The 63372-nt window shown below is 36.4% G+C and overlaps 4 protein-coding genes and 1 pseudogene across 7 annotated transcripts; all 5 read left to right on the plus strand.

Moving 5' to 3' along the window:
- Positions 1-8079: 8079 nt before the first annotated feature.
- LSM2 (Small nuclear ribonucleoprotein family protein) lies at positions 8080-18925 on the plus strand. The gene is made up of 3 exons (XM_088981851.1): positions 8080-8260; positions 8499-8657; positions 18624-18925. The coding sequence occupies exons 1-3, from the start codon at positions 8258-8260 to the stop codon at positions 18741-18743; spliced, it is 282 nt and encodes a 93-aa protein (XP_088837977.1). The 5' UTR covers positions 8080-8257; the 3' UTR covers positions 18744-18925.
- A 3375-nt stretch (positions 18926-22300) lies between these two features.
- LOC148861767 (ATP binding microtubule motor family protein) lies at positions 22301-26661 on the plus strand. Its single transcript, XM_088941019.1, has 15 exons — positions 22301-22454; positions 22551-22653; positions 22862-22905; positions 23919-23948; positions 24046-24162; positions 24246-24271; positions 24448-24529; positions 24941-24982; positions 25067-25100; positions 25230-25305; positions 25396-25615; positions 25695-25786; positions 25872-25992; positions 26092-26271; positions 26351-26661. The coding sequence occupies exons 1-15, from the start codon at positions 22341-22343 to the stop codon at positions 26525-26527; spliced, it is 1458 nt and encodes a 485-aa protein (XP_088797145.1). The 5' UTR covers positions 22301-22340; the 3' UTR covers positions 26528-26661.
- Positions 26662-32295: 5634 nt separating this feature from the next.
- RNR2A (ribonucleotide reductase 2A) lies at positions 32296-38591 on the plus strand. Its single transcript, XM_088986352.1, has 9 exons — positions 32296-32766; positions 33940-34100; positions 34668-34716; positions 34809-34935; positions 36745-36810; positions 36920-37036; positions 37178-37340; positions 37433-37503; positions 38244-38591. Exons 1-9 carry the CDS (start codon positions 32616-32618, stop codon positions 38353-38355), a joined length of 1017 nt encoding a protein of 338 aa, XP_088842478.1. The 5' UTR covers positions 32296-32615; the 3' UTR covers positions 38356-38591.
- A 4910-nt stretch (positions 38592-43501) lies between these two features.
- LOC148861769 (uncharacterized) lies at positions 43502-50009 on the plus strand. Of its 4 annotated transcripts, none has more exons than XM_088982158.1 (8): positions 43502-43749; positions 43933-44024; positions 46674-46825; positions 47033-47166; positions 47899-48125; positions 48255-48461; positions 48831-48911; positions 49442-50009. In XM_088982158.1, exons 2-8 carry the CDS (start codon positions 43972-43974, stop codon positions 49704-49706), a joined length of 1119 nt encoding a protein of 372 aa, XP_088838284.1. In that variant the 5' UTR covers positions 43502-43749; positions 43933-43971; the 3' UTR covers positions 49707-50009. The 4 variants fall into 4 exon arrangements, with proteins under 4 accessions (XP_088838284.1, XP_088838283.1, XP_088838285.1 ...); XM_088982157.1 differs by having other exon boundaries at positions 43956-44024; XM_088982159.1 differs by lacking the exon at positions 48831-48911 and having other exon boundaries at positions 43956-44024.
- Positions 50010-54736: 4727 nt separating this feature from the next.
- Positions 54737-56362, plus strand: LOC148861770 (pentatricopeptide repeat-containing protein At1g08070, chloroplastic pseudogene; annotated as a pseudogene).
- The last annotated feature ends 7010 nt before the right edge of the window (positions 56363-63372 follow it).

The raw sequence follows: 63372 nt of genomic DNA on the forward strand, positions 1-63372 counted from the left end.
AAAGTATCGACACGTATTACCCCGTATTATGCCGATGGCTTCTCGATATGCCCCTCCAAGGGTTGTATCAAGTCAAACCATGGTTCAGAGGGGGTAGTCGGGACTTAAACCGAACCCTTTGAAGTAGTTTTGAAAACATAAAATAAAACTTCAAATAAAAGAACTGATATAGGCCGTGTATCAATACTTTGAACCTTGCCCTAGATGCCTAGCATTACCTCGGCTAGGGATGGCTTTATGCAGCGTATGCACCTTGGCAAGATTAGACCAGGGACCTCAAGAAGAGGAGCGAGCTCCATTTGAAGATTAACAGATCGGACCAAGGTCAAGATGGTGACCCACATTATGTGGTGACCAACTTCTGCTTGTGTGACTTATTGTTTCCGAGTCCTTCGGGAGCTTGTCACCCGACTGATGAGGCTACAGACTCCCACATCGCCTGCTTCAGAGATAACTAGATAATCCTTACTACTATTTGTGTAAACCACCTCCAAGCGTGGCGGGCCGATATGCCACATCCTCTCAGGGATCTCGGACACACAACATGAGACTCATGACTACCTGTGCCTATATAAAGGCACCTCCTCCAATCACAGGGGGCTTGCACAATTTTGCTCTCAAACTTTCCAGTTCTCTTGCTTTATTGCATTCTCAGCACTCATCTCTGACTTAAGTATCGGAGTGCCCACCCAAGTACTTTGATTGTTTTCTTGCACCTCAACCAGACGACCTTGTCAGCCCGACGTCCAAACTATCCTCCAACAGGGAGCACCAGATCATGCACCATAATGAGACACGCCTTGTGGGGCACATGTGTAAATTCATTAAAATTTGAATCGACTTGAGCTAATTTAATTGAAATTCTTCAATTTGGGCAACCTGACTTGCACTCTTACTGCTTTGAAGCGAAAAAGTGGGCATTTTAAAATGTCCTTGCTAGTGTTAATCAACCAATTAGGGTATCAACGGTATCCAAAAATCCAATTTCAAATTTAAGATTTAACATAATTAAATTGAATTCAGATATAACATGATTTTGATTCAACAAAATATCCAAATTCAATCAATTATATAATTCATTTATATAATGTTTAAATAACATAAATAATTTATATATTTATATACTCTATATTATATATATTATATAAGATAATTAAACTATCCAATTCAAGTGGAATCAAATATTTGAATATTTAATAAAATTCAAAATTGGATATTGAATATATATATATATATATATATATATATATATATATATATATATATATATATATATTAATACAATTGAGATGGTCTCTCTATGTAGAAAATGGAATCTACTCGTGTGAGTAGATTCCCACGTGAGAGCACCCACTTCCTATTAATTATATAAATTGTTAAATAATTATATAAATATATAATAGTTATTATATAATTATAAATATTGTTGTTATATTTATTTAACTATTGTTTATATAATTATCTAATTAGACAAATATATAATAGTTATTATAAATATTGTTAATAACTAGATATCGAATCGTTCAAACCGTTCGAACAATTTTGACTGTTTTTTGTTACTCCTTACCAATTTGGTCTCCGGGTCAGTTTTAAAAACTATGATGTTATGTCATTCGAGCGTGTGACTCATATGACCCGAAAATGGAACCATTCTAGCCACCAGTTTTCGAGTTGACGGTTTGACCATCCGATTTAAACGGTCGGAACATTCGACCTAGTAACTGGACCCCTGACCAGTTCAATCTCTGGGTTGATTTTAAAAACCATGATGTTATGTCAATTGTGCGTGTGACTCATAGGACTTGAAAATAGAACCATTCTGGCCACCGGTTTTTGGGTCGATGGTTCGACCGTCTGGTTCGAATGGACGACCCGTTCTAACAACAAAAACTAAAAAATTAAAAAGTGGCAAAAAACCATTGAACGGGTCAACGGGTTGACAGTTCGACCACTCGAGTCAATGGTTTATTGACCGATTCAATGGTTTTTGGCCAGAGACCGGGATTGGGTAAAATGGAATTGTTGCCTGGATAGTTTCCAATTAAAAAAATAAAAAAAGGACGACCCATTTTGACAACAAAAATTACAGGCAAGAAATTGAGTGTGTGAGGTCCATTAAGCAGTACCAACGTGTTATGTCATTCAAGTGTGTGGCTCATACGACCTGGAAATGAAATCGTTCTGCCCACTAGTTTTCGGGTCGACGGTTCGACTATTCAGTTCAAACGGATGGCCTGCTCTAACAATAAAAATAAAAAAATAAAAAAATGACAAAAAACCATTAAACGAGTCAATGGTTTGACCACCCGAGTCAATGGGTCATTGACCGATTCAATGATTTTTTGCTAAGGACCGAGATTAGGATAAAACGGAACCGGTTGCCTGGATGGTTCACAATTAAAAAAAGGCTAATTTTATGGGTCAATGGGTCGTTGATCGATTCAACAGTTTTTGGACAGGGGCCAGGTCAAAGGATCAACAGGTCGATGGTTCCATTCTGACAACAAAAATTATAGGCAAAAAATTGATTTTGTGAGGTCCATTAAGTAGTATCATATGTGTTATGTCATTCGAGCATGTGACTCATACAACTCAAAATGGAACCATTCTAGCCACCGTTTTTAGGTCGTCTGTTTGAACAGACTGCCCATTCTGACAACAAAAAATTATAGAACCGTTATGGCCACTAGTTTTTTGGTCGACGATTTGATCATCTAGTTCAAACGGATGATCCATTCTAACAACAAAAATTACAGGCAAAAAATTGAGTGTGAGGTCCATTAAGTAGTATCATACGAGTGATGTCATTCGAGCATGTGACTCATACAACCCGAAAATGGAACCATTTTGGCTACCAGTTTTCGGGTTGACGATTCAACCGTCTGGTTCGAACGGATGGCATGTTCTAACAACAAAAATAAAAAAATAAAAAGAAGGCCAAAAACCATTGAACGGGTCAACAGGTTAATGGTTCGACCACTCAGGTCACTAGGTCATTGACCGATTCAACGATTTTTGGCTAGGGACTGGGATTGGGGTAAAACGGAACTGGTTGCCTGGACGGTTCTCAATTAAAAAAAATTAAAAAAAATGGGCGACCCATTCTGGCAAAAAAAAATTACAAGCAAAAAATTGATCGTGTGCGGTCCATTAAGCAGTACCATACGTGTTATGCCATTCGTGCTTGTGACTTATACGACTTAAAAATGGAATCGTTCTTGCCACCGGTTTTCAAGTTGGTGATTCGACTATTCGGTTCGAACGAATGGCCTATTTTGACAACAAAAATTTAAAAATTTAAAAAACAACCAAAAACCATTGAATGGGTCAACGGTTCGACTGCCTGTGTCAATGGGTTGTTGATCGATTCAAAGATTTTTTGCTAGGGATTGAGATTAGGATAAAACAGAATCAATTACCTAAATCGTTCCTAATTAAAAAAAAAAAAACGGCCAAAAAACATTGAACAGGTTAACGAATCGACGATTTGACCACTCAGGTCAATGGATCATTGGCCAATTCAATGGTTTTTGGCCAGAGACTGGGTCAATACATCAACGGGTCGACGGTTCCATTCTAATATTAATTGATTGAATTTAAATTTTATCCGTTTACACCCGGACAACCAACTATCCATTGGCTTGTTTATTAATTTTCTGCAAGATCAAACCTACATTGGATCTTCATATTGTAATTTGTAACTCAAGAACTTACACCATATAGTAGGTGGCTTCATTTCAAAATGTATAAAGGCAAAGAAGAGTGCACTAACTTCTTGCTTTCATTTTTTTACCATACATTTATGTCAATTTTTTTTTATTTGGCAATATAGTGGAAAACCGATCTTTCATGTCTGCTTTGATGAAAGCAATTATACCAAAATGAGGACCAATTTGTGTTTATGTGGATATCCAAAAAGAAAACTCTTATTTTGATTAAAATCATGAAACCAGGTCTCATTTTGGTGGAGAATGCTTTCAATTTTCTTGGTTGTTTTTGTGTTTCCCCGTACATCTTACTATCCTCGTACTACAAGGATCGGTCTTTGGGGATTTTGTTCCACCTTTGAGGTGTTTGGGATTTTTCTTTTCAGGGCAAGCTGGTGTATGGTAAATATGAACTTCTTTTTCAAAAAAAAAGTAAAAATAAAAAAAAAAGCAATTTTGAATAGTGAATTGTTGAAAACAACTTTTTCTTCTTGTTTTTCTTTATTTAAATTATGGACATAGTGAAATTGTTTGGCATTTTGGATGGTGGGTTTTCTGAAATATGTCTAGCTTACAATCTTTTTTCCTTTAAATATCTTGAATATATAATGACGATACTTGCTTAACTCGGAATATTTTAATGGTTTTATATAAAGTCAATGTCTACAAAAATGGATGGGAATACTGGTGTGTGTGTCTTGCCTAGTGATTTGGAAATCAAGCAAGCTCTGTTTGACATGGCTCTCTTAAAAGCACTCGGGCCTGATGGGCTTCATGTTATGTTCTACCAAAATGGATGGGACATCATTGGAAATAGACCTGTTAATGGGCCATGTTTAGGTTTGACTTTTGTCAAAATTCTAATGGTTCTGAATCATTTGATGTGAAGTCTGAGCCCGAAACCATGTAAAATTAGGCTTGAAATCCGACCCATGAATAGATCTAATTAAAAATGATCTTTGCATTTTTATCAGAAATTCATTTGCTAATCCAGCTCTTATAGCTTTTGTTAATGCTACATTGCTACTCGTATTGTGCTAATTCCAAAAAAGGGAGAAGTTGATGTGGCTTCTGAGTTTAGGCCGATCGGTCTATCCAATGTTACATACAACTACAAGATCGTGGATCGTCAAGATAATTGCTTCTCGACTTAAACAACCATTGTCGCAGAATTTCATTTCCCCTTTCCAAAATGCTTACTCTGGAGAGGCAGATTACAGACAATACAATTATAGATAGGGAGGTTGTTCATTCTATTCACAAATTCAAGACTGGTGGTGGATATTTTTATTTTAGAAATTGACCTTTCCAAAGCCTATACTGTGTTGAATGGGGCTTTTTGCTATGGTGTATGACGCTATTACCTATTAGTCTTTTCTGAAAATTTCTGCTCTCTTGTTCGGGCCTGTAGCATCCCAATCCATGAGAATCCTCACGATATTACCTTTGACCTCATCTCTAGGACGTTAATGGAAGCCCTCTCTAATGGCACACATAAGGAGTTCAAAATGGGTAATTCAGCGGCCACACTTAGGCTGTGAACTGTAGACATTTTTCAATAAATGCTGTCATATAGGCATTATTTCAGCATACCCATTATGTTGATTCATATGCATAGACTCTCAAAAGATGGTATTAATTTATGCATAGACTCTCAAAAGGTGGTATTAATTTATTATTTTTTCCGATTTTATAAATAAATTAAATACAAATATTTAGTGAATAAACAGAAGCTATACCAAAGACATACTTAATTGCTCAGTATATGGGAAACGCCAACATCAATGAAGTACTTAATATCAAGGTAATTCTGGATGATTTCGGCAGTTGGTCAGGTCAGATCATTAATTTTGATAAATCTGCTATCCGTTTTAGTGTAGCCACTGTTAGAACTGAAATTATGAACACTTTGGGAGTTCCTGAAATTACGGAGGATAACTACCTCGGTAGTCCTTGAGAATCTCAGCTTAGCAATTTATAGTTGATAGAGTTAAAGCAAAATTACAGGGGTGGAAATCTAATGTGCTCTCACATGCGGGGACAAGTGTTCTGATCAAATACTCTTTCATCTTTGCCTCTCCACCATATGGGCCACCTATAACATTTCGGCTTCAATATGCATGCAATTTGTAGTAAGGTTTTAAAAACCTACCTGGAAATGGAATCGTTATAGCTATCAGTTTCTGGGTTAGCGATTTGACTGTTCGGGTCAAACGGTTCAACAGTTTAAACGGTTTATATATTAGGACAACTATTTTTATATGAGTTCTGAGATTTGAGAAAGGAGGGGAGATGTTGTTGTCTGGAAAAGAAAAGAAGAGAAAGAAAAAAAAAAAAAAAGAAAAGAAGAGAAAGGAAAAGGAGGAGGGAAGGAGGGAAGAAGAAGGAAGAGGAGGGTGGTTCGACACTCACCAGCGACGATAATGGTGACAGTGAATAAACAGATCTGAGTTCTCAAATATTCTTTTTCTTCTTCTTCTTCCTTAGATTTGAGACACAAATTCAGATATGAGACAATTGAGACACGAACTCAGATCTGAGTTCATATGTTTTTTGACGAAGAAGAGAGTTCCTGGGTCAGAACCACTGTCCGGGTCAAATGAGTCGACGGTTCGACCATCCAAGTAAGTTGTTTTCTAACTAAATCAACGGTTTTTGACCCAGGAATGGGTTAGGGGTGAAACAGAACCGGTTGCTTGGACAGTTTCCAGGCCAAATGGTCCGTCCATTTGGATCAACGACGGTTCAAAAACATTGATTTGTATGGACAGTGTGGGGGGTTGCTTTCACCTTTGAATCCATTTCTTGATCCCATACATCTCGTTCTTGTAATAGGGCTGCCCGGTATGCCATGAAACATAATTGCTCCAAAACTTGGTCCTCTCCATCCCTAATTTCTTGAGGGCTATCATTTTGCAAGAGATGTAATCTTTATTTGATGAATGGAATGTGCCTCTTGGCTTCAAAAAACGAAAAAAATAATGCATTTAAAGAAATATATTAAAAATATTTTAAAATTTAAGGCTAAATTTGAGAGTTATTAAAAGTAATGCCCTGTTTGGTTTGCGAGAATAGGGGCTTGGAATTGGAATCGGAATGGGCTATTCCGATTCCAATTGTTTGGTTGGGCGGAATCGGAATCTCATTCCCATTCTTACTGGAATGGCATTCCCCCATTTGAGGGAATGGCCATTCCATGCCCCTCTCTTGGGAATGAAATCCCATTCCTGCAGATTTTAATTCCCATTCTCATTCTTGTCTGAACCAAACAGACTATGGGAATGGACCATTCCGATTCCAACTCCTAAGAATTTTAATTCCGTTTTCCAACTCCTGAAGATTTTGATTCTAATTCCGATTCCAATTCTGACTATAAACCAAGCGGACCCTAAGTGTTTTTTGAAATAAATAGTAATTTTGAGCCAGGACCACACAAATAAGCATTTATTTGCATTTTGGAAATAAGCCCAAAGAAATGTTTATTCTTGAGAATAAACATTAATTCGATAAACGCAAACTTTAGGCTTATTTTTAAGTACTTATTCAAAAAGTGATTATTATAATAAATAAATACTTGCTTTTCAAATAAGTACTCCCAAACTCTGGCCAGGTGATTTTTAATTACCTTTTTATTATTTTACTTGTTCATTTTATTTTCATTTCTACTTTTCATTTAGGCTTTACTATCAAATTATTGATAGATTAGAAGAAGATATTTACAAATTCCATCATCTCTCTTTTTCTATCTATCCAATAAATATATATATATATTCATGAGTCAAATCTTTATTAACCACACACACAAATATATGAGTTTAACTATATACCAGAAATACATCATATTAAAAAAACTTGTAATATCATGTAAGTAATAACCGTGGTATTTATCAAATTTCATGGGATTTGATTGGCATAAATTTTATATATGTTTATACTTTATACACTATGAATTTATACGTACACACACTCGCGATCTGCATGTATACAATAGATATGTTATATAAGATTGGGCAAATTTGAATTTAATTTGACCCAACCCAATTCGGGTTTGGATGGGCTTTTACTTGGATTAATTATCAATTATTCTTTACATAAAATTTAACATATTATTAAATTTAAAACCCGTCCTTACTTGTAAAATCTCAAAACCCGCCGGGCATAGTAGAAATTGCCATTTGTGGGATTTAGTTTTCAATTAGTCCGAGCTGGGCCTTGTCTAAACTGTTGAACTTGGGTTGAGTTGTCCTTAATCAAATAGCCCGATCAAAACCCAACTCTAATTCAATCCAAATTTGGGTCAGGATTTCAAGTTTTCAAGCCCAGGCCCATCCAGAGCCCGAGAATTTAACTCCAACCTGTGCAAAAGCTCAGTGGTTCGGATTGGCTTCAGCAGGTTGCAGTTTGATGATCTGACGGTAACGATAATTTTGATCGGGCGGTAACCAACCCCACTCGAAGGCTCTTAATTTTGGGCGGTTTTGGAGCAGAGAACAAAGAAGCAGAAGCAAGCAGAGAGGTCTTCTTCGTTTTCAAAGTTTCAAGAGCGAAAGATGGCAAGGCTTCTTGAATCTTATTCATCTGTGTTCTGTTTGAGTTCTTCGTCAACGTTTTTATTCTACTACTTTCATTTATTTTTGCTTTTTTTTTTTCTGTCAATATTCTTCGAGCTGTTATTTTGTAATCTTTTATTTTCTTCTCAAGTTTGTCGTCTGATTTGTTGAACGTTCTTTATGAGTTTTATTCTCTGGGTTTCTGGATCTTAATTTCTTCTTGTTTCTATTTCTTTCGCAGTTGTTCTTCTCGTATTTCAAGGATTTGGTGGGCAGAGAAGTTACTGTCGAATTGAAGAATGACCTCGCAATAAGGGGGACTCTGCATTCCGTCGATCAGTACCTGAATATAAAGCTCGAGAACACTAGAGTGGTTGATCAAGACAAGTATCCTCACATGGTATATTCTGCTCTTCGGTCTTTTGAGTATTTCTACCTGTTTTCCTTCTCGTCCAATTGGGTTGTTTTTGATGAATTTTGTTATGACTGTAGTTGACAATACTTCTTTCTGATTGAGTTTCTGAAACTTACCTCGGAAACACGGCTTTGAAAAATAATTAGAAGGGTTCTTATCTTGGGTGGTTGCAATATGAAAAGCTAGGGTTTAGGGTTTGGGTTTTTGAAATCTTGAAGATTGGGAATTGGGGTTATCGTACTTTTATAATGCAAAGTGTTATAAATTGAATGATTTAGTGGAGTCAAACTTGAAACGCGATAAGGGTGAAGAGACATGGGGGTCTGCGGTTGAGAGCTTGAGTTGGTATTTCTCAGGTGTTTTTCGAACAGTAAGAAGAAGCTGTAGTACAGGGCAGCGGTGCAAAAATCACTTGACCGAGGAACGTGTGGTTGTGGCTTCAGCCATTGGATCCTGATACTGATATCTCCCCAGTTCCTAAAAAGGAGGATACATGCCAATGGATGGGCTATTAGGGTTTGATTAGATGAGTGCTTTATCCTGGCAGTGGAGCCAGGCTCTCGAAGTTTGCTGTCTCGCTTTTTCTGTTACATTGTCAGTGTGCCTTTTTAAGGTATTAACTAGGCTTTCAATTTCGGTTTGGTAACTGGATGAGACTATCTGTTTGGGTGGCAGTTAAAAAAAAATGGCATGACTATTTTGGATGTTCTAATTGAGGGTTATGGTGTTCGTTATTAGTGAGAATCTCAAGGGATTATAACTTGGCATATGGAAGTTAATATTGAATGCATGGGAAGAATTCTACTTTGGTTTTCACTATTCCCTTTTTATTTGCATTTTCTCTGTTATGGATTTGTAAAAATCATTTCAATCCATGACGTATTGCAGCTGCTCTTGAGATGCATCACAAAATAAGAGTGTCATCTGCATATTGCAGTAATGCTACCTCCGCCCTTTCATTACCACTGTAGAACCTTCTGTGTACTCCCTGAAACAGCCCTTTTCACCATTCTACTAAGAGCTTTTACAACGCATGTAAGGTGGTGGTGAGATAGGTCTAAGTTGAGAAGATGGGTAACTGGAGAGATTAGGGTTTCAAGGAGACAAAGTCTTGGCTGGAGGAAGAAGAAGGCATATGAACTTAGGAGAAATACTGAGGATTGGGGAAGATAAGATGTTAGAGTTCCTTCTAAAGGGGAGAGCTACTCTATTTATAGACAGGAAGGTTTATGCATGCGTTGATGGAGAAGGGAATTCCAGAACATTCTTCAGTCGGTTAAGGGCCTTAAGGCCCAAATCTTCAGGTTGATTTGGCATGGATACACGTCAGGTTGTAGAGTGGGGACCAGGTACCAGCCTATCTAGGTTGCCGTTGTCACCTCCTCACGATCTCTCTATGTGTCATTCGTAGAAGGCCCTGATGGATCGCACATGTTGTACGAGGGTTGTGCGTCTCTTGCTTGTGGGCTTACTTGAAAGCGAATAAGTGATGTGCTGTGGTCCATGAAAGCATTCTTTGTATGCTGCGATTGGTAACCAGATCCTCATCCACATACCATGTTGAGTGACCGCAGCCAGCTTATGGACCAAGGCTTGCCTTTACACATTTTAGTCATTCATGAGTATCAAGTTCCATGTATCTGAGGTCCACAACACTGTCCCAAACTACCATAGCGAACATGAGTCCAGGGAATTGATAAAAAGGGTTTTAAGAAGGGAAACAGAAAGAAAGAAAAGGAAAGAGTTATCCTCTTTTTTTCTACAGTTTCTTTCACTCTCTTACATTACATAGAAAAAGGAGCAAACTCTGTTATTTTCCCTTTTGTTATTCTCTCTTTTTTTTTTTCAGTATAAATTTATAACCTTCTTTGGTTGCTAATAATTCTTTGACATACAATTCCTCTATTAAATACTCATTATGTTGAAGTGTTGTTGCTTAATATTTAAAATGCTATCGTCTTAAGATGTGATGCCTTGCTATATTTTGGGAGTTAATGTTATTCGTATTGTTCATTTCTATTTTTTCAATTTATATGCATGCTGATTGGCATGTGAGATTAGGGAATTAACCTAGTTATTAGTTTTTGCTTTGTATCACCTAGGTGATGCCTAGGTGCCTGCCTTAGTGACTAGGCGACTAGGTGTTCGGTGTTCCACTGTTGCCTGCCCTGACAACTTTTGTGTAAATCTACATGTTAAGTCAATTCATGGTTAGTATCTGTCAAAAATCAAAATGCACCAACCAACATCTGAAACCAACTGGTATTTGGAAATGGCTTTTGCAATTTTCAGAAAATCGTGGAACTGTTTGAAAACTGGATGCTTAGATGTTAATATATGAAGATAGATCTTTTTTTTCTTGTTCTTTTTAATTGGATGATTCTGTGGGTATCATCTTCTTTACCTTGAACACCCTCTTTCTCCTCTGTATAGGAGTGCCAATGTCTTACTTTGTAACCCGTTACCTGGCATGTCCCAGCTCTGATTATTTGTCTTCAGGTCAAAGATATTTCGATTTGTTCAATATTTGGGTCCATATCACTCTATTCCTTAATAGGAAGCTTGGTCTGATTAACAGATTTGCCTTTGTCTTCTAATCTGCATTTGCATTTGTAATTTTCAATAATAAACTTCAGAATTTTAGTGTTCTGATGCTGTTCTATTTGGTGGTTGATTGTCAGATAGTCAACCCAGTGTTAAGTCCAAGATGACTAGATTCAGGCTTTTCAGGCTTTTCAGTTGGTTGATGCTTTAGCAAGATCAGAAGTAACTAGAAATGAGCTACTTTAAGGGGCACCAGGCACCTGGTCTGGAGCTGAATATGTTAGTCTGGTTGTCCTGAGTGAGAACCATTTATGTGCCATCTTTTGGTGGTATTTCATATTTGTACTTGCCCCTTTATTCCAAAACCACTGGTTTGATGTGTGTGTGTGTGTCCCAAAAAACTGAAAAAAGATTATATACAAGGAATATACATCAAGAAACAAAGGCAACGAAAAACAAAAGACACCCACGCCCAAAAGAGCCCCTACCAAGGCATCTTCAAAGTCAAGATCTATAATTATTGAAATACAAAGAAGGCATGTGTATGTGGGTGTCCAAAAAAGCTCGAAAGATAGAATGTGCAACGAATGCATATCAAGATTCAAGAAAGAGTATATATATGGCATGGGAATGTAAAAGAAAAAAGTTCCCTAAACCCCTATGTCTACTAAAGGACTTGAAACCTAAGGATATACAAAAAACCAAGGTATCCCCAAAGATGTGATCTAAAACTGAAATCACAAAGAAGGCCCCAACCAGACACTACACTTAATGTAATAAGCCCAAACCCCCCTAATAGCAACTGATGACAGACAACCCAAATTACAGCCCATAAACATAGCCAGATAAGGACAATGAAGGAAAGTTTGTTCTGGGCAGTTTTGTAATTCAGATTATGTTATGGGCCCGGGAATAGGATCTCGTCATGGGTAGGTCCACGGGTAAAACCTCTAGTTTCCCCTTGCCCCTCCCTTTTCGTGCAGACCTTATCGTGGCGACCTAAAGGGGGTGATTTGTTCAAGAGATCACCATAACTCTCCCTTACTTTCTTTCTTGACTAAATTGGATGCCTTATTCCATAATCGCAGCTCCTTAAATAGGAGATTACAAGAGGTAGAGTCCTCCTTGTAGGAAGACTCCTTGTTGAATTCGACTGCTTACAGATAAGACTCCTAACTTAAGAAAGATAAGACTCCCTAAGATAAATCAGACTCCTACTAATCTTATACTAATCCTTATTGGAATAGATAAGGTAAGAAACAGATAAGATAAGATAAGATAGATAAGATGAACTATGACTAGCTAGATAATCTGATGAGGACACCTCATCACTGCTGCTGTTGGCAGTGGTACTTCTTCCCAACGAACGCGTCCACAACATTACACCCCTTCTGGGCGAAGAGCTTGTCCTCAAGCTCGAGATCTGGATATGTGTCTTGGAGATCAGTCAAGGGGATCCAGGTGGCCTCGGCCGATGGTAAGTTATCCCATTCCACCAGGACTTCGAGAACACCTCGATTGACTCTGGATCGAACAAGAGCTCAATGTTGGGGAATATGGGTCTGCCGTCCTTCAAGGGTGGTAGTGGGGGTATTGGTCAGGAGGGGTGCCCGTAAATGGCTTGAGCAGGGATACATGGACAATATCATGGAGTTTGATGTGCTCAGGCAGTTCTAGCTGATATGCAACTGTGCCGATCCGCCGCAAAACCTTGAAGGGTCCATAAAATTTAGGAGCTAATTTAGGGGGAGCCTTGTGTCTCAAGGATCGTTGCCGATAGGGCTGGAGCTTCAACCACACAAACTGTCCTGGTTCAAGTGTTAATTCTCGATGGTGCTGGTCATGGGTGTTCTTCATGCGTGATTGTGCTTGTTGCAAGCGGAGTGACACTTCAGCTAGGAGGGCATCACGTTCTTGCAAGGAACGATCAATCTCATCCAACCGCATCGAACCGAGCTCATAGGATAACAAGCGAGGAGGGTCTTGGCCATAGATGACCCGAAAGGGTGTCATGCCAAGGGAAGAATGATAGACCGTGTTATAACAATATTCGGCCCAGGGAAGCCAATCAACTCACCGACGTGGTTGGTCTCCCACAAAATAACGGAGATGCATCTTGATCGTACGGTTCACTACCTATGTTTGACCGTCTGTTTGAGGGTGGTAGGCAGAGGAAAAAGCTAGGGTCGTACCATGCAACCGAAACAGTTCCTTCCAGAAGGCACTAGTAAAAACTGGGTTCCTGTTGCTGACGATGGATTCCGGTAGCCCATGTAAGCGGAAAATATGCATAAAGAAAACGTGGGCAACTGAAATCGCACTATACGGATGGGACAATGGGATGAAATGGGCATACTTAGAAAAGCGGTCCACCACCACGAATAGAACAAATTTCCCGCCAACCTTGGGTAGGCCCTCAATGAAATCCATAGAGATATCAGCCCAAATTTGTGTTGGAAGTGAAAGGGGCTGGAGAAGGCCCGCTGGGTGCAGGTTTTCCCATTTGTGCTATTGGCACGTGGAGCAATTCTGGATGAAGTCCCGAATAGAAGTCTTCATGCCTAGCCAATGGAAATCGGCTCGGACGCGATGCAATGTCTTCTGAATGCCTTCATGGGTGGAGTTATGTATACTAGAGATGACGGAGGGAATTAAAGAAGAGTCAGCTGGGAACGGACCAATTCGAGTCCGTCGTGAACGGACCAATTCGAGTCAGTCGTTTCGGACTGTATTTTCTGAACAAGGTCCCTCCATTCTGGTGATTAGGGCAGCGTGCTCCTAATGCCTTCTAACAGGGTGACTCAGGGCCATGAAATCGCACAAAGGAGCATAGCATCTTCATCACGTCTGGACAAGGCATCTGCAGCTCGATTTAGGGATCCCGCCTTGTAATCTACCCGGAAATTAAACCCGAGCAGTTTGCTAGCCCAATGTTGTTGAGGTGGAGTGGTAAGCCGCTGCTCCAACAGATACTTGAGGCTGTAGTGATTAGTCTTGACGACGAAGGACCTTCCCCACAAGTATGGCCTCCAGTGTTGCACTGCTTTAGCTAACCCAATCAATCGCGCTCGTAGGCGGGTAATTTTAGATGTTGGTCCGCCAGTTTGTGGCTAAAGAAGGTAATTGGGTGTCGTTGCTGCAATACGACTCCAATACCTACACCAGATGCATCGCATTTGATCGTAAATTCTAGGTCAAATTTCAGTAACTACAGAACTGGTGTGGAGGAGAGGGCATCCCTAAGTTTGTAAAGGCGGCACCGGCTGTGTCATCCCACTGGAAGGCATTCTTCTTTAGCATATTGGTTAATGGGGCAGCCAATAGTCCATAATTTTGTACAAACTTGTGGTAGTACCCTGTCAGCCTTAGGAACTTGCGGAGAGCCTTGGCGGATTGAGGTTTGGGCCATTCCTGGATTGCTTGAATTTTGGAACCATCCACCGTGACACCTTGCTCACTAATTATATGTCCCAGATAAAGAACTTGGCACTCCCCAAAAGAACATTTGGACCGCTTCAGGAAGAGCTTGTGTTGGCGCAAAAGTTCAAAAACAGTCCGTAGATGATGCACGTGTTCTATCCATGATTTACTGTAGACGAGGATGTCGTCAAAGAACACTAAGATGAATCTACGAAGGTGGGATTGAAATACCTCGTTCATCAGAGATTGGAATGTGGATGGGGCGTTGGTGAGACCGAACGACATAACTAGAAATTCAAAGTGACCATGATGCATTTGGAAGACTGTTTTCTCCACATCCTCGGGGGCCATCCGGACCTGAAAATATCCTGATTTGAGGTCCATTTTCGAGAAGTACTGGGCTCCATGGAGTTCATCCAACAGCTCGTCCACCACGGGGATAGGGAATTTATCCTTGGCGGTTCTGTTATTGAGTTCTCTGTAGTCCACACAAAATCTCCAAGTGTCATCTCGCTTTGGCACCAATAAAATCGACAAGGAGAAGGGGGAGCGACTAAGATGGATGATTCCTTGTTTCATCATGTCCGTACACTGCTTCTCTATCTCGTCCTCTTGCAGATGTGGGTAGCGATACGGCCGGACGATGACTAGCTCTGAACCCGTTATCAGAGGGATCCGATGGTCACAAGCTCGGGCGGGTGGAAATTCCTTGGGTTCTTGGAATATATCTGCGAAGTCGGTGAGGAGTCTTTCCATATCTGTTGTGTGCATAGTGTTTCCAAGTAATTTGTTTTCCATTCAGGCGGAATGACATTGTTAGGGCGCTGAAATCCCATAGGATAGGGCCTAGGGTGATCAACCATTTAACTCCAAGTACTATATCAAATTCATCCATTCATCCAAGGGTAGCACAAATAGATTAGTAGAGAAGGGTTCAGATTCAACCTGTATTTGGATGTTCTTACAGATTCCGGGACTGTGAACCCTCTCTCCATTTGCGATGGCTACCTGCAATTGCGGTCTGATTTCCATGGGTAGTTTCAGCTGAAGGGCAGCTTGCTCACTTACAAAATTGTGCGTGCTTCCCGAATCTACGAGGATACGTACTGGTTTTCCTGCCACCTGCGCCCACAATTGCATAGTTTGAGAGGTCTTTATCCCGGTGATTGCGTGGAGGGAGATCTCGGGTTCTAATGCTGCGGGTTCATCCTTGTCTTCCTCTTGTTCGTCCACCAGAAGGCAGAATAGCCTCTTGCATCTGTGCCCCACCGAATATAGCTCATTGCAGTTTAAGCATTGCCCCTTGCCCGGTGATCTGCCATCTCGGCTCTGGATAAACGTTTGATGGGGGGTGCCGTCATGCTGCTTCTTGTGCTTGATGCCGACCTGGGAACGATACTTGTGTGAAGTTTTTGTTCCCTGCTAGTTGCCGAAGAAGGGGCCACCCCGGTTGACTTCGGGGGTGTCCATGATGTCGTCAGTTGACCCATATTGATGGTCCCGCGGCTGAGTTGTAGCTTACGTTCAAAGGCGCGAGCTAGGTTCATGGCGATGACTAGGTTGGGGGGATGTTGCATCTCCACGTCCACCCTCAGGGGTTCAGCTAATCCGGCGGTGTACATGTCCACCTGTTGATCCAGTCGTACTGAGGCTGCTCTGGCAAGGAGGGTCTGAAATTGGTGCTGGTATTCAGCCACGGTGCCTGTCTGCTCGAGGTTGATCAATTCACCTAGCGGGTTGCTCGTCAATGGGGGCCTGAACCTGAGGAGGCAATAGGACTTAAATTGGCTCCAGCTGAGCCCGAGTTCCTCCTGCTCCACTCAGTAGAACCAAAGTTGTGCTTCTTCCGTTAGATGGAATGCAGCCAGACTGACCTTATCTCTGTCTTCCGTACGTTGATTGCGAAAGTTTTGTTCACAACGGTATAGCCATCCAAGCGGATCTCCGCTGCCGTTGTATGAAGGGAACTCCAACCTACTGTACTTGGGGACAACAGCGGCTGCCGGGGCGGCGATCTATTGTTTGCCGGACGATTCTGCCAAATCTGGTCGGCGGCTGTTGGTGGTTGCAGTTCCTTCGGGGCTCTTCTCCTTGTTAGAGAAATACGACTCCAGCAAGTGTTGTAGCTCTCGGACATCGTTCTTGACTTCACGTACCTTTGCGTTGTTCTCCACGAGCCGGTGCTCAAATTCGTGGACCCTGAACGTCAGCTGCTCCAGATCGCCCATGACGTTTGGCTCTATACCAAAATGTTATGGGCCCGGGAATAGGATCTCGTCACGGGTCGGTCCACGGGGAAAACCTCTAGTTTCCCCTTTCTCCTCCCTTTTCGTGCAGACCCTATCGTGGTGACCTGAAGGGGGTGATTTGTTCACGAGATCACCCTAACTCTCCCTTTCTTTCTTTCTTGACTGAATTGGATGCCTTATTCCATAATCGCAGCTCCTTAAATAGGAGATTACAAGAGGTAGAGTCCTCCTTGTAGGAAGACTCCTTGTTGAATTCGAATGCTTACAGATAAGACTCCTAACTTAAGAAAGATAAGACTCCCTAAGATAAATCAGACTCCTACTAATCTTCTACTAATCCTTATTGGAATAGATAAGGTAAGAAACAGATAAGATAAGATAAGATAAGATAGATGAGATGAACTGTGACTAGCTAGATAATCTGATGAGGACACCTCATCACTGCTGCTGCCGGCGGTGGTACTTCTTCCCAACGAACGCGTCCACAACAGATTTCTTGGGCTCTACACCTATTTTAGGGGTTGACAGTTGTATCTTAGTTTTGTAGTAATGAAGTTACTGTTTAAAAAATACAGCCCATACAGCAAACCAATAAGCACTGCTCATTGAAGACTACCTCCCCTAACAAGGCTAAGCATGGTTAACAGGGGTTAAGGTTTCCCCTCTCATGAGTTGTGAGCTCTCTATCACCCTCTAGAAGAATGTCTTTTCATTCTCCTTCTTCCGTTTTTTTTTTTTTTTTGCCATTTGCTCCTGCAGTGTTATTGCAAGCATGTCATTATCATCTCATCCCTCCTTGTACTGACTTTAGATAATTGTTCCTTTCCCACCATAGTTATAGTCTTATAGAATTAAAATAACTGGTATGATGTCACTCCTTTTGTTCTCTCTCTCTCTCTCTTTCTCTCTCTCTCTCTCTCTCTCCCAATATCTCTCTTATAATATAGCTAGTGACGTCACCCTATCTTACTGCACTTACTGTCGGAAAGATTCTTTATATCACCTGCTGTATCTGATCCTTAATCCTAAGGAGTCAAAAGTCAAATTAAAAATTTGAGGACTAGCGGTCCCCACTTGAAGCACTGAGAAATGATTTGAGGGCCCTTAAAATAACAACGGATTTGGCACTTTATGGAGTGTAATGGCAGAATGGGACTTGTGTAGCCAACCCCAATTAATTGGGTCAAGGCTTTGCTGAGCTGATTTAAGTCTCTTTATTATAATTTTTTCTGAATTATCTATTTACATCTATATATCCAGTCATGCATGCACATATATAGCTGATGTGATACAGAGTTTTGATTTGAAGTGCCATTTCTTTGGGAAATAGAAAGTCTCATAAATGTATTTCAGTGGCGGGCAATGGGTATATAATGCCATAAACTAGCACCTAACTAAACAGTTGTGCCCCCACACTAAAAATAGGAAAAGAAGAAAAAGGGAACAAAATTAAGAGGTAACATATTGCCTTGGATGTAGATCAAGTGCTACCTTTGTCTACCTGTCTTCACATGGAAAACTGGTTAGAGTTTAGCAGACTAGATTCGATAGACTCGGGTTGAGAAGCATGGATTTGTTTAGATTACAAGACTACTATTTGATTCCCAAGTTTGAAACCTACGCGAAGTATGTCACTTCATTGCACTTGAAGTTTGGGTATTTTTGTTTCTTTGTCTTACCAATCTCTGCCAGCTGTATTGGGTGAAGTTTGATTATGTTTGGTATTCTCATTTCACAGCTTTCAGTAAGAAACTGCTTCATAAGGGGATCGGTGGTGAGATATGTTCAACTACCTCCAGACGGAGTTGATATCGATCTGCTTCACGATGCGACAAGGAGAGAAGCTCGTGGTGGCTGATTGTTTCTTAGTGCCATTTATGCCATGCACAAGGAAAGGGAGGGATACGACGTTCCCACGTTCCCCTGGTGGTTCTGTTTGTTTGTTTGACACTTGATTTTGATATTATACTTGTAGACTTATTAATTGCTGAGATCATACATATGAATAGTTTCTTCACTTGAAGGAGCTTCTTTTTGTTATTTTTCCAAGGGTGTTACTGTAATAGCCAATAGGAATGTAACAGTTGTCGGTGAGGAATTCACTTCTCTATGGAGGCTAGGGGACCCACTGATTGCAGGTCCATGATTTGGGTCAAAATACCCAACACATTGGCAATACGCTAACTGGAAATGGATCATGTATAGATGATGTGTAAACTGTAAACCAAATCATGTATTTTCTAGAATCTTGTTTTGTTTATGGGTCTATATTCATCTCTTCCCATAAATAATTGAGGTAGGGGGAAGAATATCTAAGGGTCCGTTTGGTTCATTTCTAGAATCGGAATCGGAGTTGGTATCAGAATAATCTTTTCCCATAGCCTGTTTGATTCAGATGGGAATTTGAATCAGCTGGGGGTGGGGGTGGGGGTGGGGAGGGAATGCCTGTTTCCTCAACCAACCAAACAGTTGGTTCTGATTCTGATTCTAGACCCTTATTCTCATAAATCCTAAGATTTAAGTCATTGCGCTATTCAGGCCGAAAACTTGGTAGGAAAAAATAGAAAACCCTTTGTTAGCCTAAAGCCATGCAGTTCGGGTTTAACCGTAGAACAGAACTGCTGAGATACTAATACACCATAACTTTTAACCTTCTTGTAGATCCTTGTCCGTTCTTTCTTTAGCTAGCTCATAGCTGAAGCAAGCGACTTGTTCAAGCTTTCAAGGACCAATTCTGTATATAGGTCAGCTTTAGTATTTTTCGTAGTCAAAATTCAAACCTGTGTTTAAAAACTCAGAAGTGGCTTGTAAATCGAGTTTTGCATGAACCGAGCTCAAGTAACTCGTGAAAAGCCCATCCACATGTTGGATTGGGATTCTTCTATTGGGTTTCTTAACTCAGTCCAATCTGCCGAAGTTGCCCCCCTATACATCATCCTTGGTATGGAAAATTGAAGTCATTCAAAATCATATTTTTTTAGCAAATGCTGTCTGTAGTGCATATATTGTACCGTGAAGCAAAGAGATGTGAATCAATGACAATGTGATATATTTAATGTTGTTAAAATGTTTAATATGATTAGTAAGTACGTTCAAAATATTGATATGCCCGATACGTTGGTAGAGGCGTATTGGGCAAATCGATACCTTTTTTTTTTTTTTTTTTTTATTTTATATTTTTTGAAATAGGTTCAGGGATGGGGGCCGGTTTAGGTTAGGACTGTTCATAAGAAGACCCAACCCGACCAACCCGGACCGACCCAACCCGAGTCGGCTGGGTTTTCTTCAGCACTGGTCGGTTTTGGGTTATAAAAAATTATAACCGATGGTTTGGTTCGGTTTTGGTTTTCATGTGTGAAAACCAAAACCGACCTGAACTGAATCGACTTAGTAGTTAGTTCTTAGTTAGTAGTTACAACCTTAGTTCCTACTTAACTAAGTTATCTCTATCCTAATTAAGTTAGGTTGTACAACAACTAAGTCACCACTAAGTAGAGCTGAAACCGACCCAAATCGATCCAAACCGACTCAAACTGATCAGGTCGGTTTCGGTTTCAATTTCAGGTAACCCGACCAGGTCGGATTGATTGGAAAAACATCAATAAACCGACCCAACCCGACCTGTGAACAGCCCTAGTTTAGGTTGCCTCCACCTCCGATACACCTACTATAGGGGCGTATAGGAGGGATCCCAGAACGATACATGTTGATACTTTGAACCTTGCATACACCCTATAAATGCAAACCAATAAAAATCATTAAAAAACGTTTTAGTATTTAATGTGATTGATTAATATCGAGATGTAATGTATCACAAATATTCATTCCTGTACCGAATCTTTGGCTCAGTTTGGAAGGAGTACAAATACAAATATTTATAGTACAAATAAGTACAAAATATAAGGTTTTCCACTCTACAAATTTGTTTTTGTACTGCTTCCAAACTGAGCCTTTGTTTTTGTGATTAAAGAAATGCTTATATGTACTTTTACATGACATGTTGGACCATTTGTACTTGATGCCAAAGTAACGGTGATGCTGAAGTTGAAAAAACACTTTCAGTGTGGATGACAAGGCAGCTTCTCCTTGTTTTTTCGTTAATTTTATGAATGTTGAACGAAGTGGCTTAATATTAGGGATGTAAGTCAAATAGGCTGTCCAGGGTTTAAGTTCAAACCAGGCCCAACACTAAGAATTGGGTCTAAGGCTTGAGCCTGAGGTCAAGCCCAAACTGTCTAACCTGGACTCAGCCCCAATTGAAATTTGTATAGACTTGGGTTGGGCTCGGGCCTGGGCCGGGCTCAAGTTGGTCAATCAATCCACGCAAGAATTCAATATAAATGTATGCATATATTTGTATGATTTCCCAAAAGAAACGCAAATATGCACAGATGCGTGTTGGGCTCGGGTTAGGATAAGGTAGAATTGGGCTTGAACTACCTAAGAGCTAGGCTCGGGCCTGGCCCAAAAAATAAAAAAGCATAAACTTTTGGGCCCAGGCCCATCTCAAGGACCCAAAATGCAAGCCCATCCAGTATAAAATTGAGGGTTGGGTCGGTCCGGGATCGGGTTGGGCCTGCCCAAGTTGGACATCCACCATCACGGCCTGGCCAGGGCCAAAGCTCTCGCTCATAGTTTATGAACTAACGTGTCAAACAGGGAAGAGGCCTTAGGGCAGCATAGGCTGCGCAGCGTAGACAGTTGAATGTTTTCCGTTGCCTATAAATAAAGTATAAATATGAACTTCACCTTTGGAGTCTCACTCTCACTAGCTTTTTCTTCCTCGTCTTCTAATTCCCGCCAACTCAGATTTAACAATCCGCGAAACCCTAACGTCATTGTAGGAGCGGAGATTGAGCTTTCTGGCGACCTGATCAGGTTTCTTAGTCTTGTTTCCGTTTATGAATTATTATTGTGATATACAGGATTTAACAATCTGAAATGAGGTGTTTCAGATTTTCATTGAGTCATCGAAGCTTTTCGTTTATCGTACTCGATCTGACTTCTGCGCTTGGTTTTGAAGAGTCATAAGTTAATTCCTAACCTATATGTTTTATGCTGCCATTGAATTATGAAGGTTTCCTGTTAACAGTATTCTCTTCAAATTTGGATGTTATACCTCTACTCAAGTCTAATGTTTACATATCAATGTGGTGCCATTGGGAAATTCCTTTCTTTCTGGCTTGTAAATCTGGAAATTGAAATCATGTTATCGTTCTGGAAATGAATTTTGATCCCAGTAATGAAATGCCTGGATGATGATAGAAGAGCAGAAAAATCAGAAAAATGAAAGGCTGCGTGTTTGGTATACAGGATTGGGAAAATATTAAAAATCCATACTGATAATATTATTTGTCACTGCTGAGAAGTGTCTTCGCTAATATAGCATTTTGTTTGATTTTGTCATAGCTTTGACAATTCCTCCGGAGGTCGAGTTTTCGGGAAGGATAGAGATATGTCAAGTATAACCGTCTGTGCTCGCTTCAGGCCTTTAAGTTCAAAAGAGAAAAGAAATCACAACGACTCTATTTGCATCCATATTCTGGATGCCGGAACTTTAATTTTCAAGGTTGTCCTTTGCCAGAACCCAGAACGTTCATTCTTTTTTTTTTTTCATTTTTATCATTTATGCAATTTAATGCTTATGATGCTTGATATCTGCTAGGATGAGAAGGAAGAAGATCATCTATTCTGCTTTGACAGGGTGTTCTGTCAGGAGTCTGAGCAATCGGATGTGTATGAATTCCTTGCTCTGCCTATAATTCAAGGTATTAACTGGTAATATATATCTTACCTCCAATTATCTGATCTTATGACGACCAATTTCTTAACCATGGACCATGAGAACTAAAATTTTCTCTTTTTATCCATTGACTTGATTCTATTGATTAAGAGAAATTCTTTTAACTTGATCCTGAAGCAGCTCAACTTATTTGTGCATTTTTTTTTTCTTTCAACTTCATCTTCACAAAACAGATGCTGTTAATGCAATTAATGGAACAATCCTTACTTATGGACAGGTATTATACAATTTGTTGAGCAGAAATTGTTCATTGTGGTGCTTGCTTCCCTTTACCCACTTTTGGTCTGCAGTTGTTTGTAAAGTGCAGTTTTCCATGATGCTTAAATCAAATTTATTGCATTACATGCATGCATGCACATGTCATACAAAGAAGCAAAAGACTTGTAGAGACAAGTAAATGAATTTATGCGTCTTATCTCAAAATTATTGATTTTATGTATGTTATCCTCTACATTGTCACCCACTCACCCTGCAATCTGTTGGACCGAAAAAAAAACTGAAACATATTTTGTGATAATAAACCCTTCTACTTTCCTTTTACCTAATAAAACTGAATAGAGTATTAGATATATAAAGATTTTGCAAGTCATCTTTAGAACCATTTTTTATGGAACAAAAAATTGTTTGGGCTGTGTATAAATTTGGGGAGCCAGATAAGAAAACCAGTTTCCATCCTGCCTGAAATCAACAGAAACAAAATGATTAGCTCCACTATGGAAACTTGTTTCCGCCAAATCAAAGGAAAACGTGCCTAACAATCTACCAATTTTCCAGATTCTGTGCTATGTACTTTTTGCGGCCAGGCTGTGGATTCCAGTTTCCATTTCAATCCTGCATTTTATTCTCTACTGTAGATAAAACACAGCTATAGAAAGTAGCAGGCCTGGTTGTATATCAGGTCTTTCTGCATTTTGTTTTTTATGGTTTCTCTCTAGTCATAGTTTTTCATCATAAAGAATATAATTTCGATCCCAAAGAATTTTGTATATCAATTTTCAAAGTGCATATATATAATATTTGTCTTTTATTTGCATAAAGTTGAAGTTCATTCTCTAACTTTTGCTATATTGTCTCCCCAAGTATATGAACATACATGGCGATAGATGGTTCATATTAGTAGAACATATTTCTTACTTTCTTAGCATTTCTCATAACTCCGATCATAGGAAACTGAGCAATATATAATCTTCCAATTACTGACTTTATCTTTGAACTATGCATTTAAAACAGACTGGAGCAGGGAAGACATATAGTATGGAGGTGATGCTATCAGATCATAAACATGAATGTTTTCAACAGATTGCAGTTTGTGCTGTGAGATTAAGCTGATACTAGGCAATGTTCCCTGCTTGATCAGGGGCCGAACATCCTAGAGGGCAATGAGAAGAAGAAAGGACTACTTCCACGAGTTGTGGAGGGACTTTTTGATTGTCTCAGATCTTCTGAAAAAGTATACACGGTCAAGTTGTCAATGGTATAAGCTGAAACACGCTGATGCTTTAATGTCATCACCTATCACACCGAGTAACTAATAAACCTTTTCTCTGGCTCTTCTAGGTGGAGATCTATATGGAGAAAGTAAGGTTTGTATATCTGAGAGTTCTTTATTCTTAAAAGATGATGTTCTTGTAACAATCTCCATCTTCTTGAATGAATTTTCCTCTTTTGCAGTTCCTTAACATGTGAAACAAATTTTAAATTTTCATTCATAATGTAGTCTATTGACATCTCCTAGATCATGATTGTTTTCTTTTCACAGAGATCTTTTCGACTTATCTAAGGACAACTTACAGATTAAGGAGGATAAAATTCAAGGAATATATTTGACAGGGGTAACTGAGGTGAGCAAGTCTAGAGAATGAGTGTCACTTGTATCATTTAAAGCTTCTTAAAGTATTGCTTTGATATTTCAATAGCAGTTTGATAGTGAATATGAAATGTAGTGATAAAGCTGGTATTTTGTGTTTTGGTCTTGATATGGTGCTCAATTGTTTCTAAATATTGATACAGGGTTGAACCTATGTGAACACCAAAATTGATAAAACTTGTTACCACTGATTGATTTCTCTAGTTTTCTCAAGTTAATTTGAATTTTATACTTAGCCGAGTAATTTACCTAACAACTTGTATTTCCAACTATGAAACTGAGATTGACTAAGGCAACTCTTTTGAATGAAGTTTTAGTACTGTAAAAGTGATAGGATTATAAGACACCTTAGTTTTAGTGCATTTCTAACTTTCCTTACTTTCAGGTTTCTGTTTTAGACCCTGAAGAAGCCTTACAAAACCTATGTGTAAGATGCAAGCTACATTTTTGTTGTTAATCTTAGGTCTCTGTGTAGTGTTATTGATCCCCAATCTAAATCTTGTGAATGCAGAATGGAATTGCTAATAGGGCAGTTGGAGAGACACGTATCCTTTGTTTTTATTTTTTTTTTCATTTAAACTTTAAATAATATCTCTTTCCAGGAAATTAAACACACAGTTCATGATTGGTTACTAATAGAATTCAAATCCTGCCATAAGACCTTAACATACTAGAAATGAACATGGCCAGCAGCAGAAGTCACTGTGTTTACATATTTACAATTCAGCAAGAATGCACTGGAGAGAGGAGGTTTGTCTCTAAAATATTGATCTTAATGTTTCTGTTTTTAGTATTGAGATTTAGATAGCTCTGATTTAAGCTTTTTTCAATTGCTAACAGGCTGAAAACTGGAAAGATAATTCTTGTTGACTTGGCTGGCTCCGAAAAGGTAGAGAAAACTGGAGCTGAAGGGAAAGTCCTTGAAGAAGCAAAGACCATCAATAAGTCCCTCTCAGCCCTTGGCAATGTAATCAATGCTCTGACTAGCGGAACACCAGGCAAAGCTAACCATATTCCTTACCGTGATTCTAAACTCACACGAATTCTACAAGATGCTCTTGTTAGTCCTTCACCTCAATCCTGTCTCGCCAAATTGTGACAAATTTTCTCTTGAAGGCCACCTTTTTCTCTTCTGGCAGGGTGGCAATTCCAGAACAGCTTTACTATGTTGTTGCTCGCCAAGCACCTTGAATGCATCAGAAAGTTTGTCTACTCTTCGCATTGGTGCAAGGTCAGTTATTCAATTCCATTGGAAATTTGCCATTACAATCTTCATAACTCAAAATGGAATGTCTGATGTGCTGGCAATTGGGAAGGGCAAAACACATAAAGACATCACCACGGGCTAACTATAATAGAGATAAATGTGAAAAGAAGCAATTGAATCTGGATACCTGTGCTGTTAAAGACGAGTCATATGAGATGATACTGAAGAAGGTAAAGTGAAATTACTTAATTTGTTTTATGAACTTCTATTTTTCCTAATTTCAAGAACACTCTTCCTTTCAATAAGAGGAGAAATTATTCTTTGGGTAGTTAAGGGAGAAACTAGAGGCTGAAGATGTGAAGTTACTGGAGGAGTTGTTTAAAATAGAGGGGATCTTCTCTGATCTTAGTTCAGCTGAAGAAATTGAATCAGCTTATGAAGATGTTACTTTTCGTACAGTTTCTTCATTGCACCAAGCCCTGGACGAGCTTACAAGAACTGTTGACAAGGTGAAGAACAAAAGCTGATCTCAGTTAGAGAATCCAAACCTTTTCAAGCAAAGCCCCACTTACTATTGTGGTTTTACAGCTTAAGAGAGAGAACAAGGATCTTGAGGCCAAATTGGTAGAGACTGAAAGGATTATTGGCGTACACCGTGACAATGCTAATGAAGGCGTACATTTCCTGGATAAGATTTTGAGTGTCATTAGCCTTTTCATGTCCATGCTTTTGGTATGTCTCACACTAGAAAAGATGCTGAGATGAGAAGTAAATTGCTGCTGGACTCGTAGATCTCTTATCTTAAGAGGTGGTTCCGTTGGTACTGTACATTTATTTCTGGGTGGCGTTTTTGTTCTAGAGATAATTGGTAAATGGTAATATGCAACATTGAAGCCTGATGTGTTCAAGGCAAGCTCTTATTATGCCTTCATGGAATGGGCATATAACACATGATTTTGGACTAATATTGGAACTTGGAAGTAGGGGTGTCAATTGGAATTTGGTCCAATCCGATCTGGTCCAATGTGAGTCCATTACAGATGGACCAGGTCCAATCCAATCCGATGAATACTGTGGACCATTTTGGACCAGTCCAATTCAATGTCTGGGACCGTCTAATCTGTCTAAATTGGTTTTAATTTAGATTGGTTCCAGTCCAAATCTGGTCCAATGACACCTGGAATTTTATCTTCTGTCAATAGCCAGATATTGGTTCAATCTGACCTAATCCAATATAAATCCATTACAGGTGGACCAGGTCCAATTCAATACAATAAATACTTTAGACCATTAAGCCTGGTCCGGTCCAATTCATAGTCTTTTTGATCTGTTCTATCCGTTTAATTAAATGGGCTCCAACCCAAAACCGGTTCATTGACACCCCTACTTGGAAGGACCATGAAACATAAAATGTAATTGCATTTTGTTCATTTTTAGGGTGTCAGCTTCAGCAAGGAATCAGACTGCACTTACCAATACTTGGTCTGTGATGGAGGGAGAAGCTATTTTTTGGTAGGCAAGTGGGGTTTTGGGGTATACAAAGGGAGTGGTCATCCCCAACCCCAAATCCCAATACCCCCAATGAAGGTTGGATATATAAGTCTCTGCAACAGCCAGCTGGAAACCTTACAAGTAAGGGTGTCAATGGACCGGTCCACTCCAAAATCAATTTGGATGGATTGGACGGACCAACAAGACATTGAATTGGACCAATCCAGTCCAAAATATTAGATTGTATTGGACCTGGTCTGTCCATAAGATAAGAATATAGGTATCAATGGATCGGGTTTGGGTTGAAACAAATCTAAATTAAAATGAATTTGAACATATTAGATGGTCCAGACATTGAATTGGACCAGTCCAAAATATTCATTGGATTGGATTGGACCTGATCCATTTATAATGGACTTGCATTGGACTGGATCGGATTGGACCAAATCCAGTCCAATTGACACCCCTACTTACAAGCAACGAAGATAGCACCTTCTAGAGAATCATTTGGAGCCTGAATATGATAGGTTTGATGGGATCAGGGCTGAGATTGAATTTTGGATAGGGGATATGTTTGAATATGATCTGGTAAGAATCTGAGGGATCCAAATTTGATTCGATATCCCATGGATATGTGCAACATAGATTTGAATTTGATCAGTTTATATATCAAAACATGATAAAAGTTTCTATAAATTTATATAGAACTAACATAAATTTATAAAATTAAAAATATAACAAAAATTATATACTATAAAGGAAAAATAAGATTATTTGAACCACTGATCCAACTTAATTCTATAAAATTTTAATATTAAAATTTAAATATTATAATTGGATCAGAGCATGCAATATCTGAAATTGCCAAGATTGATAAGTGGATCATATTTTCTAATAGAATTTAATCCTTAGTATGGCTAAATGAATATTTGAATCTGACTTAAATGAATTGGATTTGTATTTGAATCGGATTAAAGTAGATCCATCTGTAGCGAGAGTTGATTCAAAAGGGGTTCATGCTTATGTTTGATGATTTGAGGTCTGGTCCAATTTTTGTAGCATTGGGCCATGACTTGTTTGGTACTTTGGTTCGCTACTGCAAGCCTCATTCTTTTAATTCTTAGTCACTTTAAGCAAGAATGAGCAAAAATGAGTCATACGAGAGCTTTTTTTATGGCATAAAAATTCAGTTAATGAAACATAATGGTGCCTTATATTATTCGTTTTCATTCTTTAGGAAAACTTTGTGTTGGCAGTCAGTTTTTACCGGCAAATGGCCAATAATATATTATGAGAACATATGCTGATGGAAATTAACTACTGGCCACTTGTTGATGAAAATTTATGCTAACGGTTTTTTAGACCTAGGCTAGTAGTTTATGACTACTTGCATAGAGTTTCTTTAAAAAATGAAAATAAACAGTATAACGCACGATTTTGTGATGTTTTATTATATTTTATGACTTTATTAATATATTATATTTATTGAATATACTATTATCAATGAGATTGTTAGATATTTTTAATTTTAGATTCCATTTCTATTTTGAAGTTCTAAGCTCTTCATTTGCACAATTGCCTATCAAATTCAACAAACTAGTTCTTTTTAATTAGTTTTAAATAGGTGCTAAATGCTTCCATAAGAATTGATGAAAATGAATTTTGTAACTGATGAGGGGTAATTTGGTCCTCCAATAATATCATGACACGTGGCATTGCAAAACAGTAGAGTGACAATTCGACACCAATAAGCAAACCCCAGGTGCACTTTAGACATTTCACAACCGCCCTGATGACCTCAGTACAACTTCGGTAAGCTGAACTGTGAACAGCCAGGCAAAACCTTAAGTCTACGTAAGAGGCAACTTGCTTCCACCGACCTGTCCTGACTCTAGTTAGTGACTTGCCTGACGTGTTGAGTGACCTCCCTCTTAAGTGGACAATCACCTCCAAATTCCTTGAGATCACGATGCCACGTTGAAAGAGCTTGTTGTACCCCCGCTCGTTGTAAGCAGACCCCAGGTGCACTTTGGACACTTCACAACCGCCCTAACGACCTCAGTACAACTTCGGTAAGCCGAACTAAGAACAACCAGGCAAGACCTTAAGTCAACGTAAGAGGCAACTTGCTTCCACCGACTTGTCCTGACTCTAGTTAGCGACTTGCTTGACGTGTTGAGTGACCTCCATCTTAAGTGGGCAATCACCTCCATATTCCTTGAGATCACGATGCCACGTTGAAAGAGCTAGTTGTACCCCTGCCCACTTTGGGCGGGATTAGACAAATGTTACTCGCTTACATGGAGTCCACCTCCAAGCATGAAACCACCTCCGAACCAAACAGGTCGGAGATCCTAGATGCGATTCATGAGGCTAACGACAGCTCGCCTATATAAGGGCCTAACCTCTAACCTCACAAAGTACGTGCGAATTAGCTCTCTTGCTCTCCTGCAATCAAATACCAGTTTGCTAACTTAAGCATCGGAGTGCCCACCCCAAGTCAAGCAACTTGGACAGTTTGATTACTTCTCTCTTACAAGGCCTACTCAGCCCAGCATCCGAGCTATCAGATAGCTGGGAACACCATATCGTGCATCATCAATTAGTGTCATCTGTGGGAATGCTACACAAAAGTCGTATTCTCACATCCTCTCCCTAGCTACACCTTTAACGGCATTTTCCAACAACACCCCTGTCAACAACAACGTACGTGCTAATGGAGCAGTCACAAGGGGCAGGACTAGAACGGGCTTGTACTTCTATAAAGTTATGCCCTTTGGTTTAAAAAACGTTGAAGCGACTACCAACAACTTGTGAACAGTGTTTTCTGAATTAATTGAAAATAAAATAGAAGCATATGTTGATGACATGGTTGTGAAAACTCAGTTTTCAAATTCTTCAATTTCCAATCTAAACAATGGTTTTGATATTTTAAAAAAATACAACATGAAGCTCAACTCTATCAAGTGCATCTTTGGGGTCACGTCTAGCAAGTTCCTCGGGTACATAATGAACCGATGTGGCATCGAGGCCAACCTGGACAAAATCCAGGTCGTCCTAGATACGAGACCCCCTAGGTCGATTAAAGAGGTCCAAAGGCTAACAGGCAGTTGCCCTAAACCGGTTTATGTCTAAGTCGGTTAGGTGGTGCCTTCCATTCTTCAAAGCCATAAAAAAGAACCAAAACTTTGAATAGACCAAAGAGTGTCAACTCATATTTGACGAGCTAAAAAGGTATATAAGTTCACCGCCCTTGTTGATTAGGCCGAAACTCGGAGACGATCTAAAACTCTACCTCTCAGCGAGTGATGAGTAGTCAACTCGGTTTTAATTCACGAGGTAAATAGGGTGCAACAACTTGTCTACTACGTAAGTAAAGTCCTACATGTTGCCAAGATGAGGTACCCAAATATTGAGAAGCTGGCCTTCTCGTTGGTGCTAGTAGCCCGCAAACTACGCCCTTACTTCCAAGCCCACACCATTGTAGTCCTAACCAATTAACCTCTGAGGCAAGTTTCTCAGAAGCCCGAGGTCTCGGGAAAGTTAACAAAATGGGCAATCGAGCTTAGTGAGTACGACATTTGGTTTGATTCGCACCCAATGATCAAGGCACAAGTCCTCACAGACTTCGTCGCTGAGTGTGCGTTTAGCACGCCAACCTCTGAAGTTGTGGAGCTTGTGACCACCTTAGAGGTTACTACTAGTGTGGCACCCAACCTAGCCTGGAACGAAGAGCCCTGGATCCTCTATGTGGACAACTCTTCCAACCAACGTGTAAGTGGAGATAGACTAATCCTCTATGGACCTAGCGAAGTGAAACTGGAGTACACTCTCCGATTCACATTCTGAACTTCGAACAATGAAACTGAGTATAAGGCACTGATAGTTGAGCTATCTTCTCTTGTATATAAGGAGGGAAATCCACTACTTTACATCTTATTCACTTTTTTAAAAACAAAGAAGACAAGATCAAATCTAAAGCAAAAACAAACCAAATTTTACATGAGTGTATTTGCACTCTCATGCATTTATATCAATATAAATTTGCACCGCAACAAAAAGTTGCTAACAACACATGATGGGGCATGGGGCAAAAGCCCTACTTGCTTTATCTTAGTCAGAAAGGGATTTGGTCATTTTAGGGGTGCAAATGGATTAGATCATGATCTGATTTGATCCGAGATCCAATCCTATTTGGTTGAATTTGAATCAGCCTTGTTCGAATCTTCAGATTGGATTGGATAATATGATCCCATAAAAAATTGGATCGGATTCAGATCACCACCCCCTATCCGATCTGATATACATTATATACTTATAAATATAAATATATATAATACACATATATATGTTATTTATTTTTTTATAAATATATTTTTATATTATAATTTTATAAATTTGTTATATTATTTATTTTTTACAAAAAAATATGTATATATATGATGAAAAAAATTAAAAAAATACATATATATATATTTTACTTTATTTAAATTAGTATATTTTATTTATTTTTAATAGTTTATTAATTTTTAAAGAAAACAAATCAGAGCGGATCAGATCCAAATCCGACTTACCAATAAGATTCGAATTCAAGTTGAATCTTATTGAATCTGATTGGGTCTTCGAATCCGATCGGATTGAACAGTATCGGATGGGATTCGAATACTCCGATTCAATTCCGATCCGAACCGTTTGCATCCCTACCGTGATTGATGTATTAAAACTTGCTTTGAAGTTGAATAGAGGGTGATGTAGTAAACACGTGGCGCTACTTAACCCGATTCGTCTAACCAATTTACATCACTCACTCGTCACTCCTCAGCCAGCACAAGTGATCTATTCAGTAAAATTTACGGAAGAGAAGTAGGGAGGAGAGATGCTTCTTAACCAATGGCAAGTGACAATCGCGCTCAGACTCCGCCCATGTCACTCGCTATCCAGTGCTAACTCGTGGCACCACACACTTGTGGAGGGCAATTTGGTGGGGGGGATGATTGCTCACGGAAATTAGAATTCTGCATGGCCACCTCATTATTATCTTTAGCCGAGTCGTCAATAGCTACTAAGCTAGCTGCACATTAGAGCGAGTGAAATCACGGGCGCGTCTGAAAAAGCGATTATCCGAAATTAGTAATAGATTATCCAATAAGGTAGACGATTGTTGTGAAGGGAGGACGGGGACCTCTCACCTCGTAATTAAAAGATTTCAACTTCACGAGTCACATCTTCGTTCTACCTATTTGTCATCGGTGTTTGTGTTTTTTGGGTTTTGGTAGGGGTTAGAGTTACTGCTCCGTTTTATTACAAGGGACAGGGGTACAGAGAGGGATAGAATTCTGAGAAATTTGCGAAATTCTGGGAGATGGATTCCCTGGAAACTGGAGGAAGTGACTGTGAGCAACAAGAAGAGGAGCCAATTCTGATGGAACAGTCTCAGACGTTTTGTATGTTCCCTGTTAGATACAAACAGCTCTGGGAGATGTACAAGAAAGCTGAAGCTAGTTTTTGGACTGGTATTCTTTATCCCTGTCTCCTTGTCTGTCTTCCAATGTTCTATCTTTGTTGTATGGGAATTCGGGCTTCTTTTCTCTTCTTTCTTCTGTTCAATTTCACTTTTAACTATCTGTTAATGTATTTCGAATTCGTTCCGTAATCTCATAATCTGTTCGTTTCCCTACTTTCTCTCTTTCACTTGCACACACGTATAACATTCTGTGGTTTGGGGTGTTTTCCTGTATTTCTTGTTTTGGGAATTGAGTCCATCTATGTTTCGTCAATGGTCAATGTCTTCCTTGCTCTCTCTTGTCCTAGACGTTTCTGTTGATTATCCGTTTCGTTCCTTTTGCACTTATTTTTTTTTGTCGCGTAACAAATTATGTACTATTCTGTTCTTGTATATTCTTTACTTTCCCTAAAAACAACAAAAGGGAAATCTATTTCATAAGTTAGGATTATTCTGTTCTGGTTTATTCTCTCTCGTACTATTCTGTTCTTGTTTATCATCTATTTCATTAGTTAGAACTTGTCCTTCTTTTTCATAATTTGAATCCCCTGTCACGACGGTGCCAAGACCTTTGTGTTTATGATTATTCTCATGCCATAGTGACGATCATCCTTCTGGTTTTCTTAGCTTGTTATTCGTTTCATACTTCTCTTTCCTTTCTTGTTGGTTGATTTTGTCTTTTCACAGTTCTGTCGACTTGGGGCTCCTAGAATTTCGATTCCTTGAAGGTCGGTTTTTTTCCTATGTAAAAAGAGAAGGAAAGTTTTCAACCTGAAATGTTTCAGTTATATTTTTGCCTCTTTTATGGCTAACATGTTTTCCATACATTTTGTAGAGAAAGTGATCATCTCATTTGAAGTTAGAATTCTCCAGTCACTCAGTTTTATGATTAACTGAATTCTCTAATCGCTCACCTTATGGTTAACTGAATTCTCCAGTCACTCACCTCAAATGTTTCTGTTATACTTTTGTCCCTTTTATGGCCAGCATGTTTTTCATAGATCATATAGAGAAAGTGATCAACCCATTTGAAGTTAGGATTCTCCAATCACTCACTCTTATGATTAACTGAATTCTATTCTTGGAAGATATCTTTGTCTCTGTGTGTGTGCCAGTGCTTGCACGTTCCTTATTTCCATATCATTCAAAATTTTCTGCTGATAGTTTGTTAATGGGCTTGCAGCCGAAGAGGTTGACCTCTCCCATGATATTCAACAGTGGAAGGCTCTGTCTGATTCTGAGAAACACTTCATAAGCCATGTACTAGCATTTTTTGCTGCATCTGATGGCATCGTGTTGGAGAACTTGGCCGCTCGATTTCTAAAAGATGTTCAAATTCCAGAGGTCATTTCCTTGCCCATGCAACCTCTCTTTACCTTGGTAGTTTTTATATTTTTAATATATAGTCGATAAGATAACTATATCTTGATCAGTGTTCTTCCTTAATATTTACAACGTTTTGAAGTGTACAATGATAATGCCATATTTTTCCATGTTTGACCAGTTCAATTTTATGTTCTGCAAATTTACATCTTGGAGCATTAGAGGTTTGGATTTCTTTCTTTTGTCAATATGAAATTTGGAGATCATACAGTCATTTCTGAAGGAAACGATGTAAAAGCAGAAAAACAAGTTTCTCTTTTGGGACAATAGCAATTGGAATTCTCTTTCTTTTAGTTTTTCAATTATTGAATAGGAAAAACTTAGCCATTAACAAGGAATAGCATTTTATTCTTTATACAATAATATAAATACAAATAATGTGTATTTAATATTTATGTCATATACTATAATTTACTGTGGTAGCTTGTTCTTCTCCATAAAAAGTTTATTTTATTCTTGAATGTGGATGCCAGTTTCTGTGCTTCTTGCTTGAAACAAGCTAATGGCAATACCTCTCATCTTCTGCAGGCTCGAGCATTTTATGGGTTTCAAATTGCAATGGAGAACATTCATTCTGGTAGTGATTTGTAAGTGATGTGAGTGGGTTCTTTTCTGTCAAGGATGCTCAAATTTTGATTTTGGATCCTTTTCATGATTCTTTTTCTCCAGAGATGTACAGCTTACTTTTGGAGACATACATCAAGGACCCAAAGGAGAAGCACAAGTTGTTCAATGCCATTGAAAACATTCCTTCTGTTGCTAGAAAGGCTAAGTGGGCCTTGGATTGGATTCAAAGGTATTTTCATATTGTAAATATTGATATGGTTAAAGAAAAGGATGTAAAGAAGTCAACCTTAGTGATGGTAAATATGATATTCTTGATTTTAGAACCTTATTCTTGCAGTCAAATTTGAATATTTTATCTGCATGACTTTTGCATCAAATTTTTTGGTTGGTTTGTTTCTTCATTTTTACTGGTGTAGTGTATACTGAGTTAATATCCATGTTGTTCTGTCATTTGTGCTAAATTAATCTTTTCTAAATAAAGTTTTTTTTTTCTGTTGTTTTCATCTTGATTTTATTTTATTTTTCTGCGTTTCTGTATATTTTGTATATACATTTCCTCCTTATCAGCATTTTCTATATGCATGTGTGTTGCTTGTGCAAAGTGTGGTCCTGTTGCATATAACATCTACAAAGTGTTAGATGAAATTATCTTGTATAATATTATTGAGATTACTAATCCACTCAGGCAAATGCTCAGATAGATGCCTCAGGCAGTTCATTCTTCCAGGATTTTCCTCTTTGGCATTTCATGTCCCTTTAAATACTATATGTCAATCCCAATTGCACACAGGGGTCTGAGTGTGTGTGTGTGTGTGTGTGTTTGACTGTAGGTCCTCCAATTTTCATTTGGATTAAAATTTAAAACTTTTTTAATTTAGCTTCATTAAATTCTGGTTCTCTAGTAAGAGTTGCCAGGACTGTATACCCATAAATCTCCCCTCAACTATATATTATGTTGCAGAAAAACCCAAGAAAACAAATTCGAAATGGCACTCAAAATGAAAGTAAAACAGAGATAAAGAGAAACAAGCACAGAGTACACATAGATTTACGTGGTTCGGCTTATAGCCTACGTCCACGGGCGAAGAGGAACAGAAATCCACTATGAAGTAGGTAATGGAGAAGAAATATAAAGTTGTGCTCTCACAGAAAAACCCTAAGCCCCAAATACACTCGGTGCCTCACTCGTCTCAGACTCTGTGTACCAGAGAGAAACCCCCCGAAATACATAACTTTTCATATTCAGTTCGGATCTATAAGATGAATATGGGTCGGATCCATACCGCTGCAGGGGCTGTGCCCCCCACACCCTCAATGGTGATTTGTGGTTACGCATCTACCACAAACCACTATGAAAATTTGCCTCGGGTTTTTCTCAAATTAATTCAGAGCGAATTCATCAAGTGGGTCGCCACAAAGAATTCAAGGCACAAACATAACATATTAATATATGGCATATAGCCAAACAGAAGAATCAGAAGCACTATTCTAACGCCTAAATTTCATGCAACAGTGAGGTTGTTATCTTGTCAGAACATTGGACTATGATCAGTTTCTGAGTTTCTTTTTGACATTTTATCTTACATCAAAGAGGACATTTGCAGAACATTCCTATTCCTTGTAGCAGAAAAAAAAAAAGAAGAAGAAATGATCAAATAAACTTCACTTTATCTCATCAAGACTTTTGCATGGTGGGTTCCATTTCATTCTAATAAAATGTTATTTATACCATCACATTAGGTATTTGGAAACTCAACCTGTGTTTCCTGTTCCATTTTGGTAGGTAAGCTGCACTGAGCCTGCAAAAGAGCTCCCCAAATAGATCTGGAATTACTTAATCCAACTCAACTCAGCCTTAATCCCAACTATTTGGGGTTACATGAAACTTGTCCTGCCATTGTGCTCTATCAAGAGCCTAGGTTTGGACCATTTATGTCTTTTATTTGCATCCAATTTTTGTGTACTGGTTAACTGGCTTGATAAACTTTGTGAGTTCAACCTTTTTCCTTTTTCCCATTGTGCCGCTTCCGATGTGCAGCTCCACTTCATTTGCAGAAAGACTTGTTGCCTTTGCATGTGTTGAAGGAATATTTTTCTCAGGAAGGTAAGCTTCTTTCTCCTTCATGATATCTCCTACTTTTACAAACTAATGGCCTTGTATAGTATCTACCTATTTAAATACAAGGATATCGTGTTTTTATTGTTCTTCTCAGCTTCTGTGCAATTTTCTGGCTGAAAAAGAGGGGGCTCATGCCAGGATTGACATTCTCAAATGAGCTTATTTCCAGAGATGAGGGTCTCCACTGCGACTTTGCTTGCCTTCTGTACAGGTGGACCTTGTTTACCTTTCACATTTGCTACATGGCTTGCTCTACTCGGTGTTTATTTGTTCTTTCTGGTCATGCATTCAATCCCAGCTTCCCCACTAAAAAAGAAAATGAAAATGAAAAATGAATTCCTTTTGCTTACAGCTTATTACAGAAGCAACTAAGCTCGCAAAGAGTTCATCATATTGTGCATGAAGCTGTAGAAATCGAGACTCAATTTGTTTGTGAAGCTCTCCCATGTGCATTAATTGGCATGAGCTCAGTTCTCATGAGCCATTATATAAAGTTTGTTGCCGATCGCCTACTGGTAATCTTTTCACATACATTTTGATCTTTGATTTTTGACTTAGAGTTTTTTTCCCTGTTATGTATTAGCTGTAACTGTTTTTAATGTTTCAGGTTGCATTAGGGTACCAGAAAAAGTACAATGTAGAAAATCCTTTTGATTGGATGGAATTCATCTCCTTGCAGTGAGTATTGAGTTTTCAAATATATCTTCTGTATAGTCTTCTGATTTTTTGACTATGATACCTGTACAAGGGTGCCGATTCATGTTGGATATTTCAATTTTTGGTGTAAATTCTGTATCAGATACCATGTCCAGCTTCATCCTTTCTGTATCTGGGTAATATAGATTTTTAAACCACTAAATTAATATCTGAATCATCTGTTTTTATGTTTGCATATACATGGGATTACATCATGTTCAAACTCCTGGTGAAGCTTATTTGCAGACATGTAATGAGAACTTATAGTTTTCCCCTGGATTTGATGGAGATTATAACATAGGCATGGTGGTTATGTTGGCTTCTTTTTTGGTTTGAGATGGCTTCACCCAATGTCCTATGTCATGCTTAGAGATTAGATTCTTGAATCTTGATCTGGCCATTTAACTGGTGAACCACCATTTGGATGGCCTTCTACCAATAGGACAGTCATAAGCTCCTGATTTGCAGGCTTCTTCAAGACTTGACTTCATATTTTAAGCTGTTCAAGAATTAGTTCCATGTGAAGCGATGAAGGCTTCACAATTAGTATAATTTTAGGTTGAAAAGGTTGTATGGTTGGCCCAACAACTGTTGTATAGTTTCTTTTCCTTGTTATTTCAATTGCTGGTTATATGTAGTGATGCACCAGTGTGCGCTTGTTTTCACTGTAACTTTTTTCTAAGTTGGTATTCATCTTTTGGTTTATTTGTTTGGTTGCGCAGAGGAAAAGCAAATTTCTTTGAGAGAAGGGTGGGTGACTATCAGAAGGCTTCTGTTATGTCTAGCCTACAAGATGGAGGAAACTATGTTTTCAAACTGGACGAAGACTTCTAGTCTTGAATCTTCCCTTGGATTCTACTCCCCAGTTATTGAAGAGATTGCTAACAAGGCATCAAAATTTTGTAATGACTACTTACTGTAAAATTTTCTTTAAATTCTTCCTCGAGTATGATATACCTTCTAAATTTTCTGAGATTTGGCTCAAACCAAATCAGAAAAAGAAGACCCAAATGCACAGGATAAATACTGCAATTGGATGATATTGACTATTTGAACTCTGCCTTCGGTCATATGGCCTGTCCAAAATCATCTTAATCAGTTAAAAATGCGGGTAATTAATTGAGTTGTCTATTTGATAGATTTTCTGATTAACAATGTCATCCGCCTACAATACATGCTGGGTTGCAAAGGGTAGATCAAGGATTTATTTATTTTTCTTTTGTAAACTCATTCAGTGGTACTCAGAAAAAACATTAGGCTGCGTTTGGAAACTATGCATATATGTAGACTGTAGAACGTTTCATATAAATTGCAAAGTTGGGTTAGTTTTTCATTGACAAGTTTACCTTCTTACCAAACAGACTTTTAGCTGTAATGGATGCAAACACGAATTCCAATAAAACATATGTTTTTTTTATTTTTTTATCAAAAGCCCACTTAAATGTAAATTTGCTTCTTTTTTATTGGTGTACTTTTACATCTTATTATCAATGTAAATATGCATTGATCTGTCATTTGTCAATGTAAAACAGAAATTTACACTCCATTTGTATCTTTTCCAAACAGAGTGCAAATTTACCCTGAACCGAGATTTACACTCCATTTGTATCTTTTCCAAACGCAGCCTTAAGAAAAAATCAGCAAACCAAATGCTAATCTAGACACCAGATTAGACCAGTCTTGGTCTTCTGAAGCTAGAAATATATAGATCGGGTATAATCAAGTTGAGCCGAAATTTGGTATATCTTGGCTCGGTTCAATTAAAATACAAATATGCTTGAGAATTTAATTCAAACTCTATTTTTCAGTTTGAGCTCGTTTGACTAGCTAGGTGATGAGTTTGAGTTCGGCTCAAAAGCTCAAAATTTTAATATATTTTATGTTTTATAAATTATAATATAAAATTTAATTTTGTAATATATAATCCAGTCAGGCCTATGAGGTTTTTGAGCCAAATTTTATATTGGTTAAATTTGAGTTTGAATAATTGAACTTACTCTAAGATTTCAACTCGATTAGAATCAAACTTGAACCAAGCCCTCAAACTTTAAACCCCAACTATTCGATTGCACCTCTATATAAATCTGAGCATTGGGAGAGGACAAGTCATGAGACGTCTACATAAGTGATAGGTCAAGGATTTAAAAGCATGATTTATTGAATCTGTTCACAATTAAAATTATTGCTAAAATTATTAAATTGCACTCCTTCCCATTTTTCTCTTCTACAAAAATTATCAAATGGATTTGACCTTAATTAGGGCTGCAACTTGGGTGGGTCCAATCCGAGCCTGATCCAACCCAATTCAGTTTACAATCGCATGTTAGCTCTTGATTGGTTTTCATAGTGTTTGCAACTCTTCTGTCTGGAATATGATCCTGCTCTTTTAAGGAGTGGATGTGCCAAGTTAACTTGCAAATGGTATTTGTTTGTTTGAATTTGATTCTGGATCCATTCCTACCCAATATAATATAATAGATTTGATTGTTCTTTATATATATAACCTATTAATAAAATTTGTTTAAATGTTATGTGCTTAATCATTTGTTTTATTTTTATTCTATATATAATATAAGTTAATTTCAATTTAATGTTTGTGATAATTACTTCCATGAGTGTAGGGTGCAAATGGATCAATGCAATTTGAATCTATTTTTTATCCCCTAGTTGGATTTTCAAATTGAATTGGAAAAGAAAATATGATTTGTTCAAAAAAAATGGATCGAATTTGAATCAGCCCTATCCGATGTATATATATGTTGATTTTTATATTATTTATGGTGTTTATAAAAAGACATACATAACCCCATTTGATTTTTATTTTTCTTTTGTGTACACTGTTTTTCCTTTTTTTCTATTAATAATTTGTTAGTATTTATAGACCTATGGGTAATTAAATCGAATCAAACCAGACTTACATATCCAACATCCTTAGCAAATTCAAATTTGGATTAATCTTTGTGAGATCTATTAGAACATCAAACCGGATCAGATATAGGATGTATATTATTGAATCAAAATCAGATATACTCCTATCTGAATTTCAATGTTTTCGAACTGTTGTTGACCTGAACAGTCAGACCATTTGGTTGGAAACCATTTAGGCAACTGGTTCTATTTTACCCTTAACCTGTTCACGGGCCAAAAAACCATTGATTTAGTCAAAGAACCATTGACTCAAGTGATCAAACCATTGACCCATTCGACCTAAACAATGGTTCAAAGTTTAACAAGAAGAGGAGATTGAGATATGAGGGCCTGAGAAAAAATGATCTTAGATTTAAGATCATCCCAGAGAGAGAGAGAGAGAGAGAGGCCAAATCTTAGTTCTCATCTCTCATATTTGAGATCAGAGATATCCCAAGTTGCATTTTTTTGCTGCCATCACCGGTGAACGTCAGATGCTCCTCCTCCTCCTCCTCCTTCCTTAATTCCTTTATTTCTTTCATTTCTCTCCTTTCCTTCTTTCTTTTCTTTCCTTCATTTCTTCTTTCTTTCTTTCTTTTTTAGTCGAGTGTCACTACCAACAACCACATATGTAAAAGACTAAACGAGCAATGGATATTTGCCCTAATATTCCAATATAATAAACCCACCTGAACCACTTGACCTGGATGGTTCCTTTTCAATTTTTAAAACCTTGCTGAATTCGGTTCACTCCGTTGTACATCTCTAATTCAACAAATAATTTGAATTGGATCCTAAGACTAACAAATCAAACTTGTATTTGGCCCACATCCCATTTAATCCAATCCATTGTTTTAAAAGGCTTGGCCTTGAGGTGACGTGCACATATTTTGACTCATAACTTTGGTGTGAGGCTTAAGACTTTGTTAGAATGAAGCATAAGTCTTAAGCCTCAAGGTGTGAGGCATAAAAAGGCATAAGCCTCAAGTATCAATGATTATCTAGTGATTACATGCAATATATATATATATATATATATATGCATTTTTATAATTCAAAATATATGAAATAAGCATTTCAGGAATTACGAGCCCAACAAATAGAAAAAGAGTAAAAATGAAAAACCAATAAGGAAAATAAAGTTCTATTAGTTTCTCTTTGTGTTTTAGAAGAGTTCAATGCAAATTCTTAGTTTCTCTTGGATATATCAAATGATTTTTCTTATTATTCGCAATCTAACATCCCAAGTTTGTTATTTTTTTTAATTTTTAATCAAATTATTTTCTTTTTATTGCTTTTTTACATAGATCAACTTAACTAAGTTATTTTCATTATCTTTTGTTGGACAATAAGGCTGCAACTTGGGCTGGGTTGGCTGAACCCAACCGGAAAAAGTTGGGTTGGGTCAGGTCGGGTCGGGTTGATGTTCGGGTTAGGGTTAGGGTTGAAATTCATGAACCCGACTTTACTTCGGGTTGGGTTAGGGTTGACCCCTTAGTCAACCCAACCCAACCTGAACCCAACTCTATAATACATGTCATATATAAATATATGTTATATGTAATATATAACATACATTGATTTGTTTAGATGCATGACATTTGTATAGCCCCCACCATATAATATCATGCATTTCTTTTAAGATAATCAATTCACTTAATCCTAAACAGAAATATTAAAACCTTAATAACATTATTTTATGTTTTTTGAAAATTTTATTCTTTATCTCCTCTATGTTGTTTGTCGCTCAAGAAAGACCTAATGTAAGTCATAACTCATAATAAACTATAGTCATTTCTAACACTTGTTTTTCTGAATTTTGTACTAAAAGAACAAAAAAAAAAGATAACGTCAATAAACAAATACTACTGAAACATAGGATTAATATATGTAGTGAAAATTGAGTTAAGATCTAAAATTGAGAAATTCTATAAGATTTTAAAGGATGGGAAGAAGGTTGGGTTGGGCCCAACTTGAAATTGACTTTGGGTTGGGTTGGGTTGGATTAGGGTCGAAGGAATTTAGTTGGGGTTAGGGTTAAGGTTAGGGTTGGTCGGGTTGGGTTAGGGTTAGGGTTGGGGTTTAGAACTTAGGGTTGGGCTAGGGTTGCCCTCAACCCGACCTAACCCGGTCCAACTTACAACCCTACTAGACGAAATTATTGGTCTTTTTTGTTTTTTAGTTAAATATGCTATTAGAACAAGTAATACGCATGCTCATTTTGTGGGAGGGAGTTCCACCTCCTTATTTGGACTTTTGTTTGGATGTAGATATTTCTTATAATAGTAATGCTATTTTAGTGATAAAAAAAAACTTAACAAAGTTAATTTCTTTTTTTCTAAACTATTAAATGACCATAAATCTAATATCCAATTATATGGATGATTATTCACATGTTTTCTTTCTTCATAGTTGATTATCTGAATTATTTGAGAAATTTGCATTTTGTGACATGAAACATAAATTGTTTATAATTGTTAATTGATTTGTTATTACTTTACTAGTGCTTTAATCGCTGAAAGCCTAGAACTTATCTATCACTACCCCACCCCGTTGCAATTCCTGGACTTAGCCCACATCACCACCCTTTTTGTTTATTTCCTTTTTGCTCCTTTAAGCGATCTGACGGTGATCCCATGGTAAGATAGCGATGTTAAGGGGGCACATCTAGGGGTGTCCACGAGCTAAACTTTTCATGAGCTATTCGAATTCAGTTCGGCTCGGTTTAAACCAAGCTTTGAGTCGAATTCGAGCCCAATATATAAGCTTGTTTGCTAATTGAGCCCAATAAAGCTCGATTCGTGAGGTTTGCGAGCCTAGTATTAAATAAACAATTTTATTACATACATACATATATAATAAATAATTTTATTATATATAATAATATTTTTATTTTTTATGTATAATAGTAAATCATTTTTATATTTCTTATTTTCTTGTATATAAAATAAAAATAATTTTTATAATTATTATATATATAATATTAAATAATTTTTATAATTCTTAATTTTTTTGTCTAAAAAATAAAAATAATAATTTTATATATATAATTTTTATTTTTCATAAAAACTTCGCTTATAGTCGAAGTCGAATTGAACTGAGCTCAAACTTGCGAGCTCTAACTCTAATCTAACTCGAGGTCGAGCTTAATTCTATTCCTACGATGGAGCTAAAATAACCAAGTATTCGGCTCGGATAGATTCGAATCCACCCCTACGCGCATCGAACAGGAGATGACAAAAAAAGCGATGTAAAACGCTACAAGTATTACGTGATGACTCGGAGCAAGAGCTCAAGTGCTCTAGTGCTCCACATAAAAATGTACGTTAATCGGTATCTAAATCGTTTATTCAGTTTTGATTCTCTGATATCATCAACCATTTTTATTATTATATTTTAGTATGGGAGTGGCATTGGCAAATGGTGATCCCAGTTGTGGTAGTATAAATATAAAAATCATAAAAACCCTAACGAGGACGTTGTTCTTCTTCCCGCCATTTCCAGTTTTATAATTCAGGTGGTTGCAGGGCTGCTTTGGGTTTCATGGATCTGGGTCCCGGAGAAGATCCTCCCAAAACCCTGTCTGTAACTGTAAGGTTAGGTTTTCTGTTACTCAAATTTTATCTGACTTCTTATTTCTTTCTATCTTTTTTTGTCAATACTTGGTTTTTCAATACCACTTTTATGCTCGTTTATAGTCTTCATTTTTCTTTTTTGCTTATAGAATTGCTATATGCTTAACTTCGGGACTTGTTTTTCTTTGTGTTGTAGTTCAACTAATCTCCTTGTTTTCACTTTATTATCTCTATCTTTAACCAAAATTTATTATCGATTGTGAAATGCTCTAAGCCACTAAAGCTACTCAGCTGGATAATTGAGAACCCAGAGGCCTTAAACAGTATATTTATTTGATATACTTCAGACGAGAAGGAGCTTGTTAATTTGAGAGGAGTAATTGATACCCTCTGGGGACTTTGAACGATAAAGTGAGAACACTATATCTAATCAAGTTAATACCATTGGTTTAATGATGCATAAGGAAGAAGAGGTGGTGGAGGTGGATAGGGTGAGAAAAGTTGCTGAATGGGATGAGAGCTCAGAGGCCTTAGATAGGCATGTCGCTCTAGCAAAGAAATTGGTAGTTTTTTCCTTGGGAGATGCTAAATCCAAGGAATACTTTCATTTGTTAAAGGAAGAGGAGCATCAGGCTGCAACAAGGAAGGCAAGCAATTATTTCATTAGGAGATGAGGAATCAAATGCTGAAATTGTTATTGTTAGTGGAGATGAGGAATCAAATGCAGAAATCGTTATTGTTAGTGGAGATGAGGAATCAAATGCAGAAATTGTTATTGTTAGTGGAGATGAGGAATATGTTGAAGATGCAGAAATTATTATTATTAATGGCGATAAGGAATGTTGAAGGGGTCATTGTTTGGTGCAACGGTAAAATCTTTGGCTTCTAAGTATAAAAGCACAGGTTTGATCCATGAGCAGCCACTTTGTGAAAAAAAAAAGCCAAAGGTTAGGTCTGTATCCAGTCCATCCCTCCTAAAGAGGCAAAGACCCCAGTTAAGTAGGACCAACATTGATAATGACCTTTTTTTTAAAAAGGAGCATGTTGAAACTTGAAACCTTGATTCCTTAATTTCAAAGTGAAAATTTGACCTATGGGCTTTGGACAAGGGGGGCCAGGGGCAGGGGGCTGGATTTAATTTTCTGGGTTATCATGAATTTCTGTTTTTATGGTACTAATAGTCTATCTCTCTGGTGGGTTATCTTTTCCCCTTGCTCCACCTCCTTATTATCTTTTATGCCCTTTTCTTCTTTCATTATAATATAAATATAATAATTAATACCTATATAATAAAAGGCTAAAGTTCCCTTATGTCCATCTGTTCCCATAAGCCCTGTCTGTAGCTGAGAACCATAGATTAGGTATCAATTATTATATTTATTTCAGGGTACAAGTGTCTATCCTATCACCTTGGCCTTTTTTTTTTTTTTGAGAAAAGATAACTATTGTATTCAAAAGGGGCAAAGCGGGGGATGTACATGAGAAGATGTACAAACAACCATCAGGGTCTCACAACTATAAAATCACCCCACTTAAGGGGGCAAACTATTAGCACTATACAAAAAAATTCTATCCGCCCCGGATTTAGCCAAAAGATCTGCAATTGAGTTCAGCTCCCTAGATATCCATCTAAAGCCAGTCGCAATGCAGAGAAGAGGTTATTTCTGATCTCAATGAGGAAATGACCCAACCTCCAAGGGCCCTTTTCTGGGTGGGAAGCGCAATTAATAACATTTCTGGAATCCCCCTTAATGAGCACAGAGTTCAGATGAAGAGATCTTAACCATTCTCAGACCCATCACCAAAGTTCTGATTTCAGCTTCTGAAGCATCTACAGAACCAACTGGGCCACTGAAAGCCCAAATCACAGAACCGTCTCTGTTTAAAAAAATTCCCCCGGTGCCAGCCGCTAGTGGTTGGTTGGGAGATGATCTACTTCTGCCATCAAACTTCAGTAAGAAATCTAGGTCTGGTCTTGGAGTGCTGGATTGTCCGGGCTGATTGTCAAAGTGAGAGGAATGTACAATCTCTAATAAATTTCTTTTCAAGATCAGAATAGCTGAAACCTTTGAACTGATCAGAAGAGAGAAAAGCCAGGAGAAAGTGTAAGAAAAGATTCTTTCTCTAGTGGTCTCCATCTTAGCAAACTTGTTTGTAGTGTAGAACAGTAATTTGGGTCTAAACCTATTTTTATTTGAAGTATTCCTTTAGAACAGTTGTGCCACACTTTTGTCTTTCATTTCTCCCTTTTTGTTTATTTTGTTTCAGTAGCTGCTCAAGCTTGAGAGATGTGGTATATTATTTAATATAATGATCTTTCAACATTTTCTGTATTGATTTCATGTTTAGTGGGTACCCTTGTATGACAACTAAGGGAAGTTTCCATAGACACACATGTCAATTGGGACTTACCCTGGTGTCTATGTATGTTTCCCTGTGCATGCTATAAGAGGCTTCATGTGGTAAAAAAATTTCTGCTTATCCTTATCCTCTGTTTCTTTGCATCAAAAACCATTGTTTGTGATGTATTTCTAACTTAAATTGTACAAGCATGCATCCATAAAGTAGGGTGGTTCTTGAAAGGTTATTTATTTTCTTTTTTCCCTAACTGAACAGTTGGGGCAATAATGTGATTATCTGTAGATCCCTCACTCCAATGGCTTTTTACAGGCATAAGTGCTCAGCATGCTTCAAGCAATACAAGAAAAAGGAGCATCTCATTGAGCACATGAAGGTGTCATACCACTCAATCCATGAGCCCAAGTGTGGGGCTTGTAAAAAGCACTGCAAATCACTGGAATCATTGAGGGAGCATCTTACAGGTGAGAACTGATTGCCTTTTTATAATCTGATTGGTTGTTGCTGCAGCCACATAATAACAAGGCTAATGGAAAACAAAAGTAACTATTGTTATTATTTGTCTTCATGCAGCCTTAGAGTTATTGAACTACTAATGCCTGTCATGGGCATAATAATTCTAATTGTTATATTCATGTCTTTTGTTTATATTTCTTTCATATCTTGTCAAGGTCCATTGCCAAAAGCCAATTGTTCGAGGTTATTCGTTGCCCAAGGCTGTAATATTTGCTTGAACATCTTTAAGAGCCCTGATGCTCTCAACGCACATAAAGAGATGTGTATCTTATCTTCCCCTGCTCCCATTGTAAGTTCAATAGATAGATTATTAGTTGATGAGTAAAATCACAAATTTCTAACTGAAAATTTTGGTTTTTTATGCTTCTTAAAAATTTGTTTTATTTCGAACCATAAAATATTTGCCAAAAGAAATAGAGAGAAAGTACAACACTTAAAGATTTAACCAAGGTTTTTAAAACCAGACCGGACAGGGAACTGTTTTGGGGACCGGTTCCTGGATCGAACGGTCTACCGTCCAGTTTGAATGGATGACCCATTCTGACTTTAAAAAATAAAAAAATAAAAACAGCCAAAAACTGTTGTCTGGGTCGACGGTTTGACCATCCGGGTCAGCGGGTTGCTGACCAAATCAATGGTTTTGGCCAGAAAAAGCAGTTTTAGGGTGAAATGGAACTGGTTACCTGACCGGTTCCTGGGTTTTCTAGTCTGGTCTGGTTTTGAAAACCATGGATTTAACAGCAGCACATCACATGCACAATGATTACAAATTTTACAGATGAAGTAAAAGGACTTAAATTAGTTGGGGATGGATTTGATTTTCTTCTTCAACAATTTATGGTGTGGAAGAATTTATTTCATTAAATATTGTGTCCTGCATGATGTGACATATTCAAAGATGAGTTTGACCCATGGTTAGTATTCCTATATGTATGTGTTTGATGTGACCATTTATGTATTAAATTATTGTTCAATTTTGATAAACTGGTCAATGCCCTTAAAGTTTTTCAAATTTTTATAGGGGCCTCTCAGAATGCCTTCCATGGATTCTGAAATGGAAAATTCGGGATTGCCCAGTGTTGATAATACGAGCCAAGGTCCTCAAGTGGTTGCTATGGATTGTGAGATGGTCGGTGGTGGAAGTGATGGATCACTTGATCTTTGTGCAAGGGTGTGCCTCATTGATGAAAATGAGAAAGTGATCTTCCATTCTTTTGTGAAACCTTTGATTCCTGTCACCAATTATAGGTTTTTCCCCCCTTATCATGTCTGTTTTTTTATGAGTATCTTATCATGTCTGATCCCACTAAGTGATAATCTTGGTAGGTCTTCTTATCAATCTCATTTCACTTTTTTTTTTCTGCTGAACACCATCAGATATGACATAACTGGCCTAACAGAAGAGCATTTAAGAGATGCAATGCCACTCAACCAAGTGCAAGAGAAGATTCAGGAGATATTGTACAATGGGGAGGCCATATGGAGAATGCGAATGGAAGGGGGGAAAGCCAGACTTCTTGTGGGTCATGATCTAGAACATGACTTGGATTGCCTGAGAATGAACTACCCTGACCACTTATTGAGGTAAACACTACTCCCAGCATTGATTGGGCAAGTCCAATCAAATGAGAATGTATTGGGTCTTTATAGAATTGATAATGAAAATGAAGCTTACCATCATCAATAGACCTTTATTTTCATGTACATATATTGGCCCCTGATTCAAATACCTATCATTAGACAAGTGACCCATTTCTCAACAAGAAGGATGTGACATTTTATACAAGTTGTTAAATGAACAAGAACTTGCCTGATTTATGCATTATTCAGGTTCTTTAGTTCATGGCTTAGTATAGCATCTCTTAGAGGAATGGTGTTCCTTTTACCAGATCTACTTTCTTTCCTTTTTTTTGTCTTGTTCTTACTTTTAAGACGTCCTTAACTTTTATGCAGGGATACTGCCAAATACTGTCCATTGATGAAAACAAATCTGGTCAGCCATTCACTCAAGTACCTCACAAAGACATATTTAGGGCAAGTCACTCTTCTCATCTGTTCTTTACTTACCAGATTTTAACTTTTGTAGCAACCAAACTCATGGTCATCTAAGGGGGAAAATGCGAGGAATGAAAGTGGTAAAGAATTCCATAAAAATGTAGGAAGTCAGACATATAAGGGGGTTAGAAGAAATCACCAGATAAACAACAGGAAGAGGACATGAAGCTGCTAATTTAAATTGAGTCCTATTAGTTGGTAACCTTACAAGTTTTTGTAGCTTGCCATTGTCCATTCCCCAGATGTGTCCTTGTACTCATGCACTTTACAATTCTTCCATTCAAAAATAAGTTTCTGATTCCACCCAAGTGATCAGTCACCAGTTCTAATGGGAAGAATCTATCCAGTTAGTATGATTTAAAAATGTTTAGCCATAAATTGTTTTTCTATCATTCTTAAATATAGAACATAGTGACCATTACATGCCAAATAAAAATATTATGCATGAAAGTTCTTGCTACTAAAGTTCCTAATAGATTCTTCTTAATCATGGATCTATGGCTTTACAGATTTGAGATTCAGTCTGGAGTACATGACCCATACGAGGATTGTGTGGCTGCTATGAGGCTTTACAAGAGGATGAATGCTCAAGATCATCAAATGGAAGGAACTTTGACACCTGATTTAACTCAGTATACTCAGATCTATACTAAAAGCTTTGATTCATGGAAGCCCAAGCAACTAGAGAAGATGTCCCCAGATGAACTTTTCAAGATTTCAAGATCAAGCTACAGGTGTTGGTGTTTGGATTCAAGGAAACCAACGGAATCCTGAGTGCTTGTAACTTTTCTTCTCCATACAGGAAAATGTGGATGTTCTCCTAAATAAATTGCATAGGAATATGGAAAGGAGCTACGATTTCTTTGTTCATATTCAAGTTACATGTTCAAATTGACATGGAGGCTAAAGCTTGATTACAACAAAAGGCTGGAAAGTGGTAATCAACTAATCCTAGGGATGGCAATTATCAGATGATCCGATAACTGTAAATGCAAATGTATACCAAAGAAAAGGACAGTGTAATTGGGGTTGTTTTATCCAGGACAAAGGAAGAAACATTCTGATTTTTTATTTTCACTCATTTTATTTGTTGGTTTTACGTCCTTTATATTACAAGTCATTTGTTAATCAGTAACAAAGAAGCCCGGGCCTATTGCAAGCAAAAACTCTGCACACATGGCATCCAACCACACATCGAGAATATCTCCCTTACTTTAGTCTTGCATGTTAAATTTATGGGGAGATGTTCTTAGTGTGCAGCTGGATGCCCATGCTTTTAGACTGGATGCCCATGTTAAATTTATGGGGAGATGTTCCTAATGTGCAGCTGGATGGCCATGCAAAGTTTTTGCTTGCAGGAGATCCCACTGCATAACAAGGACTATATGGTGCTCTCTACCCTGTACCACCAAGCCGTATGATGCTTCTCAGTTCTCATTACTATTTCCATGCATGAATTGCTTGCCCATATTCTGCCCGTCTGCCTAATGAACCCAACTACATATGAATTGGTGTGGGTGGACTAGTTGTATTTTGGTTGCATTTGTGCTGGTTTTAGTTTTTATATTCTTTGAGAGAAAAGATCAAAGTTGAAAACTTGACATGTTAAATGTATTATGTGATTTTGAGATTTCTAAGTATACAAACTCTGTTAAATAAACTGCACAAAAATGTTTGTTTTTTTTTTTTGATGGTTGAAAAGAGGATATATTAGAGAGAGAAACCATTACAAAAGAGTTCAACCAGCCCAGTGGAGATCCCCACCAACAAGATCTAATCCTAAACAATTTGGCTTTACTAGCCACTTGCGCACAGACAGTCTTTGACCTAGGTTTAAATAAAAAATATACATTCAAAAAAGTTCGAGAGAAAGCACAAATTCCATAAGTGGCAAATGAATTTTTATCTTTAACTGCACAAGAATGGGCAAAATCAGGAGGGCAAACATTTTTGTGTGTGAACTGCACAAAAATGTTTGCCTTCTTGATTTTGCCCATTCTTAGTGAACCTGATCTTTGCAATGAAACCAAATCACTAAGTCATCAATCAACACCATGGATCACACAAAGCCAATATAATCATAAGGTTCCACCTTATGAGCGTAATGTGCAGCTTAAAAGAGCACAAGGTGCAAACCAGAAGACCCTACTATAAAGTTATTAAGATGGTTAGGATCCTCCAGTTTAAGCATTTTTTTTTTGAGTCAAGCTTTCTGATATGAATGTTCTTTGTTGGTGAAGCATTTAAGATCTTAGGGTCGCAAACGGTATCTCGATGTCCGAATTGGAATTAGATCTGATTATCATTGGATCTAATATGGATCCACCCCTAACTGATCCAATAATATCCTATCCGATTTGATTTAAATATATACTAGTTAGGACCTGTGCGATGCATGGGCTTTATTTATAAGCAAAATTGAGGATGGAGCTCTATGAAATTTCCAATTAAGTGGTGCCCATATAAGTTCAATTTAAGTATTATTTTTTGGCTTATGTCTAGTTTATCTAATCACAATTTAAGTTGCGCTTTAATGAGAGGCCAATTTCCTATTCTCTAGATAAATTTGTATTATTTTTTTTGTATGTTAATTCTAATTTTTATATTTTTTGAAAAAGAAAATTTTATTGGTATATTATTATTATTATTATTATTATTATTATTATTATTATTATTATTATTATTATTATTATTATTGTATTATTTTTAGTTAAAATTATAAAAAATACATCTAAATAACAATTCGATAAACCACTTTTGTGTTTTGACCCTAACAATGGCCTCCCCTATACTTTTGAAAAGAAAGTGTAAATACCTCCTTTCTCTTGGCTTTTCAATAATAAAAACATTAAAGTTGCCAAAATATTCTTATCATTGTTAATGCATTATTATACACATTTTAAAGTTTCAACTTTACCCTTCATTTGATATATTTTGCCAAACAACTTTCAAAAAACAATTCTCCTTGCTCTTTTTGGACAAAGAAAGACAAAAAGGCTGAAATGAAGTAAAATTACTACATTACATCAACACCTTTTGTTAGGAATGTTGAAGAAAAGAAGATATATGCAACTTTTTTCAAAACAATAGTGGAGGTTTTTGTTTAGGTCAAAACACCAGGGAGTTTCATAGGATTGTTAGAAAACCTAAGGAGTTTTTTTATAACTTCCCTTATTTTTAAATGAAACTTAAATTGATTTTAAAATATTTGAAATATATTTAAAATTAACATTTTATATAATTTTGAAATTAGCAAAAATTAAATTTAATTAAGTATATTAAGTTTTTGTTAGGTTTAAATTCCTTATGAAATTTAATTAACTATATTAAGTTTTTATTTCTTAGTAGAATTTAAGTTGGTTCTAAATTAGTAAAAATTAATTATAAAACTAATAATTGTTAGATCATTTATATCAGTTTTATATTTTAAATTAAATTGATATTAGTTTTTTTATCTTATTCATTTTATTAATTAAATATTTTTATTATATTAATAAAAATATTTTTATCAATAACAATAATTAAAAATTATTTTATTTTATTAAAGTAACTTATTAAATTATTTTTATTATGGTTAATTAATTTTTATTATTTTCAAATGGAATATAAATGGATTATAATTTTAAATGAAAGTATATTATTTAGTGTAATAGTATATCATTTAATATCTCAATTTCAATATAATTAATCTTTACTAATAATGACAATTTAATGTAATATATGTAAAATTATAGTTAAATTGAAGTTGATATAGATATAGATAAAGTTAATGAATTTTGTGAAATTTAATAGAGTAATGGAGATGAGAGAAAATTAGTGGCATAGTTGTTAAAGGAGAGAGTTAATGGCATAATCAATGAGGAGACATTATTAAAAGAGTTAATGAGAGAGAGAGAGAGAGAGAGAGAGAGAGAGAGAGAGAGAGAGAGAGAGAGAGAGAATGGTGAGTTTATGAGGAGAGTTAAAAGTCTTAGGCCATGTTTGGGAGTGCTTATTCAAAATAAGTGCTTATTTGGACCATTAAGCACTTATTGGTATTTGGGAAACAAGACCGAATAAGTGCTTATTTTAAAAAATAAGGGCTTATTTTTTAAGCCCAAAATTCCAACTTTTTAAAGTTCTTATACAATAAGCACTTATTTATTTATTTTTTCCTTCAAAATTATCCCTAGTTGAATTTTAAAATACCATTTATAAAATTATCCCTAGTTGAACTTTATAAAAGTAATTTTACGAAAGCACTTTTATAAAAATATTTTATGAAAGCATGTTTATAAAAGCACTTTTATGTAAGCACTTTATGAAAGTATTTTTACAAAAATACTTTTATAAAAGTGCTTTCGTATGAAGGACGAAATAGTCACAAATGCTAATTTAAGTGCTTATTATAGAAAAAGACTACCAAACACCCGATATAAAAATAAGTGTTTAATTTAAAAAATAAGCACTTGAAAAAGTTGGGTGCCAAATGCAAATAAGTGCTTATTCGAATAAGCACTTATTTTTAACTTAAGCACTCCCAAACATGTTAAGGTAATTCACTTAAGTTATTTTAGTCAATTTTAAAATTAAAAATTTTGAAAAAAAAAAACAAAAAACAAAAAGATAAATGCTTTTGAGAAGAAACCAAAAAAAAAACTGACAAGAATACACCGGTAAGAAATTCCATTTTAATATATAGATATAAATGTTCATAAACATTTAAAATTTATATTGCATGTATCAATAAAGTTGGTTTAAATGTTTTTTAAATCATTTTTAGTTTAATTTATCAATACTATTCAACATCCTATTCAATCCAAATTCTATTCGAATTCAATGTATAAAGTCTTATTTGAATTCAAATATAAATAAATTCTATATTCAATTCGATCAGATCTGTTTGAAGCCCTATAAATATGTGAATGTTACCCCCTTTAAGCCTTGTCAATGATACCCAAAACTCCACGACCCAACCCTTTGGATGACGTGTTTATGTAGTCTGATCAGAATTGACTCCATCCAATCCAATTAAAAATAGAATTCAACTATATATTATAATATTTATTAATTTTAATACATAACATTTATATAATTATATTTAAATTTATAAAAAACATATTTGTATATATTATATATGAATTTATATATAATAAATTTAATATGTTATATTTACATAATTTATTGTATATAAAAGTGAAAAATAATTGCATCTTTTATTTTGTATTTGTATTTAAAAAATTAAAGCGATTAAATCCAAATACGACCCAATTTGGTTAGGATTAGAATTTAAATTCGAGCCCTTCAAATCGGATCAGATTTGAGATTAGATTCGGATGCAAATTTTCAATGGATTGGATTTTACTGGTTCCGATCCGTTTGGGACCTTTTTTTTTTTAATTTTAAAAATTTCCCGGGCAAGTTATTAGTTATTATAAAAAGGATTTCTTTTGAGTCTTTCTGCAAATTCCAGCTGCGTCGTTAGTCGAAGCCATTAACTGACTTTAGCTTTAACTTGAAATTCTTTCAGTTACAGCGGTTAAGGGATATATGTTTGTCACCGTGCGTTCTCTTCCATGTTTCTTTCCCTCCTGCGCAGCGTCGCCACTGTCACTCAGATCTATCAAATCCACGCCCAAATCATTGTGCAGAGTCTTCACCTCCACGACCAGCTTCTTGCGAAGCTAGTTGACCTCAGTTATGTTGACTATGCTCGCTCTGTCTTCGACCAAATCGTTTTCCCTTGCGATTACTGTTGGAACTCTATGATTCGAGGTTACACTAACAATGGTTTTCCTCAAGCATCTCTATGTTTTTACTCTAAAATGCATCGGGATGGCGTAAGACCGAGCAATTTCACTTACCCATTTGTCTTTAAGGTTTGCTCCGCCCTATCCTTGCTCAAAGTAGGTGAGCAGGTACACGCTCATGTTGTTAAATTCGGCTTTGAATCTGACCTCTATGTCAATAATTCATTGATTGACATGTACTGTAAGTGCTCCTGTATCAACTCTGCTCACCATGTGTTGAATGAAATGCAAGAGAAAGATGAAGTTTCCTGGAATTCAATCATGTCTGGGTATGTTCACGGGGGTGAGGTTGAAAAGGCACGGCAGTTGTTTGAAGAGATGCCAGTAAGAAGGAATGTCATTTGTTGGACTACTCTGATAAATGGGTATGGAAAAGAAGGGAATCTTGAGCAGATGTTGTGTTTGTTCCTCCGGATGCTTGTTTCAGACGACAACGTCAAACCCAACTCGGCAACGATGGTTTGCCTTCTCTCAGCTTGTTCAAGCGTCTCTAATCTCACCTTGGGTAGATGGATTTCAGTTTTCATAGATGTTAACGCGATCCCTTTAAATGTCATCTTGTGCACTGCTCTCATAGATATGCATTCAAAATGTGGGGATGTAGAGAAGGCTAGGAGACTGTTCGACGTGATGCCTTGTAAAAATTTGGTTTCCTGGAACGCCATGATCACTGGGTATGTTCAACGTGGGTTGCTAGAAGAGGCAATCCAGCTGTTTTATGCAATGCAAACAGAGTCCGTGGAACCAAATGAGATCACAATGGTGAATGTCTTGTCGGCTTGCGCTGGTCTGGGGGCTCTAGAACTTGGAAGAGAAGTTCATCTCTATGTGGGTCAGAGCAGCTTGGAACTAAATGAGATTCTTGCAACTGCTCTAATTGATATGTATTCGAAATGTGGCAGCATAGACGATGCTTGCTTGGTTTTTGTCAAGACAACCAAGAAAGATGTAGCCTTGTGGAATGCCATGATAATGGGGCTTGCATACCATGGTAATGGGAAAGATTCTTTAGCTGTTTTCAAACAGATGAAGAGGGACAAACCGAACCCAAATGATATCACATTTATTGGGGTCCTATCAGCATGCAGCCATTCAGGATTGGTGGAGGAGGGACGAGCTCAGTTTGATAAGATGGTTAACAAGCATGGGCTGAGTCCCAAGGTTGAACACTATGCTTGTATGGTGGATCTTCTAGGCCGAGCTGGGTATCTAAATGAGGCAATGGAATTGATAAAAGGCATGGTAGTGCCACCTGATTCAATAATTTGGGGTGCATTACTCAGTGCCTGTAGAATCCATCGGAATGTTGAATTGGCCAGTGAGGTTGGTGAAATGATGCTTTCATCGAAGGATCCTTATTTGGGTTTTTGTATTTTATTATCGAACATCTACGCTTCTGCAGGCAAGTGGAAGGATGTTGCAAGAGTGAGGAGATTGGTTAAGGAGAAGGGTATTAAGAAGCCTTCTGGTCGTAGTTGGACAGAAATAGATGGTGTTGTCCACAGCTTTCTTGTAGAAGACACAGCTCATATGCAGTCTGATGAGATCTATGAGACACTCCATGCTCTTGTTAAACACTTGAAGGTTGAAGGATATTTACCTAATTTCGATTTTGATTTAAGGCACATTGATGGGATGTGAAATTTTTTAATGAATAAAGAGTTTTGATTTACTTCTAATTTATCACTGAACAGAATCGAATGGCAAACAGGATTCATGTAGCTTACCCCATATAGCTTGGGACAAGGCTTAGATGATGATTTTACTAATTTAAAGAATTTGCAGGAAATAGATGAATAGATAGATACATAGAGAGAGAGACAGAGATGTGGATCCTCTTAACCAAGTCACTGCCTATAAGTGGCCTGTTCCCTTAAAAATGAAATATATGTAATATGATGGCCTCTTTCCTTGACTTTATTTACAATATCTAAAGCTTCCCTCGACTTTGATACCTCCACAGGATAAAAAATTTGATTGTCTATACAGCTTGTGTTCTATCTGATACATTAATCCATATGAACTCTGTGCAACAGTAACGATGTTGAAGGCATGATCATATGAACTGACATGCCATTTGAAGAGAGCCTATGAACAAAACAGGCTGTCAAACGTGGACAGCCAAAGTTTTCTCCCTTTAAGGCTGCCTTCTTAGAGCACTCCAATGATAAAAACTAATATGCAATTTGAAGGGTATTGATTTACCCAATTTCAAGCCTTATTACATTACTGGTTTTATGCTCATCAGTGGGAGTACTATCAAGGATACTTGCATCCTTAATTCAAGGAGTGGAAAATTTTTCCCATGGCCATGCGATCATTGAACAAGCCTAATTCTCCTCTCTTGTGCCCTAGTTTTTCTCTTAGTTATCTCGTTCTCGTCTTTGTTAGTGTGGAGTGCCATAGACTCCACTATGGTTCGGCTTGTGAAATGATAAAAGAAAAATACAGATTTACTATACTACATCTAATTCAGTGTTTGTTGTTAGCTAAAATATCATTAAATAATGGCTATTTTGTAAATGATTAAAATACCATCACTATAGACAGAGCCGTTTGAAGAGATCGGTTTTGAAATAAGGGCAAACCTGTGCCCACACTGTACATTGGGAATATCTTCCCATGAAATAAAACACATAAGTACGAGGATATTCTCAATGTAAGACAGTAAAGACTGCTCGAACGGGCTTTGCCCTGACTGAAGTTGAACTCCTGATTGAACCAACAAAATATATGAGCATCAGAACTATCCATGCATTCAGTAGTCCAGATCTGCTAGTAAGGAAACAACGTTAGGCACTTCACCATTTTGTGGAACCTATCTTCAACACATGTGAACTTTTAAGAAAACAATATGCAAAAATGCATTTTTTTTTCATGTTTTAACAACAGGTGGCACAAAATGGTGGTGTACCTAATGTTGTTTCATTACTTGTAGATCCTGACTCATTAAGGAGCATTCTACAATGTGAATTGCTTGTTTTTTGTTGTCTGTTTCAAAAATAAATTAGAAGAAACATTTTTTGTTTTCAAAATTGAAACTAAAAACATGTTCTTGATTTCTGGTGTCGGAAACATTTTTTATCTGATTATTTAATATGATGTCCCATAAATCATATAATTTTTTTGTTTTAAAAACTGCTATTTTGATGTTTCTAAGAACTTGTTTTATTTTTGGAAATAAAATTAATTTCAAAACAAAAACATAGTTCAAAAACATGTTTTTATTTGTTATTGATGTGACAATTTAAAAAAAATAAATAAATGAAAACAAAAAACAATCATGTTGTAGAACCTAGAAGGCTCCCTAAAGGGGTGTTGGCCAGCGTGAATGATTTTGTTTTTAAAGACAAACTACTGTCATGTTAGCAAAAGTGTATTGTTTTTAGGGATAAGTTGACCGCACTCCACCTCAGAATTCTGAATTTAATTGCACACCTACAACAGTTCAAAATTATAAGTACCTCCACCTATAACACCCATACCCATCCGTGAATTGACATCAATTCCGAGCTGGCACTTACCCCAATTGTACGGTGGAGCTAAGATTTTACATAAAAAACTGTATAACTATGAAGATTTTCTGAACCATAGGGGGGGGGGGGGGCATGGCTCGCCTGGGTCCCCATTGGCTCTGCCCCTGGTTGTGTTTATGGTTGATATACCGAGACCGGATTAGCTAAATGCAATGGTTGTATATCGGGCTGTAGAACCAATGATTAATGCCCTATGCCAGCCATTAAATGCAAATGGCCTACAACCACTCAATCTTTCACTTAGGCTGTGTTTAGAATCAGTGTAAATCAAGAACGGCATAAAAGTTTACACTGATTTGGTTTTGTTGGCGTTTGGAAGGAGTGTAAATAAAGATCAATGTAGAACTCCACTCCGGTTTCGATTTGTTGGCGTTTGGATGGAATGGAGTTTTACATCGTGAATTGATATAAAACCTCATCAAGCATAAAGTTTTACATCGATTATCGATGTAAATACTACATCAATAATACTACAATGATTTTATCAATGTAAAACTTTACACTTTTTTATCACAATTTTCAAAATATAACAATCACCTATTATACGGTTTAGTGCACTTTTACATTGATAACGTTATACACCGGATCCAAATGAAGCCTTAGTATTTATGACTGGTGTGAGACATTATTATTGCTTTCACGGCCCGCTAAATAACCATTGCATTCAACTAATCATTATACCTATGTCTTTTGAGCTATTACTAATTATTTGAGCTTAACTATCTCTTATAGTCAATGTTAAAAGTATTGGAAAGACAATTATGAGAGATGAATGGATATACATGGAAACCATGAAAAAATTAGGATAAGTATGAGTCTATCAGAAAAACTCAAATAAATCCAAGAAAAATTAATAATATTAAATTTGAGTCTTAGATAACTACAAATAAAGTCTACACACATGAGAAACACATTTTGACAGTTTATGTGAAGTATGAACTATTATAGCATATTTGGGATTTATTGAAAAATGATAAAAGAATTAAAATATGAATTTGTATCGAAAACTATGATAATTAACGCCATGTTTGGTATTGATGCGATTTTTTTCTTGGTTTTCAGGACACATAGGGCCACATAAGAAAAAAAAAATTCCTCCCCAGAAGAAATACAAAACATGACATTTTCTAGAAAAAAACAGCTGTCACAGAAATTGAGACAAAATGTTGACAATATTTTTCAAAAAAATAGTAATAAAATATCAATCAAATAAAAAAAGATTTTCTATTGGGCAGCTTTTAATTAGCAGTGTTTTCCGATTGTACTAAACACTACCTAAGTGAAAGGAATTAGGATCTGCGTTCCTCACACTCTCTGAGGAGAAGATCCAGACTCAAGTGTGAAGGATGGTGTAGTGGGGGCTTATTCACTTTTAAGTTTTAACCTGAAGGTAGGGGTGCAAGTCGGGCGGGTTGGGCTGGGTTTATGGTCAACCCAGGCCAGGCCCTAAAATTTGGGCTTAAGGCCCAAGCCCGAGGTCAAGCCCAATTTTCTTAATCTGAGCCCATCTCACTCTGTAATTTGATGCACTCGGGTTGGGCTCGGGTTGGTCAATGAATCCACTCTAAAATTATACATATATAAATGTATTTATGCAAATATATATACATATATATTTATGTGTACATGTAAATATGTAAGCAAAATATCTATACAAATGTTATATATATATATTATAATTTCGGGCTGGGTTCAGGCTACCTAAGGGCTAGGCTTGAGTCCAGCCCCCCCAAAAAAAAATCCAATTTCTTGAACCCAAACCCAGCCCAAGGACTAAAAATCCAAGCCCGACCCATATAAAATTCCGGGTTGGGCAAATTCAAGCTTGGGCTGACCCCGCCCAAGTTGCACCCCTATCTAAAGGGTCAAAGTTCATTATCTTTTCACTCATAATTTTTGTACTGAATTTAATGAGATGAATGAGAGAGAAAAGAAAAAGTTTAAATATGGGAGAAAATTTGAATTCGAATGGAAAATCTGATGAGAATCAATGGCATGTGAAAGGCAAAAGATAATTCAAATAAAATAATAAGAGGGGTATCGACCAATATACCCACTCCACTTAGGCCGTGTGCCAAGATACTTATCAACCTTACATTACCTTGATGCTTCTTCATTAATATATTCCTTTAGTATATTCTAAGCTTTCTAAATCGAGATAGATTAGCTGAATGCCTTAGCTGTTCAGCAGGCTGTGGAACCAATGATAGGACTCATATCTGTCTTAAAATATATGCGATCTACATTTGTTTAACCTATTATTGTGGGTCTTATATATTTTATCACTGATGTGGATAGGGGTGTAAACTGATCGAATTCGAATTGAATCATACAAAATTTGAATTCGAATTCAATTAAGTAATTAATAAATATATAAAATAAATATTTTATTTATATAATTTAATTATATATAAGTTATATAAAACATTTAAATATTCTATATAAAAATTAAGTAATTGATCAAATTCATATATTTATCGAATTGAATCAAGTTATATCCGAATTCGAATCTGATTAGCTATTCAATACTTCGACCGAATTTGAATATGAATTCGAATACTATTAACACCCCTAGATGTGAGAGTCTTATAATTGGTTCCACAGCTGGTTGAATAGGTAAAGAGTTCAGCTAATCCGAGTTCTTCTAAATCATGATCAATGGATGGTTTCTTATGTCTTTATTTCTTTTTTTTTTTTTTATATTGTTCATAGAATACAAGCAATTCTCTCTCACTAGCAAGGTTCAAATTGTTATATGCATGACAGTCCACGTCACCATGCCTCTCCTTCCTCCAAACCCCTTCTTAACTTTCTGTTTTATTTTTTATTTTTTTAATTTCACATAGTTACCCATTAAACCAATAAGGAAATAACATGTTTAACTATTTCTACAACCCATAAAGAAAGAGTAATTTGCTTTTCTAATGTTTAACCAAATGACACCAATTTCCCCTACTTTCTCCTAAATTTTCTCTAATTCTTATTTATCTCATAAATTATCTCTAACTCCTATTTATTTCTTAAATTATCTCTAGTTTAGTAGAGAGGTTCCCTCCTAAACTATCTCTATTTTTTATTTATCTTCTCCGGCTCTCCCCCACTTTTTATCTACATCTATCTAAAGAAAGTTTCAATTAAAAAATTTCAGAATTATTTAAATATTATAACGAAATTATATACCAACTTTAAAATATTTATGCAAAACACAAAAAATAATTATAATAGATTTAATAATATTCATATTATTAATAATTATATGTTTTACAAAATTCCTCATGAAATTATGTAGTAGCAATATAAATTCAAATTTTACGAATTATTCAATTTTAAATGTTATTCAAATAATAAAGATGTAACATTAAAATAAAACATTATTTAAATATTTCAATAACTAAATATCTCAAATAACATAGCATTAAAAATAGCTAAATATTTAATATTACTTAATAACACTAAAATAAATAAAATTCAAATAACAAAAATTTTAATATTTTACATATTTAAATAACAAAATATTTAACATGACTTAATTCTAAATAGTTAAAATAACGAAATTATGCAATAAATTTAAAAAAAAACCTTAAAAATAGAAAAATAATTATAATAGATTTCATAATATTCATATTAATAATAATTTAATATTTTACAAAATTAATGACGAATTATGTAATAATAGTACTAATTATAATTTTATGGATTATTAAATTCAAAAAATAGTTAATATTCTAAAAATTTAAATAACAATATTATTTAAATAACTAAATAACATTGTTAATAACTAATTTCACTTATATCAATTAATAATTATAAAAAATAACTTTCAAAAAAATATTTATTAGTAATAATTTTACAATAATAGTGTATATTCATTCTCTCTCTCTCTCTCTCTCTCTCTCTCTCTCTCTATATATATATATATATATATATATATATACTAAAATTAATATTTTTATTTTTAGTAACTATTTATTGTATTTTTGATAAATATTTTTTCAATAATTATTTATACATTTATTTTTGTTTTATTATTTAACAGTAAATTGTCAATAAATATTGGAGATTAAACAACTATTATTTAACTTTTAAAATTTAATTTATCATATTTTTTTGTATTTTGCTATAAATTTATTTTTAGGAATTATGTATTTTTATAATTTATTAATTAATATTTTTTAGAGTTTAAACTATTATTTGAGATTACACTATTTATTAAATAATTTATTATATTTTTGTAATTATTATATTTTGATTATATATCTATTGTATTTTCATTATAAAATTTATTTTCAATAATTACGTATTTTTGCTATAAATTTTCAATAGTTATTGGAGACTAAACTAATTTTATTTATTTGAGATTAGATTATTAATTTAGTTGAATTTAAGAGTGTTCAAGGTTTGGTTCAGTTCGGTTGTAGGCTATTCCGCCAACCAAATTGACCTGGTTAGGTAAGGAGTTTATCACCCAAAACCGATTGACCATTAGTGAAAATCTAAAAACTTGGATTGTATCAGTTTGGGTTTATTTTCGATTTGGTTTGTTTGTTCAAAAGATTTAAACTTAAAAGCTAAATTTAAATTTAATAAATTACAATGATATTATTAAAAAATAATTTATGCTATAAAATATTTTAGGCCAAGAAATATGAGAAATTTCTCACATTTCTATATTAATATATATATATATATATATTTAAAATATAAAATATTAATATATGTCTATGGTCAGGTCGATTTATAAATAGCCAAATTGAAATTGACTAACTTGGTTGAATTGGGAAATGCCTAGACTAAAGCTGACTGAAAATAGTAGAAAACCAACCAAGTCAAGTTATATTTGATTAGATTGGTTATTAAAAAAATAAAATATAAAATAATTATATACTGTTGTTTAACTTTCGTGTAACAAATTTCATACATCACATTGTCCCACTATATAAATATATATATTAATTGATACTTATAATTGTTGTTTTATATTTTTTATTCCACATGATAGTCGAAAAATAGACTTGGGAATACAAGTGAATTAGCATTTTACACTGCTAGGGACTCTTACCTTCAGTCCATGCACATCCTAAAACTTTTATTATTTTAATTGTTGAGATCATCTGA

This window comes from Nelumbo lutea, chromosome 4 (genome assembly GCF_056320005.1).
Source record: "Nelumbo lutea isolate HS-2025 chromosome 4, American lotus-T2T, whole genome shotgun sequence".
Lineage (NCBI taxonomy): Eukaryota > Viridiplantae > Streptophyta > Magnoliopsida > Proteales > Nelumbonaceae > Nelumbo > Nelumbo lutea.

Bases quoted from the DNA above. Each gene is read 5' to 3' on its own strand.
- LSM2 (XM_088981851.1), top strand. The intron at 8,658-18,623 runs GTATATTCTGCT...CTCATTTCACAG, and splicing joins AAGACAAGTATCCTCACATG to CTTTCAGTAAGAAACTGCTT.
- LOC148861769 (XM_088982157.1), top strand. From the start codon at position 43,703: ATGACTCGGAGCAAGAGCTCAAGTGCTCTAGTGCTCCACATAAAAAT. The intron at 43,750-43,955 runs GTACGTTAATCG...AGGTGGTTGCAG, and splicing joins CTAGTGCTCCACATAAAAAT to GGCTGCTTTGGGTTTCATGG. The intron at 48,912-49,441 runs GCAAGTCACTCT...ATGGCTTTACAG, and splicing joins CTCACAAAGACATATTTAGG to ATTTGAGATTCAGTCTGGAG.
- RNR2A (XM_088986352.1), top strand. From the start codon at position 32,616: ATGGATTCCCTGGAAACTGGAGGAAGTGACTGTGAGCAACAAGAAGAG. The intron at 34,936-36,744 runs GTATTTTCATAT...TCCGATGTGCAG, and splicing joins GCCTTGGATTGGATTCAAAG to CTCCACTTCATTTGCAGAAA. The intron at 37,037-37,177 runs GTGGACCTTGTT...TTTTGCTTACAG, and splicing joins TTTGCTTGCCTTCTGTACAG to CTTATTACAGAAGCAACTAA.
- LOC148861767 (XM_088941019.1), top strand. From the start codon at position 22,341: ATGTCAAGTATAACCGTCTGTGCTCGCTTCAGGCCTTTAAGTTCAAAA. The intron at 22,906-23,918 runs GTATTATACAAT...CATTTAAAACAG, and splicing joins CAATCCTTACTTATGGACAG to ACTGGAGCAGGGAAGACATA. The intron at 25,993-26,091 runs GTAAAGTGAAAT...TTCTTTGGGTAG, and splicing joins ATGAGATGATACTGAAGAAG to TTAAGGGAGAAACTAGAGGC.